The sequence below is a fragment of the Lottia gigantea genome, assembly GCF_000327385.1.
Source record: "Lottia gigantea unplaced genomic scaffold LOTGIsca_28, whole genome shotgun sequence".
NCBI classification, from domain to species: domain Eukaryota; kingdom Metazoa; phylum Mollusca; class Gastropoda; family Lottiidae; genus Lottia; species Lottia gigantea.
In genome coordinates this window covers 2,833,946-2,890,243 of record NW_008708898.1, presented here as the reverse complement: position 1 = coordinate 2,890,243, position 56,298 = coordinate 2,833,946, and the positions used below count along the sequence as shown (strand labels likewise).

The following is a 56,298-nucleotide window of genomic DNA, read 5'->3' as shown; positions in this document are numbered from 1 at the left end:
AGTACTAACTTTAAAATTCAGGTTACTAACTTGAAAATTCAAGATAATAACTTGAAAATTCAACATACTAACTTGAAAGTTACTAACTTTAAAATTCAGGTTACTAACTTGAAAATTCAAGATAATAACTTGAAAATTCAACATACTAACTTGAAAATTCAAGTTACTAAATTCAACATACTAACTTGAAAATTCAACATACTAACTTGAAAATTCAACATACTAGCTTGAAAATTCAAGATACTAACTTGAAAATTCAAGTTACTAACTTGAAAATTCAAGTTACTAACTTGAAAATTCAACATACAAACTTGAAAATTCAACATATACTAACTTGAAAATTCAACATACTAACTTGAACATACTAACTTGAAAATTCAACATACTAGCTTGAAAATTCAAGATACTAACTTTAAAATTCAAGTTACTAACTTGAAAATTCAAATTACTTACTTGAAAATTCAACATACTAACTTGAAAATTCAACATACTAACTTGAAAATTCAAAAAATAAAAATGAATGGCCTCAATACGCTTCCGTACGATTCCGTATATAGTACTAAAAAGGAAATCGGATTTTGAAAAGTGAAAACGATGCCATTAGGAGACTTGACAATAATATACATTTTTATTCAACTGCCTCTAAACATAATCTCTTTCTATTGCCATTCTTCAGACCAACCATACTTTTACATTCTTTACAAAATATTGACAAAATCGTGCCATATTTAACAGAATTGGTTAAATCTCTTTAACGCTTTACTGTCCCGACAAAATATTAACCCTCTAGTGTCAACAGTTAGTTTGAGAAATTTTACAACACAATAATATAATAGTATCCTCTAAGGACAAATTACCCAAATCACTTATAGTTTCAATAGAAAACATAGCAATTAAAGGCTTTAGATCTCATTTTTATAGAAAAGATAATCTTTTTTTCATTTAATTTTTCTATAATTATGATTATTATTATTTTTTCAAATCAGACCCTTTAATGATAATAAAGCTATCTTCATTCATATCGGAATAAACAAAGTAAACCTGTATTTTTTGCTTCATTCTACTTTCGGTAAAACCTTTGGGGGCTTTTATTTTTTTTCTAAAGGGTGTAGGGTCAAAATAAACTTTGCTTTAAAACTTTAAAAAGATTCTCGTTGTGTACCAACTGTGTATTAAACACAAGCTAATCGTTTCTCTTTGACTGTCATTCCGGTTGTCACAGCTAAACGGCGTAAGGGTCTGATTAATCCCTGTTGTATTTGTCCACATATTAAATGGATCTAATGATGAACTATTTAACTAATACTCCAGTCAATATGGCAGACAAACAGGGTGCATTCTTGTCTTGTTAAAACCTGATTCAAGTATTTCCACTGGCCTTCATTTACTTCACTTCATCTTTTTCTCAGGTAAACCTCATGTGCCAACTGTTATGTTGATATGGTATGCCCTTTTTCACTTTCTTGAAACCATTCCTACAACAATCTACAAAGATAGCTTGCCAGGCAAGGTAACATACGCCCACTGGCAGCTGTCAGAAATGATTAAACAGTCTTTAGTGACTACAGGGTTGCACAATATAGCTAATCGAGTGAAACGTCAAGTCAGACACCATATTTCGGTGAAATATTATCCGATCATCGCGAAAATCGATAGGGATCATCTTCATAATGACATTGACATACAAAATAAAAATCAAAAGAATCTGTAAACAATTGTAGCCTGTAGAGTGAGCACGAGTTGCACAATATAGCTAATAGACTAAAACGTCAGGTCAGACACGATATTTCGGTGAAAAATTATCCGATCATCATGAAAATCGATAGATCATCATGAAAATCAATAGGGATCATCTTCATAACGACATAGACATACAAAATAAAAATCAAAAGAATCTGTAAAGAATTGTAGCCTGTAGAGTGAGCACGAGTTGCACAATATAGCTAATAGAGTAAAACGTCAAGTCAGACACGATATTTCGGTGAAAAATTATCCGATCATCACGAAAATCAATAGAGATCATCTTCATAACAACATTGACACACAAAATAAAATCAAAAGAATCTGTAAAAAATTGTAGCCTGTAGAGTGAGCACGAGTTGCACAATATAGCTAATAGAGAAAACGTCAAGTCAAACACGATATTGCGGTGAAAAATTATCCGATCATCACGAAAATCAATAGGGATCATGCATCTTCATAATGACATTGACACACAAAATAAAAATCAAAAGAATCTGTAAAATATTGTAGCCTGTAGAGTGAGCACGATTTGCACAATATAGCTAATAGAGAAAAACGTCAAGTCAGACACGATATTTCGGTGGAAAATTATCCGATCATCATGAAAATCAATAGGGATCATCTTCATAACAACATTGACATACAAAATAAAAATCAAAAGAATCCATAAAGAACTGTAGCCTGTAGAGTGAGCACGAGCCAAATGTGAACGGACGGACGGACGGACCGACGGGGTAATTACAATATACGCCCATCTCACGTGTGGGCGTATAAAAATGAAATTTAGGTATCGTAGCAACGTATTGTTACTTTTATTAGGATGATTGATATGTCATAACAGATTGAGACGATCATTGTGGTTTATGGTATTCTAGAGTGTGCTATTATGCATGTATGTATTTTTTTGCCAATCAATCGTGCCCCTTCTCCATGGTCCGCTTTTGAAATAAGACATTGGGGTTGTTTTAAATTAAAATATGTAAAACATGAAAGCTACAATTTATCAAGTTACTTCCGGTTTACAAATATACCAAATAAGTTTTAAAGATAGAAACTTAAAACGTCTTTAAAAACAACTGCAGATGTAATCATTTATAATTGATTTGTAGAGACTGGAATAGTCTTTTTTATCCTTGAAATATATACATAGTTAGAATTCTTCTCTTAAACTAAAGTAGAACACGTGTTTTTATCACTACTTGCACTGTACATCATCTTGTAAAAAATACAAGAATGATGGCAACCTAGCTGCCTGTATAATATACATTAATATTATTATAATGGCAACCTAGCTGTCTGTATAATATACATTAATATTATTATAATGCCAACCTAGCTGCCTGTATAATATACATTAATATTATTATAATGGCAACCTAGCTGCCTATATAATATACATTAATATTATTATAATGCCAACCTAGCTGTCTGTAAAATATACATTAATATTATTATAATGACAACCTAGCTGCCTGTATAATATACATTAATATTATTATAATGGCAACCTAGCTGTCTGTATTATATTAATTAATATTATTATAATGGCAACTTAGCTGTCTGTATAATATACATTAATATTATTATAATGGCAACTTAGCTGTCTGTATAATATACATTAATATTATAATGCCAACCTAGCTGTCTGTATAATATACATTAATATTATTATAATGGCAACCTAGCTGCCTGCATAAAATACATTAATATTATAATGGCAACCTAGCTGTCTGTATAATATACATTAACATTATTATAATGACAACCTAGCTGCCTGTATAATATACATTAATATTATTATAATGGTAACCTAGCTGCCTGTATTATATACATTAATATTATTATAATGGCAATGTAGCTGCCTGTATAATATACATTAATATTATTATAATGACAACCTAGCTGCCTGTATAATATACATTAATATTATTATAATGGTAACCTAGCTGCCTGTATTATATACATTAATATTATTATAATGGCAATGTAGCTGCCTGTATAATATATATTAATATTATTATAATGGCAACCTAGCTGCCTGTATAATAAACATTAATATTATAATGACAACCTTGTTATCTGACAAATTGTACATTGTCACCATGTCCCTATAGCTGTTTGCTTAATGTACAATAACAATTTAATGGCAACCTAACCTCTGTAAAATTTTATAAATAGCATCCTAGTTCACTTTCAAATATACATTGCATTCACATTGACAAACTATGCTGTAAAATATGCATAAATGCCATCATGGCAACTAGCTAACTGTGAAAGAATACGCCAGTACCATATTGAAACCTAATTGACTCTTAAATTAAACAGAAATGTCTACACTATAGCTGTTTGTGAAATTATGCATATATGATAATGGCCACTTTATTACTTAAAAATTATGCATCATTTATCTAGCCTCTGTAAAATTTGATATATATGTCATAATGTAATCAGTACTGTCATGATGATGACAACCCTAGCTATCTGAAACACAGGTAAGATGCCTTCAATTCTGGTTTTTCGTTTTAAGTTTTTACAGTGTAAGTCTATCGAGCTCATAGACATAATAATAAGTGATAAAATTACCACCTTTTTTACTAATTACCAGATCAAAATACCATCCACATCATCGTATACAATAAATACAAGCCATTTCTCGTTGTTTTTCTTACTTTATTTATTACCTACATTAAATAGATCAACAGCACCATCTTATATATTTATGATATGGTGGTCTTCATGCATTCGTTACGGAATCGAGAGGAGGCAGTATTTGAATGAGTACATCTTTTCACAAACCTTAATCCGAATAGTTTAAATAAATAAATAAATTCAGTCAGATTTATTTTTATTCAATCGTAGACGACGCAAGTCTGTTTCCTGTAGTCTAATCCCGTTTGCAACTCAACAAACGAAGAAGTATCTGGGATCCATTATTATACCTCCAAGAATACGTATGTTATTATGAAAGTATGCTACAGACAAAGAAAGTATGATATAATCTAACAGCACAAGTAATCAATCTAACATATGTTCCCCATAAAACTCATATTTGTTCTTTCAAACACCTGTTTTTCTTCATATTCTTCATTCAGTTTAAATCTCTCTCATGCGCAAGCTTTTAATTTCTTGCTTACGCTTGCCGAATACCTGAAGCCAATATGCGATCGAGTTTTTCAACCCCGCTAAAATAGCGAAATTAAACAGTTATCAACAAGGGTTTAACATAATACATACAATATACATAATATTTGATATATTGTCAAATCAGAAAAAAAGTATAACACTTATTTTTTGCCTATTTGACACTGTTATCAACAATCGTTTAATATTCCATAATGCATAATAATGTACATCTGTACATAATATTAAATATATTATTACAAAAATGTAGCCGATCCAGAGAAAAGTGCATTTTGGACATTGTTCTGTCTAGAAACAGTTTTCGTGACTTTTTCCTGTGTTTTTTAAGATTAATAAAGCAGAAAATTATTATTTTATTAGAATAAAACAGATTGGACTTAATTTTGACTGATGATTTGAACTGATGTCAGGAATCATCTTTATCTCGAGATCTCTGACAGGTAGAATAATATCATTTCAAGTTATTCGCACCTATGACCACCGTTTTATTGGTCTAATAGATAAGAATTCTGTTGATTTCTTATTTCTCATCATTATGAGATCTTATCGTGAAAATATTTTATTTGAAACGAAGCTTGATTGATATTACAATTGTTTGCTGAAATCAAAATTAGGATATATAGTACTTTAATAATGTTATATTAACTATTGCTCTGAAATAAAACGCTGAAAATATTATTTGGGATTAGGAAAATATTGATCCATACAAACTTTACGTTTTATCTAATTAGAATTATATTTTAGCGTTGAATTTCTAAATAGTACGGACGCATACTTTTTTTAGGAACAGTATCCTAATAATGAATAAAGCGGTAAACAAGGTGACGTTATGAGCCCCTACCTATTCATTATAATTATGTATCCATGACTTTAACGCTTGCAGGATAACATTTTTACTGTCATGTTACAGAATAAGTCTTGTTATAAAATTTTAGATGGACTTATTATTGGTTCATTTGCAAGACCGAACTATATTTATATGTTTTGATATTAGAAAAAGTTATAAGCGCAAACTATATCTCTCCTCTTGGCATCCGCATCACCTATCGGCACTAATTTAAATTCTGTGGTCATCTTGAAGTGAGTGACCTTTCCGGGTTATTACCAACGCGTGCTGTAACGAGGTATGTACATAGATCTCGAGTTCTGGGTGAACGATAATGAGATATATCAGAAAGTAGATAGAATTCACGCTTCAAATCATATCCCTCTTAAAAACAGATAACACACTTTTGTTTATATTCAGCGCTTCCTAATTATTGATAAATTGACCACATAGATAAACAGCAGAATGGTTGAAAGAGGGAATTCGCTTTGAAGGTGTAAAAAAACCAAACGGAATGTGTCCGGCTGTCTGGAGCCTTTCCATAGAATAGGCATGGACAAAATGTACAAAACTATGCATTGGAAAATTGTTAATTTATTTATATAATATTATATCAAGTATTTATTATTTGCAATTGAAACTTATAAAGATCAACAATGACGTTAAAAACAATTTGAAGTACTTTTAGAAAGAAATATTTTTTGTGATTATTCCTGCCTCCTAATTTCTTCAAGACACGAATGGAATACCATTTTTTAAAATTAAGGTAAGGTGATATAAGCAATACACTCTTGCCACAATTGAATTCATATGAAAATATTCTTCATTAGATTACACTCAAGGTAAGAAAAATTCTGATATTAGTGAGAGTCGGCCCTCACCCAATAATAAAAAAAATTTCAAGGACTGTTCGAGCGGTTCTCCGTCAGTTGCATTCAGCTTTACAGATACTACCGAAAGTTGACGAATGTAGATTGTCGCCACTTTAGTTTTCAGACTGGTCAAGGTTTATCTATTTTCTTTAAGTAACTTTTTAACCTCTATTTTCCCAGACAAAACTTTAGATTTCATACTGTTTCTATCAGAATCAAAAGTCCTCTTCAGTGGTGAAATAATAGAACGGAAAGTTTGAATTTGAATTAGAGAAGATAAAAAATGGGTGCTAATTTTACACAAATAACAGCATTGTTGTGTAATATAAATAACAATATGATGAGACTGTGTTGAGATATTTTCGTTATTCGCAGGTCGTAAACTACCTGTAGGAAACTAAAATTACTTGCTAAAATACCAACTTATAACTGTGGGAAAATATTTGAGATGTTTGGGTGGCGGTAATATGGTAGGTTTATGACTGATATTTTGGCGATAGGTAAAAACTTCAGACTTATTCTTCTAACCTTTTCGTTTAATTAAGTTAATATCACTTAGATTCCATTCCGTGAATATTAAGGTCAGAAATGCGACCCCTTCTGTCAAGGTCATCGCTGATTGAACCGTCTTGCTATGACGTAACGTCTGAGAACTACTTGGGAAAATGATAGTAGGCTAGGCCTAAGCCTACTGCACCAAAACAAACCGTTAATTATTCGGCATTTCCCAGAGGAAGCGACACACCTTTTTACCTTTGGTAAAGTTTGTCTTAGTTCTAATCAACACGCGACCACGTGGTAAATGAACATCAAAAGTGAAATGCTGACGGTTACCATGGTAACATGGTCGTCAATTTCAATCAATCATCTGGGATTTACTGCACACGATAGTCCAATTTTTCAAGACTTCATTCCATCATTGTTTTTTCCTCTGAAAGCCTTAATGGTAAATTAAGACTAGGTAATCGTGATTAAGTAGTTACTTTGCCCCCTTGGTTTCAGGTCAAAATCCTCTCTTCTCCACTTAATTATGGCCTAATGAGAAAGTCTGTGAGTTGTAAGCTACTATCATTATCTGGTGTACATAGTCTATTTCGATATAGGTCTATCTTCAATCCACTTTTATACCTGCTTATCTTTCTTTTATTTTCCTCTAAATTATTATCTACACTTTAATTTTCTAACATTTTTGTGATTTAATTCTTTTCTTATCTAAAAGAGCACTAAAAATAAAACTGCTACTATCTGTCTGCTGCAATTCATCAAATTGTGGAGTTATTCCCCTTTATGTAGGAATTTATTTCATGCATTCCATAATAACGTTATAGCAATTCTTTTAATGCAGTAATAGTCTTTAACTAGGTAGTTTTCCATTATTTTTTTTCAACTTGCTCACAAACAGGATTCGTTCCTTATCATTATATTTAGTATCGTTAATATTTTGCTCAAATGTGTATGATTTTTGTCATTTTATTCATTAGAGTGGTACAAACAGGCTTCGTTCCTTACCACTATATTTAGTATCGTTAATATTTTGCTCAAATGTGTATGATTTTTGTCATTTTATTCATTCAACTAATTCTTTCAAAACTTTATTCTATTTATGATATTATAATGTTGTCAATAAAATTTGATTATAAAACAGATTTTCGAATGGTGTTTTTACTGCAGGTAACTACACTTTCAAGCGGACAAAACGAAACATTCAGATTTGCCCAAGATTAACTGCCTGTAAAAGTATGGCTATTCTATGTGTCTGTATTTTGTTTTAATGTAATTTGCCCCTTGACAATAAGTTTGATTTTAGCCTAAGAAGCCTCTACTATTTTTTTGAAATAATATTATATAATTTTTAAATCATAGTGACAAAATTCGTATTGCATTAAGAGTGATGTTGGTTTAGGATTCATTTGTTAAAATCATCAACATTGTAACTGATAATAAACATTTGTTTATTTACCTTAATGTTGCTATAAATAGATTTATTTGATAGACTTTCAATATGCTGGAGAAAAAATTAAAATCAGATGATCTTTGAAACATATGGTGCTACTTTTTACAAGGATAACACCTTTAACGACATGACCAATAACAGATACGAGTATGACTTAAAGACATGCAGCATTTTCGGGGGTCGATTTGGACCTTCAATTTATAAAATCAAAACTTCTAATACTGTACGGAAATCGCATAAATCCTTCCAATAGATCTCAAACAAGAAATTCAACTATTTTTTTTTACTTCGTTCACAAGCTTATCTTCTTTCTGAAATTGGTGTTTCCGAGAGTTAAACGCCTCGGTGATATAGTCTTTGGTACCAAGACTTCTTCCGTGGCAGACGTGTGTACATGAAGTTGGACAGGATGATTGAGTCTACTTTACACATATGACGTCATCAACGTATATTCAATTAAAAAAATCCCCTACTATGACGAATCTTTAAAATAACTTTCAAGCATACATGTAGATAATTATGGATACAATTGGATTTGAAGGCTCAAATTTCGACGGTAAGCTGTGGAAATTATTTCTGATTATTTCATGGTTTACTCCTTAAAATGTATTATCTGTCCCTGTAAACCAGATTAGAAATCTTTCCATGAACTCCCTGAAATAATTGCAGTAGATATTTGAATAAGTAAGTAATAACTCCATGAATAATTTTTAGTAACCAGTATTCTATTAAACATTTGAGCGACATTTAGATTCATTTCGTCTGATGACGGCACGTGTAAATTGTTATGTACGTTATGTACTTTGTTATTAAGGAAGTGTGTTATTCCCCCAAATTTATTCCCGTGTGTCTCTAATATTCTATTTAGATTGATTTATTTTCAATGCTGAAATCCATAGTCTTTACAAAAGCAATATTTACAATCCAGGATTTATGCTTCAAAATATTGGACTACAATTTCAGTAATACAAAGATATTCGACTAAAAATTAAGATTTATGACCAATACTAATGGTACAGTGACTTCAGAACATTGGCACAAACTTCAGACATTGCAATAAAAATACATTTCACGTTACTTAGAATTAAGAAAAAGCGTGTCTTGGTTAATTAAGGAATGATAAGTATGTCATGGAATGAAAGTAAAGGAAGAGAAATATCTTTGTTTTATGGTGGAAAATAAATACTTGTCATCTTCTATATTTATTTACTGTTTTACCTGCCCATTTAAATCATATCATTCATTTAATGCCTGTTAAAATGACGAACTGTTTTCAACTAGGCCTTAATAACCAACTGTTTTCTATGTCATTAGATCTGGTGTAGATGACGACTATATGAATAGACTTGATCTAGATGACGACTGTATTGCTAGACATGATCCAGGTGGCGACTGTATCAATAGACGTGGTGTAGATGACGACTGTATCAATAGATGTGGTCCAGATGACGACTGTATTGATAGACGTGGTCTAGATGGTGACTGTATTAACAGACGTGGTCTAGATGACGACTGTAGTAACAGACGTGGTCTAAATGACGACTGTATTAACAGACGTGGTTTAGATGACGACTGTATGAATAGACGTGTCTAGATGACGACTGTATCAATAGATGTGGTCCAGATGACGACTGTATTGATAGACATGATCCAGGTGGCGACTGTATCAATAGACGGGGTCTGGATGGTGACTGTATTAACAGACGTGGTCTAGATCACGACTGTATTAACAGACGTGGTCTAGATGGCGACTGTATCAATAGATGTGGTCCAGATGACGACTGTATTGATAGACATGATCCAGGTGGCGAATGTATCAATAGACGTGGTCTAGATGACGACTGTATCAATAGATGTGGTCTACATGACGACTGTATCAATAGATGTGGTCCAGATGACGACTGCATTGCTAGACATGATCCAGGTGGCGACTGTATCAATAGACGTGGTCTAGATGGCGACTGTATCAATAGATGTGGTCCAGGTGATGACTGTATTGATAGACATGATCTAGATGACGACTGTATAAATATACGTGGTCTAGATGACGACTGTATAAATAGACATGGTATAGATAACGACTGTATTAACAAACATGGTCTGGATGGCGACTGTATCAATAGACGTGGTCTACATTGCGTCTTATTAATAAACGTGGTCAAGATGATGGCTTATCAAATGTGTGTTTGACATAAAAAAAAAACCTTAAGAATAGTTAACCAAAAAAAATATTTTAAAAATAGTTTTCATTGTAGGTGGTACATCAGCACCTTTCTATACGGAACCTGATAAGAAGACCACTTATGATAACACGAGAAGAATGAGTTTGTTGAAATGTTGATAGTTTTATTAAAGTTTATAAGAGAAAGGTGTTTGAAAGATTTATATATTAATACGTTGTTTGTTTTGGACTTGGGTTACAAAGGTGTTAACCTACCCAGGGCCAACAAACTGCTCTTAATATTGTTTAGTCTGGTTACTATAGCAATAGGATTATTGGTTTCAGTTTAAAGTATTGTGAAGTGGGATCAGTTAAAATTCTACCATTTTTCTCAAAAACTGCGTTTCAGACAATGCAATAGACGCCCACTTTCTGTCAATGTTCAAGAGATATTTCCCTTTTATCAATTATCATCTCAGTACGCTGTATGAGTTTCAAGCTATCATGCATATAAAAAAAATATTTTCAAGTTTGTGAAATATAATCATTTATGATCATACTATTAAAAAAGAATTGCGTTTCAGACATTGAAATAGACTCTCGCTCACCTACGGAGGCTACTTGTCTCAAACAGGTTTAAAGCTATCATGCCCACTCAAAGACTAAATGTTTTAACAAAGTAGAGAGATTTATATTTATACTGTTCAATTGAAGAACTGCGTTTCAGACGATATGAAAGACGCCCCTCATACCAGACCTTTAACCTTACAGACACGAATCTATTAATCTATATATCGCTTAAAGCTATAATGAACATACGAACTGATACACCTTCTTTGTATGCTATTTAAAATATCTCCCCTGCCAGGTCCTATTTGTTAAGTTCTAGCTGTTGATCGGTGTGCTATTGGTTTTTGTTACTGTAATATTAATAACGTTATAGTTTCGATAGCATGCAGACTAGTGTTAAACAGTCGGAGATCGAACAGTTTTGGCCTATTACGTTTAATTACAGAATTTCAGTCATTGCACACTGTGGTACCACATAAAAATGGGTCAGAAAATTAGATATCAGTCCGTATTTCAATCAGTATATTGGTCGTGTTATGACCTGACGAGATGTAGTAGTAGTATTAAAAAAAAGGAAAGACAAAATCATTCATTACAAGGATAACAACTTAAGTTCACGGGAGATCCTTTCCACCAGCTGTATATTAGCCAAATCTCTTGACATTGCTGTTCCCGAATTATCCAATATGGCTGCACGGACTGGAATAGAGTTTGAAGTCGGACAAAATTGTAAGTAGCCTAATGGATTCTAATCTCGGTCGGCAAGTCTGGTGTCATCTTACCTCATCGAGCTAAAGAAACCTTCAATGGCAGATCAATGGTACATGTACAAGATCTATTGGTGGAGATACTATTATTACTGATAGGTTAATGACGGCTAATAAATAATAGTTGCTGTAAACTGATCTCTATTCTTTAACCAACATATGGTTTTAATACCAACAATATTTCTTATCATTATATATAACATTGAACAGTTTTATCATAAACATTCTCCAGTTGGTAGTACAGTATGGTCAATTACCGTATCTTAGTTTCTGCTCTGATGAATTTGCTAGGCGGGGCATACGTTCAGCATACCGGAACACTGAAGCAGTTCTCTAACCCTTTCTACCACCCTAATATCAAATTGTCAGTGTTTTCTGTTGAATAGTAACTTGTAACATTTCAACCACTCTAATCTCTATATTTGACGCATTTAGAAAAAGGGAAAAGAGCAATTAGTCAAACGGTAAGCTAGGCATAATGTGCAAAAATATATATTCTGATATATGATTTGAAGTAAATGTGCAGTGTTGATCACCTTGAACAAGATCCACACGATCACATGCCTGGCTTGTGGTAGCAGTGAGAATTCGGTCGTAACAGGTATATAGCGCTATCTTGTCTATGGTGAATAGACAGCAGGCATTGCGTGAGAAATATGGCGTAAGAACACAATTTCAGGTAAGGGTGTGAGTAGGTCTGTGAGGTAAATCGTGAAAAACTGGGTCATGACATACATTTGTTATAACTTTATAAAATTTTTTTCCATATTCCAAATTCCAAATTTTCAAATCTCTTAACATTATATTTGCCCAAAACTTATGTTTGAATCAACTTTATGATTAGTAATTCGAAAAAAAAAATGAACAAAACGTTGAAATGCTCCCCATCATTCCAAATATATCCAATACCTGCCATACCTCCCTATTGAAATATTTTCAACCATAACGGCAAACTCTTCAAGATTAAAAATTTGAGAGATATATGGGTCTTAACGGGTTTTTGAAATTGTATTTTTAGTTTTTTGTCTTAGATCCGAAAGGATAATCGAAATTTAGCTATTCAAATCGTGATCGATAAGTCAAGTTCCATCAGAATGCAAATGCGTAAAAAAAATGTTTAATTTCGTACAATTTCGTAACACCTCCACCCCCCCCCCCCCCCCCCATATTCATTTCAACCCCAATTAATTGAATTATATGTGATGGTCTGTGGGGGATGGGGAAAGCGGTTAGTTCTTCTCGTGTAAATTCGTGATAGTATTTCAACTCGGTACTAAAGACATGGTGTATATTAATGTATAGTACTATACTAGTATACCAATGTACCAACATAATTAGAAGAAGTATGCAAATAAGTCAAATACCTGAGAATCTAAAAATAGATCGATCTTAGGGTGCAGATGTAATGTTTCTTACTTCACATTCTACATTCTGGCCAGCTGTTTGAGACCATCTGATATATTAGCAAAATAAACCATCTTTCCTTCCTTCCTTTCAACATTGATCAACTTTTATTATTCTACTCAATATCTTACTTTTATCTCGCCACAGGTAACATCATAGTCTTTCTAGTAGGTTCAGGTATATTTGCCATAAATTCCTCATGGTTCCTCCTAACATACTACAATGAGAAAGAACTTTGTAATAGAGCATATCTTTTTTTATATATATCACAGGATCTCAAAAATACACGTGTAATATTATTAACAATTACCCAAAATACAAGGAAGTCGAAAATGTGAAATGCCGTGAGACATAATAGATAATATTGAAACTTTTTAGGCTACATAGATTGAAATAATGTCTAAACCTTGCAATACGCAGAAATATTTTCCAGTTTTGTAGTTGTGGTTATTTAAACTGGGATATTATAGATTCTAACCAGATATCTAAAATTATTCGAATTCCGATTGAAGCGAGTTCTGCTTTCATGCCACAACGGATACGTTTCAAAGGAAAGGAATATTTCGAAACGCTGCAAATTGATAGTGTATACCTTTAACTTTTAACCCAGATTCCACAAAATTCGAACTGCACATACCCCACCTGAGAATTAAAAACTATGGTAATAATCTATACTACCGTTACAAACTGGGGTTATTTGATCTTACCGTTATATTATAATTACAACTACTGTATTGATGAAACAGTGTTAACTATTTATGAAAGTATTTCAGCTGTATATACCAAAAGTAAAAATTCGCCTTTCTTGTGTGAGATCTCTCTTATATCATCTATATGTCTATATAATTTCAGTTTTGGCTCTAATTATATGAACTCATCAAGTTTCATAAAGTCCTAAAATTCTCATGTTGGAATTAGTTTTGTGGAAACTGGAAGTAGCATTGATATGTCATAGAGAGACGTATCGTTTCGACAATGTTGGAATTATTGTGGTTGCAAATCCCATGAAGTAAAGAATAATATCCCCATAGTTTGAACGGAGTTACTTTTGCTTGGCTTAAATTCTCTGACATACAAGGATATCTTCAATTCAGGATTGGCATCTCCTTTGTATTTATTTTAGAGGTGATCGAGTAAACTATTATCTTCAATTTAATACAAAATTAATTGTAATTGAGAAATGTACAGATTTTTACAATTTTAACTTTCCACAATAAATAAATACAGAGGGCACTGAGATAATATTAAATCACGTTTTGTTGTAAGAATTTGTTGTATTTCGGCATTCTCCATTTTTGATTTGATTTCTTGTGGTTACAAAACTAACACTCACCAATCGACATGATTTACCTTACAATTGATAACAGGAATAAACAACGAAAGAAAAATAATAAAAAAACATGGCAAACTCATCGATCCGGATTTAAAATCAACCTTTTTCAGATTTTTTATTTTACCGTTACTCATGATTATCATTTAGATTTAAACCAGACATTTAGAATTTCGAAAGTTATGTTAAAGGTTAGCATTCAGAGGTATTTCTATAACAACGAGTGAGCATCAAGAGGTATTTATATAACGAGTTAGCGTCAATAGGTCTTTATATAACGAGTTAGCATCAATAGGTCTTTATATAACGAGTTAGCATCAATAGGTCTATATAAAACGTGTTAGCGTCAATAGGTCTTTATATAACGAGTTAGCGTCAATAGGTCTTTATAACAACGAGTTAGCATCAAGAAGTCGGTACATTATAACGAGTTAGCATCAATAGGTCTTTATATAACGAGTTAGCATCAATAGGTCTTTATAACACAACGAGTTACCATAAGGAATAGGCCAGAACATAAAAAATGCCTTTAAGATCCTATGATCACTCATCATACCGAGCACGTTTTTTTTCAAATGTTCTTGGTCATGAATATAAAAGTTCTTATTTGTATGAAAAAAAAATGAGATAGAGTTTCGCATCTTTCATATATTTGATACAAAAAAACATGAGCGTATCAGAATTAAAATACACTATAAAGAAGAAAGGATGAAAGAAAGAGAAGAACTGAGATTTTGTTATCTTGGAACCTACCGGGCATTCTATCACGTTTTTAGATAATTTACCTCCATTTTTAATATGATTCTCAACACAAATCTATAAATAGAAGTTATATTCATTTTGGACATGTGGTTTGCGTAAATCATTTTTACTTACCAATATATAAATTCTGTTTTTCTTATCGAATTGCTTCCATGTTGTAAGTTATTCACGTGAAAAAACTTTCCGTACCATTACATCTGAAGGGAGTGTTAGGTTATAGTAGACTGTCTACATCATACTAACTTTGGTTAGATGGTATTTTAGCGTGGGGGTGGGTATGGTGTAGGTATGACGGTTATTTAATCAATCTTAAGAAATTTTCAATTAAAACTTTCCAAGTTGATCCATGAAAATCTGTACTCTACGTTTTTAGTGTTTTATCTTTACAAATTGAGGACTATACTTGAAGGATCTGTAAATACATTTAAGTGTAAAGTTTGAAATTTGTGAAGGGGTTGTGGAGCCAGAGGAGGTAGATCTTTCTCTCGTCCTAGAGGCACTAGGAATAGGCGCACTAGTACATTATGCTGTAGGCAACTGTTCAAAAACACTGTAATAGGTCTATAATGTACGTGATATAGACACAGGTATATATAGGCCTAGTGGTTAGTCTATACGGAAGATTAACTTATGACTTTGTGCGTCAAAACATTTTGTAGAATATATTCTTTTCAGTTTTCTTTATATATTATGTTGACCTAAGACTTTCGGATGTCCTTGTCTCACCTAGGGCTTTAAAGAACTGACCCAGAAGCTAATATTGCCACATTAGGCTCATTCACCCTTTCTTTATGCCAAGTTTGTTTGCATGAGTAATTAACGTCTAAACAATATTTCATCATTAAAGTAATTGTCTTAAACGTTCTAATTCGGGGGAAATTGGGGATTCAAGGTCTGTGGTGGTAAAATGCACCGTGTTGGCCCAGGCCTACATTTGTGGATAAAAATTGCTCCAATTTATTTTGGCAAATCACAGGAATTTTCATTCATAATCTTAGATTACTTTCATATACCACTCTCCATCGTAGTAATGTGTAAATATTCTTGCCAAAAAGTTTTCTTTCGTAGTTTTGGCCCTTCTCTTCTTGGCCAGTTTCCTGGAGATCAGCTGAGCAAGATTTATTTTTGCTATGAATGAGCTACCTCGTGCTAGGGGCGTGGCTTCTGTCAGATCGTTTTTCATCTACCTGTATATAAATTTCTTAAAATATTGAGTATGTCATATTCAGAGAGCATAATTTATCATCATAATTGAATAAAAACGTTGTTAAAAGGGTAGAACTACTGCATTTTACTCAGAGATTCTCAGAAGCCTGATTAAAAGGTAAACAAGCGCCTGTCAATCAATTCTATTTTTAACGGGACTATTTTACCCAGTGTAATTTGATTGGTTTAAAATCTGAGACTTGATACGTTCCTTCCAAATATGGAAAATGACAACAATATTCGGCCTTCTTCAAAACATTACGACGTCATTATGAAATTATAATCTTGTGGGATTAAATGTGACCTACTTTCGAATGGATTAAATATTATAATTACAACATAGATATGCAAATTCTCATGCATGATAATTGCATATAAGTTTTAATCGGATTAGCCGTTCTCAATAAACGAATGTGTAACGGAGTAGCGATTTGCCTCGACGGAAAATGACCATGGTGAGTATTAGACAATATCCATTCGCCAAAGGATTCCAATGTCAATTTTTGTGTTTTTTTCAGTTTTCGTATGCTCTATAATAATTTAATGGCAAATTACGCTAGTATTAGTTTCCGTTGATTTGATACCATTTCATTGTATTATTGCGCTATTTCTCAAGAAACGAAAGGTTAATAGTAGGGACTATTTTTCAACATGGCTGCTACCTGACAATCGTGTTATGACGTGCCTTTGCAAATTAAAAGTTTCGATGAAATTACGACTTTATTTTGAGCAATAGAGGATATTCCATTTGTTTAAATCGTGTATAAGTGATTCCTGAAACCGTTTGCATCTTTTAATTTACTTTGACGCTCCTAGTAAGGCTGTTCACAGGATTTTAAAATTGGTTACTGTGGGACCTTGTTCCAAGACAACATTTTGTGGTTCCATCAACAGGGGGGTTTACCCTCCAAGATGAAGTCAAATAATCGTGATTTTTCTGTTCTTCTGTGGCTAACGGATTAAGATCCTAATTATTGTAATTCTGCATGGAGGAACAAGTACGTATTTTTATTACATTTTCACACACAATGATTGAATAATGTTGTGAAAAGTTTGTGATACATTTTGTTTTGAAGTTAGATTGGGACCAGTAGCCTACCCGTATTACTATTAGGCCTTTTTTTTTTTTTAGCCTAGTCCTGTTGAAGTCAAGTATTTAAAGTCTAACCTGGAATAATAGCACTGCCCGGGAACACATAAGAATAAGAGTAAGCTTACATCAGGGGGTCTCATAAGAATCTACTTAGATGGTTTTTTTTTAAAAATGCTTTGATAAGGGCCAATCAATGCTAACATTTAACAATCAATGGATAATTGTTGCAAAATTTCATGGTGTTTGATCAATTTCTTTGCCAGTCGCAACTGAAATTTGACCTGTTCACTGCAAAGCTTTTGTTAAACACTATTACAACAGTGAGATTTTCCTTGTGAACAGGGGTACAAGAATTCAAAAAGTTTAGAGGTTCTAGTTTTTTATTAAGTAGCAGATTCTATTCTATAACCACACTAAGTAGGCTTATTTGTTCAGGATTTTTTTGGTTTCTGAACTCATCCCAGTCGGCACAGACATTAGTCTGCTGACTCCCCTTTGAATGGAAGTTGAACTAGGCATTACTATCAGGATAGAGAAATTTGTGATGCATTTTGTTTTGAAGTTAGACTGGGACCAGTAGCCTACCAGTATTACTATTAGGCCTTTTTTTTTTTAGCCTAGTCCTGTTGAAGTCAAGTATTTAAAGTCTAACCTGGAATAATAGCACTGCCCGGGAACACATAAGAATAAGAGAAAGCTTACATGAGGGGTTCTCATAAGAATCTACTTAGATGTTTTTTTTTAAAAATGCTTTGATAAGGGCCAATCAATGCTAACATTTAACAATCAATGGATAATTGTTGCAAAATTTCATGGTGTTTGATCAATTTCTTTGCCAGTCGCAACTGAAATTTGACCTGTTCACTGCAAAGCTTTTGTTAAACACTATTACAACAGTGAGATTTTCCTTGTGGACAGGGGTACAAGAATTCAAAAAGTTTAGAGGTTCTAGTTTTTTATTAAGTAGCAGATTCTACTCTATAACCACACTAAGTAGGCTTATTTGTTCAGGATTTTTTTGGTTTCTGAACTCATCCCAGTCGGCACAGACATTAGTCTGCTGACTCCCCTTTGAATGGAAGTTGAACTAGGCATTACTATCAGGATAGAGAAATGCAAAGGTATCTTCCCTTGGAGATTATGCTGGGATCAAATCTTAGCAACTTTCGAACTTTGTTAACATCAATACTTCCCTCTAACGCTGGGTTGGAACACTGTCTTTTTGTGGCAGTCGAATAACTCAGTAGCGAGTTGGACTATCGTATTCTGGGCAATTGGGTGCCATGGCTTTGAATCTCCCTCAAGGACTGTGCTTTCGGCAGTGGGCCCGGTGTCAGCTTTCACCCCTTAATACCTGAAACCATAGTTAGCCAGCAAGCAAATATCAGCATCAATAAAAATAAACAGTACATTTTAGTCAATGTCATTAATGATAATGGACATTAATTTGGTGATGAAACCATTTACTCAATTGCGGTTTATTCTTGTTAAAGGAACTGATGCGACATTTTGGGTGGTTGATTTTAGTCTTGAATATAGTCTTGAATATAGTCTTCAGAAGTACTTGAAATGTACGAATATTGCAAAATTCCTTTAAAGATACTTCAAATTAGAAATTTTACTCACTTTTTCTACATATGTCTTTCTATATATCACAGAGTACGGTACCTTTGAATGTTGATAATTCTGGAGGCACATAGAATTAAAGTCTCAAATTTTGACGCTAAGCTGTGAACACTATTACTGATTGGCTTAGCTTAATTATTCCCTTTTCTGAGACTAAAGTACGATTTGTAAAAAAAAAAATGTTGTTACTCTGAAGTGTATTTACATTGTCAATTGGTCTTAAATCTGGCTGGTTAACTCATTCAGTTCACAACAACCTATAATAAGCTTGTACAAGGCACAAGTGAGATGACTATATCCCTTTAACTGTTATCCATACTTGACATTAACTGTGACTCTACTGAGGGAAAAACGGCTTTAAGCTAGTTTTCATGTGTTTCCACTGGGCAAATGGCCGAACCGGAACCTAAAACCTATCTTTTGCATTCAGCAATTTATGAGGGACCAGAAGCCAGCTTTTTGTCATTCGGCAATAGGGGCGTACTGATCTTTCCAGTCTATTGCATTTCTTACTGGAAAAAACGGTTGCCTACATCAATAATGTGCGACTTTGTAATTGAGGCTCAAAGTCGTTCAGGAATCAGCTAGCTTTACTTTACAATTCTCAGTGGAAACAGGGTTTATGTGTTATGGTGGCCATGTACTTTTACCTGATGTATTGCTACTATGTATTGATAGCTTGTATTGGATTATTGTATCAATATTGAAACAAGTTCACCACAATATCATTTTCTGACCAGTTAATGTGTAAATTAGCACAGAAATACTAAACAGTTAAACAAATGGTAGTTTGTTGAGCAGACGGGGTGAAAACTGACCTAGATGGTGGAGAGGGGCCTGTTTTTCAGAAGCCTTTTTTGAAAAAAGCTTAAATAGTACAGCGTAATTCATGTCGTATATTAGTGCCCAAAGAGCTCTTATCATCTGATCTAAAAGAAAATATTTAGATAATATTTTCCGATTAATAGGATATATGTTCAATGAAAAATCGAATAAATCGAATTTTGTCCTCATTGTAGGTTATTACTTCATGTATTATCAATTTTACCTTCCTGCTTACATTATAACATGAAATTTCTCAAATATTTTGACATCATTAGATGTTTTACTCACAAAGATTGAGTTCTGGTTTCATTGTACACCTCAATACTGTACTCAATTTTGGAAAATGATTGCTTGATTGGATTTGATTGATATCAAGGAAATTGGTATGTTTTAAAAGGCCAAAAAGAACTATAAAAAAGAACATTTTTAGGGACTAGTATAAAATATAATTATGCTTCCCAAAGTTTAATACCCTCATATCTAAATGCTTGAAGGCTTCCTATGCTTTCAATGGATTGGCATATGCTCTGCATTTATCCACCTTCAAATTGTACTTGTTAGTGTTGACATAATAAAACACCAGGTCTGTTTTCATGTTGCCAACATGTTTCAGATAAAAATCCTCACCAGATAGCTCTATTGGAAATGGGGGTGAAATTTCCAAAATTTGACGTTTGAGCAAAGCAAGCAAATTCGATGACTAGGAGTGGGGAGTAATAATAGATATATTCTACCCTCAACTCTATTAGCGCCCTTCTCTTGCTGCTGACACATATTTCAGACAGTCCTTAACTGTTCACTGAAGGATAACTGAAGGGAAATATGAATTCCATAGCTTATAGATCGAGTGTAAACTTATTGTGTTGAAAAAGAAATTTGTTTAATGATATTTGGTATTTGTTGCTATTTGTTACAATGAATCAATAGAGCCATATAACAAGTGAACTTAATGATATTAACCACATAACTTTCACCAACCAACTCTAGTCTTATATCTCTTACACAGACAACAGACAATTTATTGCTCAGTTGAGAAAAAAATTGGAAAACATCTTCGTATTAAACTTATTATGTTCCAGTTAGTCTGGATATCAATTTGATGATAAAAGTTGAAATCTATGAATAGTAGGTGTATGATACTGACATATTCATCTTAAGAGCAACCACAGTGAGAAATATTGGGATAAATTGCTTCTTTTTCCTCCCTCCAGTATTATGCATGATGTACTGTGTACAATTCAATGACTTTTGTTATTTTCTTAGTAACCATCTCAAATAATTGTGAAAATTTCTGAGGTCTATTTCGCTAAAACTTAACAAATGGATGAAATCATGTTTCAAGTTATGACTTATGTCTGAACAGTTTGATGTTTTTATTAAGGTGTTTGTGAGAGTTTTTAATGACATACAGTAATGATTAATCTAGATATATTCTATTTCTATTTTCAGGATGAATTTCATCCATTCATCGAGGCCTTACTGCCACATGTTAGATCCTTTTCATACACATGGTTTAATTTACAAGCACATAAACGCAAATATTACAAGAAAAATGATAAACGAATGTCTATGGAAGAAGAGAGAAAAGTTAAAGAAGAATTACAGGTAGATTTTGGTTTTATTTACCAGTACAATATCCATTTATTTCGATATGCCTTTTTGCTTATATAGGGCACTGCAATGTAGATGGCTCTGTCAATGGATATTTTCTGGATTTCGCGATCTTATAATACAGAAAAGATGCACAAATGAAACTACCTCCACTAAAATAAGTAGCACATAAATTACAATCAAGAATAAAATCAAAATTCAGATAAACCATGCTATTTGTACTTAAATATCACTTTCATGCATTTATGGCTTTGGATATACATAGCATATCTTGTGACAAAATGAAGGACAGATTGCTACAAATACTTTCCACACTGTATACCCATGTTATATTGTTGCATCCAAATTTCCAATGTATGAGCTAGTTAGATATGCAATATTTGGCTAATTGGCAAATGAGTATAGAAAGCCCCACCTTATCTGCTTAGTATGGGCATGCTTATTGGCAACTTCTGATAAGGAACATTGCCATAAGACATGGTATGTTACTCATCTCACAAGTGAAATTCAATCTTTCAGAGTGAAAAGGCGGAAGTTAAACAGAAATGGGCGTCAAGATTATTAGCGAAATTACGGAAAGATATAACACAGGAATGTCGAGAAGATTTTGTGCTCAGTATTACTGGGAAGCGTCCACCTGTATGTGTTTTAAGCAATCCAGATCAAAAAGGAAAAATGCGTCGTATTGACTGTTTACGGCAGGCCGACAAAGTGTGGAGATTGGACCTAGTTATGGTGATATTATTTAAAGCAATACCTCTAGAAAGTACTGATGGAGAACGGTTAGAAAAATCTCCAGACTGTATGCATCCCAATATCTGTGTTAATCCACATCATATTAGTGTATCAGTTCGCGAATTAGATCTTTATCTTGCTAACTTTATACAGAGTTATGGTAAGTAGATTTTACTCCCTTATCAACTTCATCAGAGAAACTTTGCTCCATTTTCAACTACTCAATTGTCATCTCCATTGTTCACTCCATATTGGAGATCTTTCCATTTCCAGCTCAAACAGAGAGACTTGACTCCATTTCTAGCTCAAACAGAGAGACCTTGCACCATTTTTAACACCAGGGAGATGAAGTTTTACAACTGCTTTCTGACAAAAGAAAGAATACTCCATCTGTAGTACAATGGGATGAATTGTGATTGCTTTACCATTTAAATTTTTCCCGATGTGACACACTGCCTCAGAGGACCTCTGTTTTTTTGTCATTTTTTACCTCTATCTTGCCTGACCAACACAAACCAACACAAACTAAAACATGTAGAGGAACTATACTGATCTTTGACAAAATCGTACGTATCTGAGCCTGTTGCCCGTGCTTCTATCACCATTGTCAGCCAGGTCAGTGTCGCTCAGCTTTCCACCCCTATCAGTATCACCAATGTATCAAGATGTTTTTTCAGATCCACGAAGTGAATATGGTGATATGCCTATCAATGGTGAACAAGATATAAAAGGTTTGTATGAATACTTTACTAATATGTGGTAGTAGATAAAAGCATGAAATGATACACAAAACACAGCTGAAACATTTTCCATAAAGTGTTATTTTAACAGTAGGAAAACATGTAATTTGTTATATATTTAATATTATATGATGTGGGCAACAGACTTGCACTTATATTGCCCCCTCCTGAATCTATTATGATTGTAATAAACACTGATTTATATTGATCTCTACTTTACTCTCAAGGTTTTGAGTGGTGCTTTAAATATCACAGGATACTGTAGTAGCCCCCCAAAAAGCTTATAAGCAGGCAATGGGACAATTTGTCCTTGACTTGTGGCTTGATACAAGTCTGCTTTTCTGATCTACAACTGCTTGAAGTGTGTGCTGTAATCTGTCGGACAGTCACTGCTGGCCCTAATATAATATGCAGTTAAATCTGAATGTACCAATTTATAACTACCAAGTCCCAGTTTCTTGCAAACTATACTAAGACACTGATAGATATGATTTTCAGACAGCGGTAAGACAAATTCATTTCATATAGTTCACACCGACCAATTATTAAAAATATCTGCAAGATTTATACACCATTGATATTATTGGTATAACATTTATGTAATTTGCGAATATATTTAAGGGACCTACACAGCTTTATACAACTCCCTGTTTTGTTGTAATGTTATAATGAAAATTCACATGTTGTGCCAAAATTTCTACAATTGAGGTATTGACAATACACAAATGTGTATTTGAAATCATAACCTCAAATCTGATGATGTGCCAATATGGCCAGTTTAGGCAAGACTTATTTCAACTATATTTGCATGTAAACTTGGCTTGCTTCCTGGAGTACTGAATTCTTAACCTTAAACCATTGTTCAGAAATGCAATTCTGTAAAAAAGAAATGAAAAGGACTTTTTATCTGTATGTATCTGTTACAAGAGAATGAATTGTGATCCAATTGCCTGTCTTGAATATTTGACTTCTGAAGTCCAAATCGTGACTGAACTCGATTGATTACAAATTGAACCAATATTTTTTTTTGGATTATCTAGTCAAGTGACTGTAATTAAGAAAGAGAGTTTTGACCTCTGAAATCACTGGTACAGACATGCTTGATTTGAAATTTCTGTCTTCCTACTGACTGAACTTCCTTCTGTCGACAAAGAGCATTGGTTGATTTCTAACCAATCAACAGGTAGTATTTGTGGAGGCAAATTTTGGCATGTGTGATCACTTCTGTACTGCTCATGATAATTTCAATAAGAAAAAAAATGATTGACATGATATTGTTATGATGAAAACACTCAAGTCAGCATATATAGAAGAATATACTTTGGTATGCAATTGATTGATCTAGAATTGATGACAGTTATTCTTTAAGATACTCATTCATGATAGAAAAAATATGTTGCAAGATTTCAGAAAATACATGTACATGCACATCTAAAATCAAATATTTCTAATGTTAACCTTGACAACTCTCTCTGTATGAATTTACAACCTTGTCTTTTTGTTAATACTTACATTTTCCAACTGATAGTTTTTTTCATGTCTTTGTGTGGATCTGGCAAACTTGCAAATGTGTAAAAACTGAACTACCAATGCATGCTAAACAAAACCAATTCACTTCCCATTTGAAATCATGCAATGTTTTGCACTTAGCCAGACTCTGCTGTGAGAGAGGTTTACTTGTGGTAAAGAACATGGGCAGGAAGAGATACCAAAATCCTGATTATTCATTGTGCAAATATTGGTGTAAATATTTTTTGATTTTGTACAAGTTACTTAACTTTTTTTTTAGTCACAGTAGTTTATGCTTTTGACACATCTTCAAAGATATGAAGATATAGTTTGTTTTTGTCTCATGTCTGTCTGACACCTTACAGAATATTTTTTCTCTGAATATTGATATTTTAATTATCATTTATCTGGAGTTATTTTCCTTGACCATTTTTGCATTTGATAAAATTTTGTTATTTTTTTTTTTCAAAGAATTGACTTTCAGAACATTTTCTTCACATATATCAGTTGTTATTAAAAGACCTGTCAAAATTGAACCCTATGGATATGAGAATGAAATTAGATATGTTCTAGTGAATTCTATGAATGATTTTTGATGAAAATGTTGATAAATTCATGGATGGGTTTAAATGTGGACAACAGCTTGTTGAGTTATTGATAAAAATTAACAGATGCTCATTTTATAGACTAGGTTGTTTATTTGATTCAATAGTCTTCAATATGAAAATTATAACAATATATCAGACCATATTTCCAATGTCAAGGCATTACTAACTCTGTCTATTACCTTGACTTCATAAAGCATTTTCTTTTATCAAAGAAGTTTGTAAATGTTAACAATATGGCTGCCTGTGTACAGAGCTCCGGTTGGCTGTCTTTGCAAGCATACTATCCAATCAAACTTCTACATTTAAAAAATTTTGTGAAACTAGAAAATTGTCTGATGTTAGGGTATTAAATCTAAGACATATTCTGCATTTGATTCTGTTAAGCATAAACTGTAAATGTAATTTATATTGTAAAATTAAGATTTGTCACCAGTTTTCTGTGCCAATATATGTAGTAAAACAACAGTCCTGGAGATCAATCTCAAATTTAAACATTTTGAAACTTTTATTAAATATGACTTGTATAATTTGGTAAAAGTAAGTGCTCAAGTGTAAACTGGTAAGAGAGAAAACATTACAAGAAACAAATTGAAATTAATGATATTGTAGGGGCCAATGAAAGTTATTTCATGATAATATTCCAGTCTTGGCAATAATCTGCGTATTTAAGCCAAAATAATCACCACAATAATACCCAAGAGACCTTGCAATAATTATGGTGTCAAATTTTTAATTCTACCATAATCAATACAAATCATAATTTAGTTGTCCGTAACAAAACGATTTATTGCTTGTATTTTGCAGGTAATTATCATTCAGGTGTGTCAGGAAATGACAGCATTATGGCAACTGGAGTCTTCTCAGCCAAAGAATTATTACTTGTTACTAGGTGTAAGTATGCTTTATATTTTATACTGCATGTTACACATATAACAGTGTAATAATTACTTTGGGTGTAATACTCCAGATATTTTGTATCTGTCATTTCTTGACTCCAAACCTTGAAACCGTAATCAAGTAATATATTAGAGAATTAATAATAATAATAGCTAATAATCATGATATATTGCCAACGTTCTATTGGCCTTGACCTTGAAATAATGATAAAACTGCAATTTTAAAAAAATTAATTTGAGCTTCACTATGATTAGTACTGTTAGTTTTTGTATGTCACAAGTGGGGAAGGACATGCTCTCTCTTTGGGACATGAAATATTACTTTGTGGCTAGTGGGGTTTGTTTTTTTTGGAACACTTTTTGAAGAGTGCACATAGGTAATATTGTTTATATGATATATATTATTTCAATAGAAATGTGTTAATGCTTGCTTAAGTATTGCAAATGCATAGGAGAACGATAAATGATTTGTATGTTTTTTTCTATTTTTAGCTTCCATAATGATGCCTCAAAATGGAACCCATACCATGTTACCTCCACCGAAAATTGAAAGTCCAGGATATTATTCTTATAGTCCACAAGATCAAGGTAATATGGTACCAATGCATCACAATCTTCCAAATGGACAATCAGCCTTAAGTCCTTCAGGTAATTCAACAATTCTAATTTTGAGAGACACTATTGAGAACAATTTTCAGCAGTATTGTTTTTATTGATAATTTGAAAACCATAGAGCAGTGGGTTAGTGCGCAGGAGGTAGCAAGTTGGACTGATGGTCTGTGGAGTGATAGGGCTCTGTAAGCTTGAAACCTCTCTTCAAAGTTTGTTCCCAGAACTATTCAGTTTGATAACATGGAGAACCTCCCTTCTAAGTATATATATATAATGTGTATAATATTTTTGTCAGCTCCCTACCAATTCTACCTTGCTTAACTTATACCAATTATAGTGTGCAAGTCATCTATATAAAACATTTAAACTATTTAGTGAACTCTTTTTCATGCATACTTTCAATCAATATAATTATATGTATGACGGGAAGACCTGTTGGGAAATTAGGGGTGTATTTGATGCCTGTAAAATTACATCCAGCATAATCTCACAAGAGAAAAATGCATAATCAACCTTGATATAATACAAACAGTTTGTGATTGATATTATTATGATGATATATTATACTATTTACTCTTAGGTCATACACCCCACAAGAGAAAACGAACAACTATGAGTTCTATATCATCAGCTGAAGATGATGTAGAGAGTGTTGGTGATGATGGTGGTGAAATGGGATATTATAAACCTTCTGTTAGTATGTCTACAGGACAATCTACTTCCTGGCAAACCGATCAAATGGATCCAGGTACGTCAATTCCATTTTGACAAAATATTGCCTCAAAGTAAATCTTTGCAATTTTGAATGCCTATATTGAATGCCTACTCCTGACTTGAAAGTTAATGCTGTCAGTGGTGTGGAGCATAATGCTCACTGTAAATAATTAAGGAGAACTAGCATTTTAATGCTTCCAATATTTTGTCAGTCAATTTCATATCCAATGAATTCTGAGCCTAAAGGAGACTAAAGAATAAAGTGTTCTAGTGTTTTTCTTTCCTCTCTGCTTGTAGAAAATAAAACACTACTAGATTTGCTACCAAAACTTTTTTTTTTTTATTAAGTCAATAACAATTAATTGTAATACTTCATTAGTTTATTTGTGAGTTTTTAGTTATTGTCATCTTGCTTTACCAATAATATAAAGGGTCTGTCTACAGCATTACATAGTTGATGTTACAAGCAGAAATTCTCATCATGGCATTTTACATAAATATATATATCTTGTATTAAATGTCCTTAATATTTGGGTTATTACTTAGTGGAATATCAGATTGTAAGATAAAAAATTAGCCTAAGAAGACTTGTTATTCAGCCCCATCGTTAGGGTGGGGTCTGTGGGGGCTGGGCCCCATCAAGTGAGAATTAAACTCCAACAAAACTTTCTTCAGATCAGCAGAGATTGATTCATTTACAGTGTTTTTGTACAAAATCAAAAAGATATAGACTTTTTATACGTTTTTGGCACCTCAAAATAGTCAGAAATGAGTTCTTTTGGCCTTTAATTCCTCAAATTTTTCAATTACAAAATCTGAGCCCCAGCACCAATTCATTCCCTGCGACGTTCTGTTGTTATCCTAGGTAAAGCTTGTCCAGCTAATATGGTCACTCACCACATTGTGTTATTACTAAATCATACTAAGATATTGACAGAATGTGTGTTGTTGTGTGTTAATCTAGGTTTAAACCATGGTTCAACTCTTCACTCATCTCATCTCATCAATAAACCAAAACCTGATAGCCGTCAGGGCTTCATGCCTGTCAATAACAACAACAATGGTCACGGGCAGCATGTCGCCCACTCCTCGCGATCTTCTCTAATTCCAACACCTCCACGACCCATGAGTACCCACACCCCAGGGAGTTTACCACCTGGAACACCCCACCATCAACAGGACAGCCCTAACGGTAATTCAGGTGACATTTTCATCCATTTTCATGCCATTTAACCTCACATTTCAGTGAGTTCTAGGATCTTGGCCCCGTTTGGAATTGCAGGACTTTTCCTTTCAACTGTAAAATAAGTAGAATTATGGCAGTAAATTTTTTAAATGTAACGATCACAATAGGAGAATTAAGAACTGTGTGGTGTTGCTCCTGAGTCTACCTACTTGACTATAGGTCTTAAGTCCAAGAATTAGATATTTAGCCAAAATTTCCAAACTAGCCATCCTGATGATTGATTTCATATCCAAAACCTGTGTCAACAGTGTAGGATTCACTCTCTAGAAATACAATCAATATATGATTTTGATAAAAAACATAGTAAAAATAGAATAGTTTAGCTTTCGATAGTCATAAATTAGACCATTTAAACTAACAGCATTAATATACCAGTTACTAAATTTTACTTAAAATACTTAAAAACTTTAAAGGTTTTTTTTTGAAAATTGACTTTTTTTATTTACTAGTAAGTACTAATGATGTGATATTTTGATGTTTTGTAGGAATGCAACATCATCACATGATACTCAACTCTGGACAAGGTCCAGTCAATGTAATGAAATATCATCAGAATGAGAGTGGAGACACATTCTCAGATTTCGTAACCCTTGTATGTCAGGAAGCTCAAAATGCTCAGAGTCAGGTAAGCAATTTCCGTTTTTTGGCCTTTGGTACCATGTTGAGGGTAATTCATTATTATAACATCTGGACATGTGCTACCATTTTAACTAGAACATTCCATTTGGCTTGAATTGTATTCATATTAGTAACAGTAAAAAAATCGCTGAAATTGTGAGCCTTTTCACACTGGAAATTGTAAAGTAGAAGCCTTAAATGTCTGTTAATAGATAGACCAAAAAACCTACAATAATGCTAATGTGATGTCTTTTTATTTGGTACATAAAAGTAATCTTCTTCTGATTTTCATTTCAGGCTAGTCCTTCAAGCCCTTCCATGAAAAGTCCATCAAAATTGCCTCATTTCTTTAGTGGCATGTTACCCCCACCTCCCCCTCCCCCACCGAATCTAGCACGTCCTGTAGCTATCATGAGAGCTTCAGATGGTCATACAGAACAGTGTTCAAGTCCACCAATGACTTCCCCTACTCCTGGTAATGGTAAGTAACAGTTATGTTGTGGACTTGACGTTGATCACTAGGGTTAGAATAAGTTCTTAAAAATCCTTACATAAACGTTCGGCCATTATAGAGTTCATATGCAGGTTTCCCTTGAATTGTCATTGAATAATTCATTAGGAAGTTCCAGAGGTATTATCTTGATTATGACCTTCCTAAACAGAACATGGAGTAAAGCATCACTAAACAGAACATGGAGTAAAGCATCACTCTGGTACAAAATATGATGCATATTATTTAATATAATGTTTCTATTTATAGGATCAAGTATCTCCCCTTCAGCCAATCATGGCGGAGGAATATCAACTTCACCAGGCACGCCACCTATAAATCGTGCTGTAGTTTCTAGTCCTTTCTCTGTACTCTCAAGACCTGAATATGCCTTTTCTCACATCCACCCTCAAGGTCATCAAGGTAGTATACCGGTAAGTACTAATATTTTTCTACAAAAAAATATGCTGAAAAGCATTGACTGGCAACAAAACTATCCTGATTTAGCAATTGAACTCTTCTAAAAACCATAACATGGTATCATATTAACAAGAAAAGCATATGTGATGAAGGGGACGGGGTTCATTAAAGGTTAGATGTGTCAGATAGGTGATTGACACACTATATTCAGTGGTATCAGGTGTCTAGAAGAATAATACCCTGCCTTGCACCACACCCACCATTCATGCTCAATATTACATACAAAATATGAAGGTAGAACAAAAAACCGAATGATAAACAACTGTGACAACTAGACTCTGTTGTGATGATAATACAGTATGATAATGATATCAATTTTACAGGTATTAACGTACCCCAGTATTAGTCCGGTAAATGCTATTAGTGGTATGATATCACCAACAACGTTAAGTTTAATAGCATCACCGATGGCAACCCCTCGAACAACGCCAAGATCTACACCTATACCTCGTTGGACAACCCCTTTTGTCCCGCTGGATGAGAATGTTGATTATAATATGCTAGCTAATATTATGCCAACAGTGAATCCAGAAGAACCTCTTCTTAATGAAGGTAAGAATTGATAGTTTGCTTTTGGCTCATTTTCTAAGAACCTCTGTTGGATTATGGCTTCATAATTTCAAAAGCCTTTAAGTATTGTTAGTAGCTTATGTGATTGTGACATCATAAAACACTAAGTTTCAGTGGAATTGCAATAATCACAACTGATAATTGGAACCCTATCAGTGCCCCTAATACACAGAGAGTTGAGAAAATCTTTTAATGGTTGTTGGAAACCAAACGATCATTTGCTGCTTATGCCTGGATGTTGCACAGGGAAAAGAATTGTAATTGTTTAAACGATGGCTAGTGTCTCTGTAAACCTCTAATTTATTTATTTCAGAGAGGTATTTCCCTGTAGTTCCACACCCTGATGGTTCAACTGATGGGCCTGGGGCAGGATCAAATCATGGTGGGCATACCCCAGTACCTACTCAAACTGGTTGCCCCACCCCCCAACATCCCTCCCCTTCTTCTACTCCGAAACATCAAACAGGATGAATATACCTCATTTAAATATTAACTAATCTTAGTTTTATGTCTGTCATTGTTACTATCATCATTTCTATATTTGATGTTTTGACAGTGTGTACACAGTAAGAAAATTAATCAAGCAAATTACCTGCAATGTAGAAAATTAATCAAGCAAATTACCTGCAATGTAGAAAATTAATCAAGCAAATTACCTGCAATGTAGAAAATTATTCAAGCACATTACTTAGAATGTAGAAAATTAATCAAGCAAATTACCTGGAATGTAGAAAATTAATCAAGTACATTACCTGGAATGTAGAAAATTAATCAAGTACATTACCTGAAATTTTGAAAATTTTCAAGCACATTACCTGGATTGTAGAAAATTAATCAAGCACATTACCTGGAATGTAGAAAAATTAATCAAGCACATTACCTGGATTGTAGAAAATTAATCAAGCACATTACCTGGAATGTAGAAAATTAATCAAGTACATTACCTGCTATGTAGAAAATTATTGAAATACTTAAATGCCTCAGGTTGTTAAATGATAATACCATGACAGACTAAAACTGATGTAGGTTATCTATATATGCTGGCAAGGGGTTGGAATGCAAATGGCACTTACAGGTGCTTGCTTGGCTGTGATAGAGTTCGTTTTTATTGTATAAAGGCCTATTATTATTATTATTATCATTATTGATATTATATTAAATGTTGTGAAAGTTATTATTATTATTATTATCCTCTTGGTATTGTGTTGATAGGGGAGATAATTAGAGAAATATTCTTGTTATTCAGTCTGCTAAAATATAAGAAATACTTATCTGAGTTCAAATTTTCAAATTGTACATGGTGAATTGCCCTCAGAAAATCTTCCTTATATTTCAAGTGACTAAAGTGTACTTATGCAATATGTATTAATCTCTTTATGAAACCTTTACCAAAAAACCAATTCAGCCCCTTGTTTTGTGTTAAAGTTTGTGTGTGATGTTGTCAGTTTTAAAAAAAAAGCAGAAATTATTGAACAAATTTCAAACATGTTTTTATGATAGAATTATTAACTATAAAAAACCTCAGACTAACGTAGAAAAAATCATGGTACATAGCTTTATAGAGGTTTTAGTTTCTTTGTTAGATTGTGTTTTTTTTTTATTTTTTACGGTTGGGGGTAGAGACCTGTATATATACATTAGTTGCCAATGTCCAAAATACAAAATGTACAAAAATCAATAAGTAAACACTATGCAAGTTTTTGTAGATGATATCCTATGCTTCCGTTTAAATAACTAATAGTTTTTTGTAAGAATTTCTGTAAAATATAGAATTAGTCTAGAACTCTAGTCATGAATAGATACTTAACCATATTTCTTAACATCTACTTGTAAACTAGGACACTATAACATATTTTACAAGAACAGTTAAGGCTGGCTTTTTTTAATAAGGCATATCAGATTATTCAGAATTCAATTTAAGTTTAGAATTTTTGGAAGGAAAATGTGGATTACCAACATTCATGTGGTCTTTTGTCCACAAGTATAGCACATCATTCTTATAATGTACTTTATTAATGAACATATTATTATGGTGTGTTATATGGAAAGCTTAAATACTCCAAAAAATTAAAGTATCACTTGTACCTACAATATTTAGGCTGGGTTACTTATGAGATATGCCTTACAGTAAGATACGTTCATAAAATTGTCTCAAGAAATGATGAATTGTAAAAAGTTGTTAAATATTCTAATTATTTATAAATCCTAGTTGTAAGGGATAAATTGTTGATAAGATTTTATAAGGTGCATGATTTTGAAATCCTTTGATAGATGTGTAGAGTTCTACCTCTAAATTATATTCAATTCATTATACAGATTCATTATTCATTTCAGATTCAAATCAAAATAGATTTGATTTTTTAGAATGACGAGAGTTGAATGAAAAGTATCTAGTTAAAAGCACAAAATGACGAAATTGAATGTGTATAATGAAATTTATCCAAATAAAACAAAAGCCAGTTTCATTTATTATGGCTCCTAAAAAAAATGAAGAGAACTTTGTTATGTATTATCAATATTATTATTATTATTATTATTATGCATCTGTTGCAGAGTTTAAAATATATGCAATGTAAATATTCAAATGTAGATATCATGTACAGAGACTTATTATAATCTAATTTATTATTATTATTATTATTACTCCAAGCATTAGAGTACACTAGGCCTAAACATTGACAAATCAGTATTAATTCTAGTAGGGCACTTTTTATATCCACCCTGTCAAATATCAAATTTTATTTTCGTCTGTAAAAACTGTTATAAAAAATTTTTAAAAAGGATTACTCAAATGTTATCAAAAACAAGTAAAATTTTATATTATTCTGTTGAGTTCAGTTCATTTGTTAATTATCAATTGATAATAAAATAAAAAAAACAATAAATAAATTTGTGAACATTTTGACTTTGAAAATGATAAATTTCCAAATATATAGTAATTGCAATAATGTTATTATATTTGATATTTCTAAGTTTTGACTAGAATTAGTTCTGTTTTGTTTATAAAGGCCAAAAATCCCATTAAGATCTGAAAACTGTACACTAAGTTGATCTGAAAGATAAAACTTGTTTTGACACTGTTAGCCAAACTCTAAATATTTATAGTTGATTGAGTTTTTAAAAGTTTTCAAAAAATGAATCTTTCAATATTTGAATTATTGGCTTAAGAAACATCTGTATTGCTTGTATAGTGTTTTGAAGCCTATCATCATTAATTCGAGGATGATTTCGGCAAACTTAAGGTGTGGTATGAATTCACATTTTTTCAAGCTCGATCAACTATTAAAGATATAAAAGTTAGGTTAAGTGTTGGTTGTTGATGTTGAAGAAATGTTTATTGTGCCTTTGAAAGCAAATTGTTTGAGATTTTCAAATCTGTTTATTTGGAATAGGGTCTGCTGTCTGTAATCTGATATTGAGTCGAGCCAAAGATTAACCTAGGATTTGGGATTAGTTTATTATTTGTCTTGATTTATTCTTCTTCAAGTTGCTTTGATCAGAATAAGAAAATGTGAATGCCACTTGAACTTAAGATATTTAATTGTGTGAAATTTTCCCTGAAATTTTTTGAAGACTGTGTTTGTATTTTCCCCAATATCTGATATTTAGACATTAGGCTTTTTATGTAGCAATAATAACTTATTATTTATTTATTTTAATTCATTCATTCATTCATTAACTCATTCATTATTCATCCATTCATCATAGTTGTAAAATAATATATCATTCATTGTTTTATAGACGACCATTTTTCATGTCTTGCCAAATCAAAAACCAAACAATGTGATTTAATTGTCAGTAGTAATCATGTAATTAGTTTGTAATTTATGGGTTTTTCTACTTATTTTATTTTAATATTTAAAACTCAAGACATCAGTTCCTCTTAATGGAATTTTTTGTAATATTCAAACAAATTCTTGGATCTTTTGGGTATTATTGTCGTGCTTTAAAGTCATGGGCAAAAACTTTGATCAGGTCACATAATTAATTAACAGCTGGTCTGTTAATTGATATAGGATTGCTTTGTAATGGTTAAGATGATTATGCGCATACTTATTAGGTCCTTGCCCAAGTTGCTTTTCAGAATAATAATTTATTTGCTTTGATAGAATAAAACTTCACTTTGATTTTTTTCACTAATGCATTTCCAAGAACTCGTACAAAATATTTTTCAATTTTTCTGATTAATCTGTTGCCTCCAGAAATCTGTAAATTTTGCTGCAAAAATTTACTAGATCCAACCCTAGAACCAGGCTTCATCCTGACCTCACTTGAACCCTATGGGAATCTACCAAACTATATTAAGCTCATAACGCTTCATCATCACTTCATTTCAGTATCAGTATTCTAACTACAATCAACGGGTTTTATTCTATATCTTTTCACTTAACATTGATGCAAACTAATTATTGGAGAGTTAAGAACATTATGTATGAATAAGTATTGTATCTATGTAATTTACAGAAGTTTTATTAGCTTTTAAAAAGACAGACTGCAAAGACATTAATCAGCTAAGTTTACAGTAGGACAGTCAGTGAAAAGAATCCATCAAAACTATATTTAAAAATATATTTCTTCTGTTAACAAAGTTATTAATTATTTTCGTTTTGTTTTGATGAGATTTTTTATCAGTGGCCTTTATGATGTAACTAAGTTAACTATGAAATATTATATGTTAGAGATCCAGTGTATATATAATTAATTTGTTGATTAATTAACCTATTGTATTGTTTAATAAAACAGAATTAAAAACAATGTCAAATAAGCTGTCTTCCCATAAAATGTCATTTGGATCAAATAATTTTGTTGGAATTTCTGTGCTATTAGTTTTCATTGACAGGAATTTTTTTTTCAAAATTTGAGGGGGCTATAAAGGACACAAACAAATTTCCACCCAGACTCATTTAGTATTAGCTTATGAATTTAAACTAACAATTCATTTTAGTCCTGTTATATTAGTGTATATTGTAATGAAATTAAGCGTCAAAGGTTAAAAAAAAGAGTTCATAGGGCATTCAAACAGCCCTGAAGAAAGTTCGTGAAAAGGACTGATGTCAACTTGTAAAATGTGATTTTCAGATGCCAGAAAAACTAATTGTAATTAGAAAGTTAAGAGAATCTTAATTTTGAAATTGTTATATGAACAGTTTTAGTAGTTCAGTGCAATTTGTTAGTTGATCGAAGGGATTTGCTTACTTTCAAATTTCTTTTCATCTCCTATTTCAACTTTTGTAATGAAATAGGATTGATAAACAATTAATTATGAAGAATTTGAAAGATGTTAAATATTTCCTTTAGTAATGTGTTCATTTTTCTCACAGAAGGGTGACTTCAGCTTCAAGTTGGTTATATAGCTTGCTGATTACAGCACATAAACTTGGCAAGTCCCTTAGTTAGTTTTTAAGAGTATCAGATAGTTTCGTATAAGGCAGCAAGGTTTTTTTTGTAAGTAATTTTAGTATATGTTTTACAGTAAGTTGATGATACTTATTGATACTTATTAAATTCTTTACTAAAAAGATTGCAAAATTAAATGTCAAAGGATATTCTTTCATTACTTAATGTCATTTGCAAAGTATTTCTATAAAATATTCATCAATAAACTGGATTGAAAGAAAAATTGCTGTATTTTTTTAAGTTTAATTTTTTCCTTATAAATTTTCTTCTTTTTGTGCTCAGCATTCTAAGAAGGTCTGACATAAAAACTATTGCTGCAGTGAGAGATATTTCAGTCCAAAAAGAAGTAAATTTATGATAAAATGTAATATTTTTATTTATTTATTAACTTAATTCCACTTTAAGAGGTTGTGTTTAGAAATACAGCAATTTTTTTTAATTTCAATTATTCAAATTTTTTTTTTTTTTTATTTAGTGATCTATTTTATTGGGCTTTGTTTTATGTTGTTTTCTTTTTTTTCCAAGATCTTGTAACCTATTCTTTTGTTTCCATGCCAGATCCATGATGTGTGCTTAACATGTAAGCTAGCCAAATCTACTATGTTCATATTTTCTGCTATTAAACTGATGGCAAAATTTTTGACAGATGTTTTCGATATTATTTCTGTGGATAGGTGCTGAGAGGTCAAATACATGCTCTGCTCATAAAGTTGGCACTTCAGGACTTGATTTCATTTTCGTCCTTTCTGATACTTTTAAACAACCTTGTTTCCAAAAGTGATATTAATGGGCCTAATATATTAAAGTTCCTATGAACCATGTGCTGCCACCTTTGCACAGGCTTTTCATATGCCACTGGAAATTGAATTTTAAAGGCAAAATTCATGAAATGGAAAAATATGGCTTTGGGATCTGAAATTTCTGAGTTATAGAAATTAAGCTAGAGAAACAACTCATGAGAAAATACATTTATTTTAACAAAAATAGAGAAGATACATTAGAGACAATAAATTCAACAAATAACAAGAATATTCAATAAAAATTGAAATAGAAACAAGCCTCCAGGGCTGAATGACAGTAATAATATAATCACAATACAAATCACATTCTTTAAAACCTGAACTACATCATGGCACAGAGTAATTCTATCCTTTAGTTATCCATTTCATTGTGAATTATCTATGAACTTGAAGTTTGATTAAAACAAGAAGATGTTGATTTGGATTTAACCCAACTAGAAGAGAAAAGATGTATTTTTTTTTTTTTTTAAATTTGATGTTACAGAAATTATCTTGAATTTCTCTATTAAATAAAGCTTTGGAATGTTATAGTCAAAATCACAATATATTTTTCTGAATTTTTATGAAGCTTGACAAAACTGGTTAGTTCGTAGTTAGTCTCTAATTAATATTCTCCTTAGTCAAATTAATTTGTTGAGAGGGCATGAGTAAACCTAATAACTCAGACAAAAACTTTGCCTGTGTTTTCTGAAACTCTGTACAACTGTATAACATTTTACAATACTTAAAGATGGGTTCTCTTAAAATAATACTTATATGAATAGAAAGTAGAGGTGTTCTAATGACTTTGAAAAATTTGTGTCACATGTCCATAATTAATTCATAATTAGCAGAATTCCAAAGAGTGATCGATCAAGAGGGGTTGAAAAAGTCTGTTTATATTTATTCAGACAATTAGGGAAACTTCAAGACGTAAAAATACAACAGAGGCCAATTACCTTATTAATATAAGGATCAGTCAATTTAAAATAATTCGAGATGATACAATAAATAAATTCAAGATATATTATGCACAATCATTTAACCATCTTGGTACTAAATATAAACTCAAACAGAACACTTAAATACAAGATGAATATAAAATTAAACCCAGATAAGTAATTGCATAGATAACATACTGTAGCACAGCAAATATTACACATTGTAATAGTTACTTGTGAAATACATCTAAAAATTTAAAATTCATAATATTTCTCTGAACACAATCGAGCTACCTAATGTTTGTTTATCAATCTGATACAAGTAAACAAATCTGCTAATAAAACATGAAACAAAAAACCATGGGTGTCTTTAAGAATAAAAACATTAGTACAAAATGTTAAAATACAAAGAAATTATCATTCTAATCAGTACAATAAAAAACTAGAATGAAAATGTATCAATCTATTATGAATTAACAATCAGTAGAATCAATGTATAAAATAATTTGGATTAGTTAGCAGTTAAACTTCTACAGAATGTAATATAAAAAGTTCTAGAAGCAATCTTCAACTAAAGTTGACAGACAAACAAAGGCCCTACCCTATATATGGATATCTGGATAAAATATTAATATAAATTAAGCTACTGAATAAAATACTAAAGCTTATATACAATTGATACCAAATACAGAATTAAAAAACTTAATTCAAATTACAAAAAGTATTATGCAGCAAAAATAAAATCAAATTATTGTAACATATAAAATTTGATTAAGAACTTAATTCATATTGATTAAGATTTCCAATCAACTACAAAACTAAATTTTGATATGATATTCTGATGGTTTTTTTTTCAAGGATTTGAATTAACAGAAACTAAAAGTAGTAATTGTAAGTTTAAACAAATAGTAAGTATACTCCATATAAATACCATACAAAATATTCATTTACAAAAATGGTACAAGATATAAAAAAATGATAACTATAATAAATTTAGAAGTACTTTGTGGTAAACTAAGCTAATGTAAAATTAATCATGTAAGTATATTTAGACTTAAAGATATCCACTCAATCAGAATTCTTATTTTCATATTTCTATGATCAACATAGCCTACATTTCAAACAACATGCCTTATAATAAAATATTCCTTGAAACTTAATATACATATCAATATGTACTTAATAATTTAACTGATCTATGTGTGTTTATAGCACTGTCACACCAGAAAGGCATCCTTACTAAATAGCTACACCAACGGAAAAATTAGCTCAAAGGACATTAAGGTCACTTTCACTGTGATATAAATGCCAGATATCATAAGTGGGTGCCGTTGCCATCAGTAATTGTCTTTAGACAGCTTACATCTCCATACACACAATAAAAACCCATTAAGTTTAATAGAACTGAGTCTTGGGAACACAACATGGTCGAATGTTTATAGCAACTAATGTAGAATTAGTAATTGTAAGTTGTCTTCACGTTGGCTGGTTACCAAGTACAATTTTAGATGACGCAAGATTGCAAATGGTTGAAGTCACGTGTGACTGGGCTATTATATAAAGTAATTCAACCTCTTACACAAATACAGTATCAGATAATATTGTTATCAATACAAATCATAATGAAATCACAATTTTTACACTAAATTACAAATAGCAAACAAATAATAAGCACAATATATAGCATTTTGTTTTAAGACATTATTTTGATCAATGTTTTGATTCAGAGATAACTCAATTACGTTTTATCATCATACAAGGTCTCTACTTGTGCTCTCTTGTAAGACAAATACATAATAGGAGCTCCATTCAGCTGTGCTTGTTTTTGCTTCAAAGATCTTTTGATTAAAAGAGTTTGTTTATGCTAACTTTCAAATTTAAATGTGCTGTTTAAGCCTCAATTGTGTCAAATTAATATTCGAATTTCTAGTAGAAAAACATAAAAACAGAGATTTATCATTATATTATAAATCAAACTAAAAATGCATTATTCAAATTAGCAGACTACAAATTCAAAGGTGATTTAACATGAAACAACAAAAAAAACTGAGCAAAATCAAAAATATAAAGCCAACATTTCATTGTTAAAGGCTGTATATTATACACAAACAATCTGAAGCACATCTACTACAAGATGTTTGCCCTGATGAAATCAAAGGACAAGAACAAATATATCATGCATGATAACATGGTATGATGAACACAACATTAAAGAAGTTTTAAAGAAAAGACACTTGAGCAATACAAATATAATTTTATTTTTAAACTAATGCTGTAGTTATAATAGCAAAGACTGAATCATATACTTTTTTTTACTCTGTGCTTGAAAAAAACTTTTTTCTTAAAAGTACTTGAAAAATAGAAGTGTTGTGATAGTCCTTAAATTTTTTTCTACCTATTTCTGCTGATCAGGATTCAATTTCTTAGGGTTTTTAACAGGGAATTCTTAGTTGATAAAACCAACTAATACTATCAATATAAAGTGATCAAGTCTGTGTATACCCTTATACAGAAGACAAATGATAAATGGCACAATTCTTATTTATAATGAAGCTTTCAAAAATGATACAGAAAAACCTGCATAGAAGTATGATAAAGGCTTGATAAACAATGGAAATATAGAAACTCTATCTTCTTTACATTCCGATCAATAAGTTCTGATGAAGAAGTTCCATTTTAGAGGCTAATTCTGCAAATGTTGGTCGGTCTTTAGGTCTGAAGGTAAAATAAATTCATTTCAATTCAAATTTTCCCTGCATGTTTTATTTTTGGACAATTATATCTTATGACATATTGTAAAATGCAGTTTGAGAATATTTACTGAGAGATTATTTTCTTAATTTCATTTCAATGGAAATTTTTGTCACTTTCTTGCTCCTTTTCAGAGAGTTTGAGTGTATAGGAGATCTCAAGTTTTCACAAATGGTTGACCAAACAATCTTATCAAATGATTACAAAAAATCATCATTAAAAGATCAAGGATTTTCAAAAAATATTTTTGAAAAGTTAGGAAATTCTAGGATATTCCAGGCCTTGAAAACCATTTTCATAGATCAGGATTTTCAAGCAATTTCAAGGAATCATCTAATTGGTGGATTCTTCTCAATTTTTTTTATCTATAATGTTAGACTTACTTTTCCTGCCAACATTCTTTCATGATTTTATAAGCTTCATCTGGACATTTGTCTGGTTTACTAAGACGTTCATTTTTCTGTAGAAATTCTAATATTTCTTGAGACTTCATTCCCTAAATATAGTATACACAGTATTTATTAGTTATTGGAACTTCAGACTTCACATAATGATTTATAACATAATAAAGATATCTAATCAACATATCACTAAACCATACATTTTTCTTGGGCACCGATTATCTGGATTAGTTCTCAAATCTATGAAAATTGAGTCCAGGTGAAGGCAAACCTGATGCAAGTTTTTAATTCTGGTTTAATAAAGGGAACTATTGCACACTATCAGAATCCCCTTTCTCAATTTAAAGTAAAAAACTTAAACTTACGGAATATGGTTTGCCACCATAAGAAAAGGCTTCCCACATAGTCACACCAAAACTCCATACATCAGATCTGGAGTCAAACTTCCAGTATAATATACATTCTAAAGCATACCATTTTAATGGCCATTTTCCAGCATTTTCAGCCTGAAAGTAATGTGAGTTTCTTGAATTCATTAATCTCAAAATTATTCATCCAAGATTATAATGAAGACTGACTCAATAATTAAAGCCATAAAACCAGTAGGCTACATGAGTCAATACTAAATTACGTTAATAGGTAAACTGAGCTCTTCTAGCTCAATACTGTTTCGTCTTTTTTTGAGAGTTTAACACAAGAAACAATTCATGTGAACGGACCTAAATCATGTTCATTTTTGATTGTCAAGGATCTCTTACGTGCATGTCCTGAAGTACAGAAGATTTTTGTCCTGGTTCACTTAGTTTAATTAGTCCGAAACAACTGCCTCTATTCCAACCTCTGATAGCTATTTTGAAAGCAGTTGCCTAGTGTAGAGACAGAAAATCCCAATAAAACTAGGCTTAGTTTTTCTGACTCAGTCGATTACTGCCAAAATCAAAGTCTGAAATAGAGGCACATGTTTTTTTGTTATGTTTCAGTAAAACATGGTATTTAACAGATAAAACAAAGAAATGTTGTTACCTCATAATAATTACTGTCTCTACTTAAAGCTTTTGACATCCCAAAATCACTGATTTTAGCAAATTTTTTGGAAACCAACAGAACATTTCTTGCTGCCAAATCTCGATGAACAAATTTTTTGGATTCCAGATAAGCCATTCCTCTAGCCACTTGTAGTACCAGTCTGGTTATTTCTGCATCTGTCATATCTCTACAATAGGAAAAAGGTTGAACTGTTTCATATGATAATTCATCACCTACTCTTTACATAAACTTTACTTAGTATACATTTCACAATATATCTATACTTCAATATTGCTAAATATAATCAATTTATTATTCGTTAAGATTATCAATAGAATTCCAATATTCTGATCAAAATATTACCCAAATTAAGAAATATAATTATCAGGCACATGCAGAAGCTTTTCCAAACAGAAATTAGCAGAGTAACATAATATGTTCAATGATAGAATGTAATAATGATTGAAAGAATAATTCCACAAAAATAGGCATATTACTGGCAATAAATACAAATAATTCTAGTTATGCTAAACAAGATATAAAATGAGATAGTTACTTGTTTTTAGGAAGGAATTTATTCAGTGGTCCTAGAGGTGCTATCTCTAATACTAACATTATACCATCAGATTTACATATACCTACAATACAATAACAACATAAACTAATGCTCAAAAGAAAGTACCCACTAGGTTTGACCAATTGTTAGGAGAAAACAAAAGCAGATAGAAATGAACAACTATGTAATTCCAATAGAATATTCATTTCTACAACAAATTTACACAAATTTAAGTAACAGACAGCCATGTTTACTGTTCGACCGGCACACAAAGACAAGGGGGGTCGGGTTTACTTTTACAGAAATTCAGAAGGCAAATTGTCTTTAAAAAATAATCAATATTTATTTATCAATGAATTAATTAATAACAAGTGTGACTCCCATTAGCAGCAATGCAGGCGAAAACACGTCGACGCATTGATGATGTAAGACGTTGGATGACGTTAGGCGTTATTCTTTGCCATTCTTCTACGAGACATTGTTCCAGCTGTTGAGCAGTGACAGGTTGCGTCGGTCAATTTCGGATTTGCCGATCGAGGTAATCCCATAGGTGTTCAATCGGATTCATGTCAGGAGAACAAGCTGGCCACGGTAAAACAACGACGTTGGCGTTTTGAAGAAAGTCATTTGTCAATCTTGCTGTATGTGGCCTTGCATTATCGTGTTGAAAGACAATGCCACGGGGTTGTTGCCGGATAAATGGTAGAACAACTGGTCGCAAAATCTCGTCTCTGTACCTTTGAGCATTAAGGTTGCCACGAATAGTCACAAGTGGTGTTTTCCTATCATCGCAGATCCCTCCCCACACCATGACACTACCACCTCCAAACGCTCTGACTTCCTGAACACAATTTGGTCTTAAACGCTCACCTATACGTCTGTAAACACGAGCACGACACGATGCAGAAAAATCAGTGTTAAAATAGTGCTCATTACATCAATTGTAGAGCAATATAGAAATACCACTGTTAAAATAGTGCTCAATATATCAGTTGTAGAGCGATGCAGAAAAATCAGTGTTAAAGTAGTGCTCATTACATTAATTGTAGAGCAATATAGAAATACCACTGTTAAAATAGTTGTCAATACATCAATTGTACAGCAATATAGAAATAGAAATATCAAAACAGAACCTGAAACATGTTGTTACTCAAGAGTTTCACGCTGTGCAATCTTCACAAATGAAGTCTGCTTATGGGCATACAAGAAAGAAGGCCCCTCAGTTAAACTAAACAAAATACTCCCCTACATGAGTGGAATTATAATACTTGTACAGAACTCACCAATCATTTGTACTATGTTTTTATTTTCCAGTTCTTGCATTACTTTGGCCTCACGGTATAGTTCAGGCTGAAAATATAACAACGTCTTAAAAAATACTTTAGGGCAAAATTAGTCTTTCATATCACTTAGAATATAAAAAAAGGCCCATGGACTTAAAGTATGTGGTCCACTTTACATGGAATTTTGTTTTTAACATTGTTCTCCATGCATTTTGAGACCCATCTGTAAGTCAATTTAATGCCTGTAGATTTCTGGGGCCGGGGGCCCGTAGACTATGGTAGTTGAGCCACTGCATGGAGAGTTGCGTTAAGTTTTCATAATTTCACTCAATTCTTTTGACTTTGTCAATAAATTCAAGTTTAAACTGAGGAAATAAAAAACCAAATAAAATCTGAAAATTTCGGAAAAAGAAACAAACCTCGACACCTGGGACCAGTTCCTCATTTTTGAGCTTTTTAATGGCCACAGGAATTTCTTTACCTCCCAATCTGCACAATCCTTTATATACAAAACCAAACTGTCCTGAACCTAGAGACATATATAGTAGTTTTAGAGATTAATTTATCAATGTTTCTTTCATATACCTCTCTATCTAAACCTAAAGTACTATATTAAAAATAACTTCTATTTACTAGCTCTACTCAATTTTTTGCTTAATAATGCTTAATGCATATAAATAAAACAACACTACAAAGAACAGTATGTTCAACATAATTCAACCAATTAAAGTCTCTGTTATATAGTCAGTATGGACTCATGATACCAATGAAACCAGTTAATACCTACCTAACTTGTCTTGAAGAGTCAACTTGCTTGGTTCTAATTCAAATCTTTTTTCTTTCCTTCTCACTTCCATATATTCACTTTCCAAATTATCCCCATTAACATTGACTTCTGGTGCTTCACCTAGGAACTCTACAAATAATTTTTGGGTCTGTTACTTAATATTTTTTAGTTTGTTAAATTTGAAAAATACTAAATACATGAATTGGTATTGCACATATTAGAGTCGTTCAGTAATAGTGTTCACAGCTCAGCCTAATTTGAGCCTTCAACTCGACCCCCTCCTCTCAAACCCAATAATAATATCAATGATATCAACAGAGAAAACAGAGTAGGTAGACTTGCCTGGTGGTTCAGCCATATCATCATCATCAAAAGGAGCTGATGCTTTTGGTGTAGGAATTGGAGGAAGAGGTACACGATCACGTTGCGACATCCTTCTCTCTGGATATGTTGCTCTTTGTTCTGGTGCTCTATCATTAGACTGATGAAAATATTCCAATATGTTCAGTTTGAAAAAAAAAGGACAACAACTTCTTGAGGATCCTTTTTGGAATCTTAGCTGAATTTTTGCAATGATCTTTTCCAAATAATATTGTCACCCACAAGATGACTTATCTAGAGTATCCCCCATTAATCACCATTTGTAACATACTTTTTTATATAACGATTGTATTCATCAATCAATATGTACCTCAGTGACTTTATCCAGAGCACGACTTAGCTTGCTATTAGAATTTAAAAAGTTTATAAAAAGAAACAATCATTAAAAAACAACTTAGATTCATTGAAGATCTATTCAACCACCTGGATTATCTATACCCACTTATAGCTGGGGAGACTGGGATACAGGCCCATAGCTAGTAGGGGGCCAGGTGGGCCCTCCCTCCCTCTCTCTTAGAATCCAGGACCCACCATTTGTTCGATGTAACCATGCAAATAACCTCATGTGAATATCTACAAATCCCCTCAGCCCTCAGATAGAGGTTAGATCTTTAGAAATGTGAATATTAACCAACCTCAGAAAAACCATTTGACACTAGTAGCGTTCTCATAGAACAGTCAAACAGGTGTTCATTACATGTTTTTAAATATTCTGAAATTAAAATCCACATATTGCACATTATGAAAATATATTATCATTAAAGGGATTGTAATGAGATTTTCTAGCCTTTTTATGTGTATCGGCGACACCTTTGACATTTGGGACATTCCATTTCTCCGTCAGGTGCTTGTTGCTTCTGCAATTCCAGGTAGAGTTAACCGGATATGACGCAGATCTGGCAAGAGAATTCGTAACCAACCTAACACCAGACCACAATAACATAATAATATATGGTATCTCCCCTTACAAAATGGCTGCATTTCACATTTTGCTACATAAAACTCTTTGCTACATCTTATATTGATTAGGCTGGCAATTTTTTAGTTAGAAATGCTGCCATCTTGCAAGTGGAGATAACATATGGTCTGGTGGAAGGTTGGTTAGGAATTCTCTTGTGGGAGCTGTGTCATTTCCTGTTAGCTCTTTCTGGAATTGCAGGAACCACAGGCAAGGAATTGGCGTGTTCGAAACAAAAATCAGAGGTGTCTGCGATACACAAAAAAAAGGCTAGAAAACCCATTTACAATCCATTTCATATACATCATCCAAATCAAATGGTAAGAATAAGAATTTTGGTTCTTTGTACCCAAAAAAAAAACCCACAACAATAACATGTAGCAAAAGGTCAAAATACTAGTCATACTTGTATTAAAGAAGATATATTTAGAAATCAAAAAATTAAATTCATCAACCCAGAAGAAAAAAAGACAATTGATGAATTTGGTTGCTAGCAGAATTTTACGAGATCTTCGAAGGCAATGTTGGAAAGTTTCTGGCCCAACAAATCTGGCCTTACCCAGTTACTCTGACGGGATATTCAGATTGGATATCGTAGCTGAGTTTAGGACCAGACAAATAATACCCCTGGGAGTTGTTCTGACAGTTGACTGCAATAAGAGTTTTTATAAAGATGGAGGTAAAAAGTCAGAAACCTACTGGTAACATCAGCCGGGCTGGATAAGGGATTTGGACAGGGATGTTCTAGTTTACACACTAAACCATCTTGTTTATTATGGTAATGATCTATCAGCTACAATATAAACCATTGTGTTATGTTAAATTAAGATCTTAAGAAATTAACATGAAACTTAAATTCTTGTGTTTCAATGGATTAAAAGGTTGAGATTTTCATCTAATGTATGAAATCATGAGCTACCAAGCTAAACATTACTATACTTATCCATTATCTTTTTGTATAAAAAACCAAACTTAGTCACATTGTGCATAAATCAAACAAACATATGTTAAGGCATTTACATCTCATATCAAAAGCACAAAAATTTTATGACAAGAAGTTACTTCAGTCATTATAATGTCACAAAAATAAATTCTATCAAGATATTCAAGTCGCAGCATAAAGTATTAAATGTATATAACATACGCCCACTACCAGATGTCAGAAATGACGACAAGGTCTTCAGTGGCTTCATAATGAATTTTCAAATAATCTTAAAAATATTCATAAGTCAAGGCAAAACAGTTCATCAAATTATCATCAAATTCAAACATCGACGTACAAACAAGGGCATTATCTCTTGAATCGTTCATTCGATTGCTACCAAGTTCGAAACTCGACTGAGATCTCATCGATATATATATGCATACCAAGTTTCATCAAGATCAGTTAAAATCTGCAGCCTTTATCATGCCTACAACCTAAATTTGATGTGTTTGTATCAAGTCAAGGGCAATAACTCTCATCCAATTATTACCAATTTCGACTTGGAGTGAGTATCACGGATACTAAAAAACAACAATACTATCATACCCATACAAGCCATATTTGACGTGTTTTCATTAAGTCAAGGGCAATAACTCTGAAATCGTCCATATTATTATTACCAATTTCGAACTTGACCGAGATCTTGTTGGTGCAATATACGTGCAACTGTAGTCTCTATTGGACATACAGGCCAAATTTGACCGTTTTTTTTACAAAGTCAAAGGGCAATAACTCCGAAACCGTTCATCAGATTGTTACCAAATTTGAACTTGACAGATTTTATCATATATACATGAATACTAAGTTTCATCAAGATTGGACAGCATCTATCGTGGCTACAAGAAATGCGTATAAAAAAGTAAAACAGTTACCATAATAAGGCATCCAAATTTAGGACCATCTTCTATAGAATGCTTATCATCATTATCCACACTAATTATATAGTGTTTCATTTCACTGCCCTCAAAACTCATCGTCAAAGCAAACGATTTCTTATCACTTCTTTGTCTTACCCTGAAAATAGATATTTATATATCAAGTCTAAAAGCATGCAAAAGAAAGGTTTTCTTAATCTTTTAAAAGGTAACACTTATCCCATACCATAGTCTCTTCAACACTTATTTCTACTGTGTTTCACTACGGAAGCTTACTAACTTCTCTGACCCTAGCCAGTTCCACTGACAATATATACAGATGTCACATTTATGGCCAGACCTTATGGGAGTTTCTCCAAACCCATATTAGGGTTGCTAGTTTTTGAGAATATTCACCATTAAAGATGATAAGTTTTTGGTGTCTATACAAAGCTGAACCATTAATGAGACCATAAAGACATAACCAGATACACTATGATGTCCCTGGACCAACAAAATACCACAATACAGTCAAGGGTTTGGTCTTCATACAATTCCATAATTATAATACGGAGAAGATTCAGGTAACTAAGGACACATCCAGACATGTTTTTGTTACCAAGCTATATATGGAAGGTAAACCTTCAAAGATTGTTTGTATTATATCAAATAAAACTTATTTCACTATTAAAGGGATAGATCTGTCATTTGTTTGATAAATAAGAAAGTTAAAAAGACTCGTCTTTTCTTGAGTCTCTGCCATACATAGATATATGGAAATAGAAAGAAAAATTCCTACTTTGAGGTATTTTTGAAGGAATTATGCAATTTGTATACCTTTCTAGTACTTCTAAAGATTATTTTCTTATCAAAGTTTTGTCCCTTTAAGTTGTTCTGCATCAATTCAATATCATAGAGGGGTGTCAAATTCCATTTCATTACTACAAAAAATGATGAGACAGAAATAAAAACTCACAAAAATTTTCCTGATCTGATTCCATTCTTTTTTATTCTTTTTTCTGCTTCCTCTCTGCCAACTTTACCGTGATACCATGGTTGTTTCAAGTGAAGGTCACGTGCCACCATTTTGATAAGACGATCTCTCATTGGACCTAAAGCTCTTTCTAAATTCACATCCTATGTTTAAAATATAAAACACATAGATACAAATTGCTCTAGTTAATTTAGAAATAGTAAAATCTTGTTTTTGGTTCAGACAATGATGAAACTTAACTGACTTTGAATGTTTAGATATTTTGGAGGGAAGCTTCTATTTACTACAGATCTAACAAATGTAAATTCAAATAACTGTTTTAGGCGATTTTTTTCAAGAAGGATTCATTTACAGTCAAATTGTTCCTTTCAACATATTTAGCACACCTTCCCTGGCTTCTTTTTTGAAATATTTTCTACTACAAATCAACCCTATGAATGATAAGCATACAGGTGATAAGGAATCTGTCATCCTGTTTTTCATATAAAAAACACATACTACATGTATATGGATAATTTTTCGTTTGTAACATTTTCAGCATGCCTTCTCTGTTTTGAACTATGATCTAATATAAATCAACCCTATCAAGAAGGATGAGAAATCTTTTTATCCTTGGTATGTTTTCAACATTTGAGCTAAACAATGGCAAGATTAAAATCAGGCAAATGAATCCTCAAATAATTCAGGGCTTTCATAAACCAATAAAAAGTATGAACTTCATCTTACCCTAATAGCTTTAGCTCTTGTGACCATTTCCTTCTCCAGGTCATCATACGTCATTCCTCTGAAAGCAACAGCCTGTTGGTTCTTGCCTCTATTACATGGTATAGCAGGCTGTGTCAAAAATCCATCCAAGTTCTTACTATAATGCTCTATCAGTTCAATAGGACCAGGGAATTTTCTACCTTCTGGTATCATATATTGTCCGTCATGCTGTTTTTCTATTATATAATGATGAACACTGAAATGTCATAGAAATCAGAAATAAAGCACATTTTCCTGACATACTAGTCACAAACAGTCAAATATGTTTTCCAAGATGCTCACAATTTGGAGATTTATAGCAGAACTAACTGACAAATTTTTATTTTTTAACCAGGCTTTAGACTTCCAATCAAACATTAACACATCAAAATTCAGACATTTATTCTACTCAAGTTAAATTTTTTAAAAAATGTGTTAAAAAAATATAGAAAATGAATATCAACTTACGCTTTACAGTGACAAATACTAATAGAATAATTTCCTAATGGATTGATACTTTCACGTAATAAATACAATCCCTCTAGTTTCTCATGAATTGTTAATATCTTTTCTGCTTCTTCTCGAGTAATACGGCCATAAAAATAGGGAACAGCTGAGGCCCGTTTAGCAACTGGTTTGTTTCTATCCATGCTTTACAGTTGATGATATCTATTTACATTCTTTTTAATATCACACTTGGCATGTCTCTACAATGAAAACAAATATACTCTGTTTGATTTTATCTTTTTGACACAAATCATTTTTTTGATGAGATGTACATTAGCCAACTTGGCACACCTATCTAGTCTGTGACAAAATACACATAGATTTTAAGACAAACCTCAACAGAAAAATTTTTGGTCTAATTTTTCAACTACTAACAGTATAAACTGTACTATTTGTTTTTACTTCCTACTTGAAATTTGGCTTTAAGCCAGCAAATGGCACAATAGTTAAATTTAAATCATATAAAATACAGTTTTTAACTAACTTCCAATTCATTGTACAATGAATGAACATGATTGGTTGATATCTATTGCACATAAAATATTATCAATTTGTATCCTATTTTCATTCTTATCTATAATTTAATCTATAGTACTCCATATCATATTTTCTTCCTAATCAACACAACCTGAAATTGCTTCATTAATAAAACAACTCTGTGACTTTTAGGAAAAAAACCTCTTGTTAACTATTTCAATTGATATTTATAAATAGTGATATATGTTTGTTTTGAAATAAAGTTTTATGAAAGATGTTTATCTCATATCATCCATATAATAAACTCAATTACACAAACAATGAATCATTGTTTCGGTTTCATCCACACAGAAATCTTTTATTAGGCATATAACATGCATATATTCATTGCACATCTTTATTGTAATAAAACATGTCTGATTTAAACACACAAACAAGGAAGCAGATACTGAAGTCTGAAATAGACCTAAAATATTAAACACAATTATTTTCACGTAGAAATTGTAGCAAGAAGGTTCAGATATAGGTTAAATACATTCGATTGACTATGCTGCCTGTATGACCCTGTCAAGTATTGAGTTTATAAAACCAGCAATTCTTTATCAGTATACATTACGTTAATTTACTAATACCTATATGTTTCATATGTTTAATGATGTATCAGATTGGTAAATAATTCAAAACCTCTGAGTTTGATTGCCACTTGAAACTTTTAACCTTTTATTTTTTGTCCTGTTATCATTTGCTTTCAAATCATTTAAAGTAAATGTCCCACATTGATTCTGATGACAGACATGGAATTGTTTGGACACATCTGATTGCGAACCTCTCAGATAGGCACTCCCAGACAGAGTTATGTCCCATAATCTTTCTACATCACTCCTTCTGGCATCACCATGTCTTTTGTGGTGAGCTAAGTTTTTATGACTGAGACCCTCTTCAAGTCCATATATACATAGATTGACTGTGACTTTTACTTTATAGGTTTATTAGTTCAAAATTTTATATTTTAGCACCCAAATCCTAACAAAGTCCAATTAAACATCATTAGACTTCATTAATCAATGTTGCATTTTTGTAAAAAAAAAATTTGTATTTTGTCAATACTGATGTTCAAAGATAAAATTGAATATAAATAAGTTATTTGATCTAATCCCTTAAAGCTCTCTTTCTATTACTAATTTTACCATAATACCACAAGCAATCCCTATATATCATTAACATGGCTTGACAGGCAAGGTAATATACGTCCACTGGCAGCATTGATTTTGAATAAAAATATTTGGCAGTACATTAAGAACTATATGAACCTTCAGTCATACACTTCTTTTGAACTTTATGGTTCGATACTGAGTAACATTACCAAGTTCTGTGATAAAAATTGAATGGGTTTTCAAGAACAAGGGTATTAACTTGTACTAAATTTTTTTCGATTTTTCTGATTTCAATAGAGTTCATCCTTGGGTGATTACAAACACTCACACCAAGTTTCATCAAAATCTGTCAAAAATTGTGCCTTCTAGAGTGTTTATGGGCATTTCAAGAACAAGGGCAATAACTCATACTAAATATTTTTCGATTATTTGATTTTCAATAGGGTTCATCCATAGGTGATCATACAATCATACTAGATTTCGTCAAAATTGTGCCTTCTAGCGTGTTTATGAGCAAATGTGGACGGATCGATGGACGGACAGACCGAGGAAGGAATGTGGGTGACAACAATATATGCCCCCCATTTCATGTGGCCTATAAAAATAATTCAGATTAACATACCTGATAATGAAATTAATGTGGTACAACTCCTTTAAACAATAATTATGATTTGTCAAATCCTCTAGATCAAGTTAAATGATCTCTAGATCAACAAAAACAGATCACCTTCACTTTCATCATTAACTCTCAGAAATATTCTAATGTGACTTAAGACAGGCAACTTATTAAGTAAAGATAAGAAATATTAGGAAGTGAATGTATTATCTGAACCGATATCAGTTGACAACTTGTTGCATTTTCTACTTTACAAGGATTTCCTGATTAAATCTGGTAATTTGATTCCTTGATTGTTAGATGATGAAAAATAATGCAACTTCAATTCAAAAGCCCTGTTAATACAGCCAAATGTTACTCACATAAGCATAATTTACTCCTGGAGTATATATGCTTACCTTGAAGTAAAAGTATATTTACATTGCATCCACAGGTGTTTTAAGTCAGGCCTGAATAAATAAAGTTTCCTGTTATAAACATGACGTTTTGGTCATTTATGAAAATGTCAGCGATGAGGCTTGTCCTACAAAAACGCAGAAGAGATGTTCTCTACTTCTTGGGTCTGGGATTAGTCTTGGGATTATGTCCGAAGAAGAGTGTGTGGAGGAATCCACGCTCTTAATACTGGTGGAATATGATTGTGAAAGTTTTCCAGATGATAAAATGTGGGTAGAGAATTTTTTTCTGAGAAAAGAAACATTCAATTTTCTCTGTGAGGAAATAAAACCCTATTTGCCAACTAGAGAGATCTATGTCACAGACCCAATTGAGTTGGACCAAGATAGATGTCTACTGGCTAGCTAGTTCTGCAGAGTTTTGAACGTTGGGAACTTGTTTGGTGCATCTAAATTAACTATGTAGCACTTACATGACCACATATTATAATCCAGTTCTATAATTGCTTATAAGTAACTATACATTTGCACAACCTCTTAAGGTGAAGTAAAATACTCTTGGGGTATATTTGCTTACGTAAGCAAAAGCGTTTACACGACCACTATTACTTATATAAGTAAATATACTTACGTGGGTATATAAGTAAAAGTTAGCATTTGATGAAGAAACTTGTTATTAAAATTTGTTTTAATCATGTATGAGTCAAAGAACCTATATAAAAAATTACAATCAAAGGTCTGACATGAGAGAGAATGTTTTGTACTACCATTACCAGTATTCTATGATATGTGACAATGAATATATGAAATACAATGAAAGATGTGTATTTATATCAGCACAATATCAGTTTTCAATACACACGTTATTATGGTATAATTTGATCAGATAAGTTAAAATGATCCGACTATAGACTAATGTTAAAATAGTAAATCATTCAATTAAAAAATAACATTGTCAGTCATCTTCAGGGAATTAAACATGAACACTTATCATACAACTACTTGTTAAATCTTAAAGGGACATGTTCATAAATTTTTTAGCTAAGCTAATCAGTAATAGTCTTCACAACCCATTGAAATTTGGACCTCTAAATCCATGTGTGTTCAAAAATATCAGCATCTGACAAATCATCTTTTCTTGAGACTCTGCCATATAAGTTTATAGAAATAGAAACTTGTAAAATTCTCAGTTTGAGGTATTTTTGAAGGAATTATGCAATTTTCGTACATTTCTAGTCCATCTGAAGACTATTTTAGCATATTCAAGACCCCAATGAATCCCCCAAATCAAATACACAAAGGCACAAATTCTGTATTTTAAAATGTGTGGCAGATATTTCACTGAAAAGTTATGATTCGCATTCTTTGAAACTCGGACTACACCCCAAACAATTCCTGTCATAGTTTTAAGCTAGTTACCTCCCTTATTACCTTACTTAAACAAACTGTGTGGTATGCAGACCGTATGTCAACTGAACGTTAAATATATATCGGATCACACCAATTACCAAATTACCAAAACAAGCAATATAGAGAATGTAAAATGTAAAAAATGCATGGCAGATATTTCACTGAAAGTTATGATTCGAATTCTTTGAAACTCGGACTACAATCAAACTATAACGTGTTCATCAAGTATATTTGAATTGAAACAATTCCTATTTTAAACTTGGAGCTACCTCCCTTGCCCAAACAAACTACATGAACACAACTCAATTCACAACTTTGAGGTTGATATTATAATTCATATAGGCCCCTAGATCTAAAAATAACTGACAAAGTATGATTCAGGGTTATCATGTAACTTATATAGGCCTAGATAATATCCTACTTAATAGAGGACAACTCTGTTCTGTGAACAGCTCATCATAACATGGCATTGTCTGATTGTCATTGAATAAACAAAATTTAAAAAACTTGTAGGATTTTAAAAGATAAATAGGGTATTGAGAATGATTAATTACTACATAAACAACTGGACCTACCTTTGAACAAACATTTCCTCCGTTTACTTTAAGCGACAAGGAAGCAAATTAATTTTAAGTCACAGCCCTGTTGTATTGTTATTATTTTTCACTGCATTGTATACTAAACAGATACCCTGTTGCGTTCGCTTATTGCTACACTAAATCTAAATCTCACAGTCAATATTTAATCAATTCTACCTCATCCGTCACTCCGTCAATGAGTTCGTCACTCCGTCAATAAATTCACTGCTTAACTCCGATTGACACTTCGTCATTACTTCAGTGGCTAGCCAATTTTTGTGGTCGATGGATACACTAATTTTTTGGATTGATTGCAATTAAATCAAAAAACGAAAATTTTGTAATTCCTTTGAAATTCAAATAAAACGTCTAATTTATGAATTGAATAGAATCATTACATAGTTGTCAAAATTTGTTTGGCCAGTTACGGTTATTCAATATGGCCAACATATGGTCAAGTGGGACAAATTTTTTAATGGAATTGTAATAAACTGGATCACATAGTGCCATCAGACCAGTGAATATCGCAAAAATTCCATAATGCCTAACTGTGTAACTGGCCAGTCAATGACGAAGCTCCTGTCTGGGAAATTTTTGCACAGTCCATAGTAATAGGGGTAGGGCTGATTTTTTTACAGGGATTGGCAGGGACCCACCCACATAGTATCTTCAAACCTGTCTATTTCGCAAAAATTCTTATATAATAGTATTTTCATGCCTAACTGTGTTTCTGACCTGCCAATAACGAAGCCTTCACACGGCCATTTTTTTCTGATGAGTTCCTATCGATTAATGAATGCAACATTCAGGCACCATTAATTTTTGAGTTTGTGTCAGTTCGCTCAAAAAATCTTCCCCATCCGCCATACGCCCACCAGCGGCTTTGATTGCAAGTACAAATCATTGTTTGTAGTCTGTACAGTGGGCATGAGCCAATTTATTGTGAACAGGCGGACGGATGACAATAAGCTTCTATACTTCCATTACCGTGGATGTAGAGGCTTCGTATTTAAATGGCCAGTAACACAGTTAGGCATGAAAATGTCCTTATTTTGGAATTTCTTAGCTATTTACATATCAAATCGTGATGTGATTGAAAAGATATCGTTTTTTGTCATAATTCTGTAATTCATAATTCAATTCTTTCCTTTGTACACAGCCACTGGTCGGTCTTCGTTACGAGGCTTTAGATGGAAAGGGTGACCAGTAAACGAC

General features: G+C 32.3%; 4 protein-coding genes across 4 annotated transcripts; 2 read left to right on the top strand and 2 right to left on the bottom strand.

Moving 5' to 3' along the window:
* Nucleotides 1–158: 158 nt before the first annotated feature.
* On the bottom strand, nt 159–510 carry LOTGIDRAFT_118212 (hypothetical protein; the record flags this gene model as incomplete). Its single annotated transcript, XM_009056634.1, has 2 exons — nt 159–289; nt 348–510. Coding segments are annotated over 2 exons (294 nt in total), but the record flags the coding sequence as incomplete, so codon positions are not given.
* Nucleotides 511–6,450: 5,940 nt separating this feature from the next.
* LOTGIDRAFT_161313 (hypothetical protein) lies at nt 6,451–10,726 on the top strand (the record flags this gene model as incomplete). The annotated part of the gene is made up of 3 exons (XM_009056633.1): nt 6,451–6,476; nt 9,851–9,975; nt 10,431–10,726. The coding sequence occupies 3 exons, from the start codon at nt 6,451–6,453 to the stop codon at nt 10,724–10,726; spliced, it is 447 nt and encodes a 148-aa protein (XP_009054881.1).
* A 6,671-nt stretch (nt 10,727–17,397) lies between these two features.
* Nucleotides 17,398–22,794, top strand: LOTGIDRAFT_215606 (hypothetical protein; the record flags this gene model as incomplete). The annotated part of the gene is made up of 3 exons (XM_009056632.1): nt 17,398–17,734; nt 21,730–21,885; nt 22,411–22,794. Exons 1-3 carry the CDS (start codon nt 17,723–17,725, stop codon nt 22,792–22,794), a joined length of 552 nt encoding a protein of 183 aa, XP_009054880.1. The 5' UTR covers nt 17,398–17,722.
* Nucleotides 22,795–41,356: 18,562 nt separating this feature from the next.
* Nucleotides 41,357–44,782, bottom strand: LOTGIDRAFT_118204 (hypothetical protein; the record flags this gene model as incomplete). Its single annotated transcript, XM_009056631.1, has 6 exons — nt 41,357–41,473; nt 41,744–41,884; nt 42,402–42,591; nt 42,961–43,042; nt 44,244–44,310; nt 44,663–44,782. The coding sequence occupies 6 exons, from the start codon at nt 44,780–44,782 to the stop codon at nt 41,357–41,359; spliced, it is 717 nt and encodes a 238-aa protein (XP_009054879.1).
* Between the last annotated feature and the right edge of the window lie 11,516 nt (nt 44,783–56,298).